Source organism: Corvus hawaiiensis, chromosome 17 (assembly GCF_020740725.1).
Source record: "Corvus hawaiiensis isolate bCorHaw1 chromosome 17, bCorHaw1.pri.cur, whole genome shotgun sequence".
Classification (NCBI taxonomy): Eukaryota; Metazoa; Chordata; class Aves; order Passeriformes; family Corvidae; genus Corvus; species Corvus hawaiiensis.
The window spans coordinates 9,996,284-10,067,064 of record NC_063229.1 but is presented as its reverse complement, the minus strand read 5'-3'; the positions used below and the strand labels follow the sequence as shown (position 1 = coordinate 10,067,064).

General features: G+C 48.1%; 2 protein-coding genes and 2 long non-coding RNA genes across 5 annotated transcripts; 2 read left to right on the top strand and 2 right to left on the bottom strand.

Annotated features, from left to right (window-relative positions):
- The first annotated feature begins 13,331 nt into the window (after positions 1 to 13,331).
- NPBWR2 (neuropeptides B and W receptor 2) lies at positions 13,332 to 16,879 on the top strand. Its single transcript, XM_048322300.1, has 3 exons — positions 13,332 to 13,445; positions 13,585 to 13,887; positions 14,395 to 16,879. The coding sequence occupies exon 3, from the start codon at positions 15,035 to 15,037 to the stop codon at positions 16,031 to 16,033; it is 999 nt and encodes a 332-aa protein (XP_048178257.1). The 5' UTR covers positions 13,332 to 13,445; positions 13,585 to 13,887; positions 14,395 to 15,034; the 3' UTR covers positions 16,034 to 16,879.
- Positions 16,880 to 25,612: 8,733 nt separating this feature from the next.
- On the bottom strand, positions 25,613 to 39,692 carry OPRL1 (opioid related nociceptin receptor 1). Its single transcript, XM_048322044.1, has 5 exons — positions 39,538 to 39,692; positions 39,018 to 39,300; positions 38,290 to 38,543; positions 29,095 to 29,450; positions 25,613 to 28,690 (listed from the first exon to the last, which is right to left on the bottom strand). Exons 3-5 carry the CDS (start codon positions 38,514 to 38,516, stop codon positions 28,167 to 28,169), a joined length of 1,107 nt encoding a protein of 368 aa, XP_048178001.1. The 5' UTR covers positions 38,517 to 38,543; positions 39,018 to 39,300; positions 39,538 to 39,692; the 3' UTR covers positions 25,613 to 28,166.
- On the top strand, positions 38,599 to 52,494 carry LOC125334842. 2 transcript variants are annotated; one of them, XR_007207254.1, is made up of 2 exons: positions 38,599 to 38,859; positions 49,567 to 52,494. It is a non-coding gene; the product is annotated as an uncharacterized LOC125334842 (long non-coding RNA). The 2 variants fall into 2 exon arrangements; XR_007207255.1 differs by lacking the exon at positions 49,567 to 52,494 and adding an exon at positions 45,562 to 47,321.
- LOC125334841 lies at positions 49,652 to 51,623 on the bottom strand. The gene is made up of 2 exons (XR_007207253.1): positions 51,554 to 51,623; positions 49,652 to 49,958 (listed from the first exon to the last, which is right to left on the bottom strand). It is a non-coding gene; the product is annotated as an uncharacterized LOC125334841 (long non-coding RNA).
- Positions 52,495 to 70,781: the final 18,287 nt, after the last annotated feature.

Sequence of the window (70,781 nt, the reverse complement as noted above, 5' to 3'; positions counted from 1 at the left end):
GTGGCTTTTTATGGTGATCCTGTGGGAAGCAGCCATTCGCCTGCTGTGATATCCTCACAACTAATATGAACTCCTCATTCCTTTTGGTTTTATTTGGGGTTTTTTATCTGTTTGTTTGATTGGTTTGTGTGGGTTTGTTTGTTTGGGTTTTTGTCTTTTTTGGTTTGAGTTTTTTGTTTGCTTTTTTATAAATGACTGGTGAAGCTGGCACAGCCAAACTCAAGAAAATGTAAACCAGGTTCGACTTTCCAGAAATTACTTTGGACTGGGTTTAGCTGCATCCCCCAGGCTCAGGATTATCAATATATTTGCAGGTTTTGCTCTGCACCATCAGCCTGCTCAGATTCTGCTCGGTGTTTCACAAATGGAGAAGACAATGGATGCTGTGCCAAGCTTCGTTTCAAACAGCAAAACCTGGGTCAGCATGAGAGAAAAGAAGAAGAAAAAAAGAAAATATTCATCAGTTAGAACAGAGCCAGTGTCCCACCATCTGCCCCTCCACTCCTACTAATTTTGTATATTTAGAGACAAGCCTGGGTCTAAAGCTCCTGTCTCTCAGTTCCTGGTGCTATTTGCTACCTTGCAGCTTTGATTTCTGCTGATCTAAGTCACTGCTGTCCATGTGGGGTTGAGAATGTTCAGCCTGGAGAACAGAAGGCCCTGGAGAGGCTTTGCTGTGGCCATGCAGGACTTGAAGGGTGCCATAGGAAAGATGGGGACAGTGTTCAATAGGGCCAGTGGCAAGAGGAGAAGCAGGGATGGCTTTTAACTGCAGGAGGTTGATTTAGGTTGGATCTAAGGAAGCTCCTTTTTCACACTGAGAGTGCTGAGGCACTGGCCCAGGCTGTGCACAGAGGATGTGGATGCCCCATCCCTGTGAACATCCAAGGCCAGGTGGGAACAGGACTCTGAGCAACGTGCTCTGGTAGAAGATTGCTCAAGTTGGAACAAGATGATCTTTAGCGTCCCTTCCAAGCCAGACCACTCAGGGATTGCAACATTCTATGATCCCCGTTGTCCACTCCACGGTGACCCTGGACTCCTGTGAATTGTGATGTCACGGTCTGCATTCACACCGGAGCTCCCAGCATCCAGCAAAGAGGACAACACAACCATTCGCCCTTGTGCCTACACACCCGTCACCCTGCTTGGCCCCTGCTCCGCTACTCCCAAGAGTTCGGAAAGGTCTCTTGTGCCTGGATTTTGCCATTCATCCCTGCAAGATGCTCACATTCGTCCTGAGGAAGGTAAGGTACCATTCCATGGAAATGGACACCACCTCTGTGGGGATGCTGTGGGACAGGGATCCCACTCAGAGGTTTTGCTACGTATGCAGGTTTCCAGAGATGAAGAGAAAGAGATGGAGGTGGATATAAAGACTGATACAGAGGAGGACATGGAAGTGGAGGGAGGAGAGAGTGGAGAGGAAGAGATGGAGGTGGATGTGAAGGAAGAGATGGAGGAAGAGATGGAGGTGGATGTGAAGGAGGAGATGGAGGAAGAGATGGAGGTGGAAATAGAAGAGTACATTGAGGCCATGGATGTTGATGGAAAAGACGAGGAGGAGGACATGGTCCTGGGATGAAGAGGGACTCCAGCAGTAGGACAGGGATGTGCTCCCCACAGGCAGAGTGGGTGCCCTGCTGCCAGGCTGGGGCTGGGCTGGGTGCCCCGCTGAGGGACACGGTGCCCCGTGGGCTGGATTCTGGCAGCACAAGCACCATCCCCAGCCTGTCCTGCACTTGCTTTGGGTCACACAAGCCCCATGCCAGTGCCTGGGGCCTGACCCCCAGCCCCAGCCAGGCTCAGCGCTGGCAGCAGAGTCCCGCTCTGCCAGTGTGGCCCAGCCTGGGGGCACATGCAACAGCCCTCTGTGCCTGACTGCAATGACTGTGTCACTTGCTTTTCTTCCAGGACTGATGGAGATCCAGGACACAGATGGCACCCTTCTGTATATACGTTTTAGGGATTCTTTTTGTCTTCTGTAAATACGTTTAACATATTTTTGATAGATACGTTCTTGTAAATACGTTCTACAGATCGTTGTTGTTACAAAGGTTCTTACAATGTAAATATGTTCTGTAGTTCATTTTTGTTGCTGCTCTTATGCAAATAAAGGATCTTTGTTTTTCATACCTCAGTTCTCTTTGCATTTTCTTTGGGCACAGGCCTCCATGGACCAAGACTTCCTTTGGAAACCCCCTCTGTCACCAGACTCTGGTACAAGCATAACACAAATTGATCCTCGTAGTTAAAGGCGTGACATGAATTGGCACAAATTTGTCCCTTGGACTTTCTAGCACAGTAAATGTCAGTGCTCATAATCCCCAGTTCATAATGAAAGCTTTCAGTCTCCTCACCTGCCACAGACATGTATTGCCGAGATTTGCTTCTGGGTTATGACTGATTTTTATTAATGGTTTCAGGACTCTGATGTTGTTCCTGGCTAAGGTGCAGAGATGAAATTTCAGAGCCAAATGAGCTCAGCACAGCTCATGCAATACACAGAATTTCCAGACCCAGACATTCAGGCCATGCAAACTGATACTTTTTCATCCCTGTGCAAAGACCATTATTAGGACGTCACTGATGTACCACGCACATCTCAGAGCTGTGCCTTCTGTCCAGCCCTCCCAAGTCACTTCACAGACTTCACTCCAAGCAGTTTCTGATAGAGTTCAGAAGCACATGGGATTTAATCCTGGATTTCTCCATCTTCTCCTGAGCTGTCTCCAGACACAGTGTGTGGGCACTGTCTGACAGCAGCAGCATTAACATGTCACCTCCCTGACACTGAGGTTCATGTCACAACTTTTCATCAAAAGCAGCAAACAAATGATTCCCACTGGGTCCCACACAGCTCCATGGGGACTTTTTGTGTGGCTGCAGCTCCAGCACCAGCCCTGGTGCTCAAGAATTTCTGGAGGAGATGCACAGAGGGAACCAGCCTTTCACAGAGAAAAACATCAGTTTGCGTGGCCCAAATCCCCACAACCCTGGAGACTGTGGTAACCTGGACTCTGCATTTACACTTTGGCCTCTGTGCCTTATTTTCCCCCTCACAAAAGTCCCCCCAGCTCCCCTCATGCTCAGATTCCCAATAGAATTAAAAGCAGCATTAGGAGCAGGGATAGATGTTGGGAACTGTCCCAAGGCGCAACAAAATTTCTCTTCTCAGGCCTTACAATTCCAGCTGAGGAGGGAGGAAAAGCCTGCATGAGAGAGGTGTGAAATCAAAGCTGTAATCAAGCTTAGGTATAATGAGAGAAGCTGAAGAGATTTTCAATGTTCAGAACACAAGATTAGCAGCTCCAGGCACAGGAGGAGCACGATATTTTCCCCCTGTAACAACTCTGCGATGCAAATTGCATCTCCAATCCTTCTCCCCAGCTCCGGGACCTGTTCAGCTGCTGATGTGGTGCTGAATTTTTAAAGCAAAGTGGAAGCTGGGCAGAGAGGTGGTTTTTTATTTACAGCTTGGAAGCACCAGTCAGAGCAAAGAGAGGCAGAGCCTGGCCCGGGGGTGCAGCACAGCCGCACGACACATGCCTGAAACGCCAAGAAATTAAAGAATTTGCCACTTGTTTTTCTCCCACAGGAGATACAGAAGGTGTTTTATGGAATCCCTGCCTCGTTCAGGCTGCGTGAGCATGCAGGAGAGCACAAGGATGAAGGTTCCACCACCTTCTGCTGCTGCTTCTAGCTCTTGACTCAAATCTCTCCAAAATCTGTCACTACTGGGCCTTCCCAAAGCCTCAGATTTACTCAGTCCTTGCTGTGCTGAGGAGCATGAAGGGAGATAAAGGCATTTGCAGAGATCAGAGATGCAATTGCTGCCTCAGGTGTGTTTCACTGCCCAGGTTAGTGCCCCTAAAACCATCAAAATCTGCCCCTTTGACAGCACCAAACCAACATCAGAACATCAGGGCCTGCAAATGGTTGGAAATGCCATTTTTTAATATTTCTCTCCCGGTCTCCCATTTCATGGTGCCATTGCAGGAGTTTATCTCATCACTCAGCAGCTCCAGCAAATCTTGGCAGTCAGCTTCAGATGGATTTTTAGTGCTGAGCAAATAAAAGGCAATTTTACTTTGTCTCCAATGACTGAAATTTCACCTAAATCAGATGAACTCTGTGTTCTGCGGCTGGCCAAGCACTAACCACTGCCAGGTCACCAAGACTGGATGTCAGACTGCCCTAATATTAGAAAGTTAAATTTATTTGGGTTTATGTACAAAATTATTCTATCTCAAAAGAATTTGGATCCATATAACTGCATTTCCAAACACTAAACTCAGACCAGCCACAAAGACCACAAGAGACAGGAAAAGAAATAAAAATAAAGATTTCTAAGGAGATGGAAATTGAATGCTGAGTTTTTCCCATTACAGAAAGTTTCATAAATTATCACCTGCCAGCTCCTTTCCTTCACTTGTATGGCCACAACTGAATACACTCACAGATAAGAAAATGTTTGTCCTGCGGAAAACTGGGGCTAGAAGTAGAAAAAGGCTCAGATATCTGAGTTAAAAGACAACATAATGAAAAGAGCTGCCTCATAATAGCAAGATATGATGGACAGCAGGAATGGCTGAAGCCAGCAGAGGTAAGTCCATGAGCTATTCATGCTACAAAGCTTTCTGACAAAACCTCCAATGACCCAAAAGGAACATTTTGTCTGGCAGAGCTGATAGGAGCCCTGCGCATTTAATTCTGTCATTGACAGCAAATGGAGATTGGATTGGAGCTCCTTTGGTCCACTACTACTTCTTTTTTTGCACCCAGAAAATATAATTATATCTACTCTTTGGGAAGAAATTACTGCTTTGAGTGGCTCAAGGCAAAGAGTTTCTTCCCCTACCCACTCATAATCAGTCACCAAGGGAAATATTTTCTCAAAAGATCTCTTCAAAATTCTGGAGTTACTTTTAACATAAATAACTTGGTTGTTTTGCTCAAAATGAGAAGGGAATTGAATCTGGCTCCCTCAGTTTTAACATAAGTGTTTCTTCCCAGTTCTTCACAAAGAGGAACAAAACACTTTGTTGCAGCAAACTGAAGGGAGGGAGAAGTTTCTTTCCCTCTGAGCTGCACAATAGAGGAAAATTTTGTTGCCAAGAGGCAACAAAACCCAACCAATTTCCAGTTCTTTTAGTTCAAGGGAAAAGCTCTGAGGATCATATCTGTGGGAGACACAGAGTGGGAGGAGCAGGGGATCTGCTGGGGGTTTTTGGGGTGGGGGACAGATTAAAGAAACGTTCAAGTAAAACCCAAGAGAGCCCAAGACTCCATCCCTCAGAGGAGAAACTTGATTTGACTCAAATGTCATTCAAATCCAAAAATGGTTGAGGCATTTCCCCAAGATCTGCTGAGCCACCAGGTACAACCCAAATCACTTTGTGGGACCAGGGCAGCAGGTCCCTGGCATGGGGCAGGGATGCCCCCTTGGGAAGCTGCCTGCATCGCCCATGGGACTGGCAAGATCTACTTCCAATGCCCCCAACATCCAAAAAGCTCCACATTAAAAGCCTCTAAATTGGGATTTCACTTCTCCTTCTGTCTGTTGTCACTAGGCAGCTGCTCCACTTCAACACCCTTCTGATGGGTACCAATTTTCTCCTAATTTCCAGCCTAAACAGGGAGTTATTTCCATTCATTCTTCTGCAAGTACTGGGAGTTGGTACCTGATTTGCTCTTCCTATCTGGGTGTGTGTTTGTGCACACAAAAGGCCAAAGCCAAGAGCATTTCCTTGTTTAAATTATGTAATTTCTCCTTGTTATTTCCTTCCCATATAGCTGCATGGATTTGGTGCTGACTCAACACTCAGAATCCGGACAGCCCAAAGTCCGGTTTTCACACAGGCTTCTCCAAGCTTTGGACCAAGCCTGCAAAGAAGGAAATACAGCAAAGAAATTCCAAACACAGGCCCTGATAAAAGTAATAAAATGCCACATGCCTGTGTTTGCTGCAGGGAAGAATCAGCTTCCCTGTTTAGTGTTGCTTATTAAATCATTACAAACAATTAAAGCAGCAGAGGGGAGGAAGACAGCGCTATCGTTTCCAGCTCCCCAGTCTTCCTCTGCCCCCAGCATGATTTTCATAAAGCACAAATCTCCCAGCAGAAATCCCTCAGCAATTGATTTTCTACTCGTGAAATACAGCAGGCAGACACCCTGGCTTTCCTGGCCAGAAAAGGAGAATTTGCCTCGATGTTCTTCCCAGGCATCCAGCTGTGATGACAAATCCCCTTCGCTGGCCTGCCAGGAGATTCCTGAAGGGATATGTTCCTGTGGGGAGACAACCCTCTGGAGATGCACAGAGAGCTTTGTGTCAGTGTAAGGGACAAGAGCAGATCCCTACTTCAGGCTCCATATTTGCTCACAAGCAGTTTCTAGCAGAAAATTCGCAATGATTGCATTTCTGCACAACGGGTAATTTCAAGCGCATTTTCTCTTGAGCTCTTCCGCCTTCCACAAAAGCAGCATTCCTGGGATGGCTTTGGAGACAAGCAAATAGCTCCATCACAAACAGGAGCACCAGGAAACATAGCAACACCTAATAGCCAACACCATCCAAATCCACTTATCAGCCCATCCCCACATCTCCTGGACTCGCTTGAATGCTCAGGAGAGCCGGCAAAAACCAACTGTTTTCTAAGAAACAGTTGTGCAATCAAAAGGGAAATGACAGGGGGAAGCAGCCCCTGGCAGGGGAAGGAGCAGGAGAGATCCAGCCCTTACTGACCGTGTGCAGCTCAAGTGATGCTCGCTCACTGTTTGGGTTGCTTTTGTTTCTTTTATGTTAACAACCCACCAAACACACCACAATTGCTTTCCCTCCCTGCAGCCACATGAAAAAATTCTCACCTCTTTCTCCCTGAAATAATTTTTCCCTTATACAACCGTCAAAACAGGGTTTGTTCTCATGCTGGAAATAAGTCCACAAACTCTTCCACCAGTTTCAATATGGACAACAACACTACAAACACCCAGGTGCCCCAGGGCAGCAAGGAAGGGAAAAACTGAAAACAGAGGTGGGAACACCAACCATGGGTAACAGCATCATATTCTGCCTCTCTTATGGATGCTTTTCTTCCCAGTCCAGAAAATTCCCTGTGCTTTGTAGGGATGTAGAAGGCTGCTGTCTGCCCCACACAATGAGGAGCAAACCAAGCAGGAGTGCTGCAGAACACCTCTGTTCCTATGATATTATTCTGCTGAACCCATAAAAGAATGGACAAAAGAATGGACACTGCCAACTCCTGACTGCAGAGGAAGGAGTTTGTCACATCCTCCCTGTAAATTAGGGTTTATCAGAGATGGAGAATTGATTGCCAAGTAACCTGCAGAGACACATAACTACTCTGCAGTTTTCTAGGACTCGCTGAGCGGCACAAAAAGGTTATTGATGGAGTTGGAGAGTGTTTCTACACAGGATATGCTCCTGCACTTCCTGACATCCCAGGCGGGGAAAAAATTGACTTAACATTTGGAAGAAGAAAGCAAACCTTATTATTAAAAAAAAAAAAAAAATAGAAAATCAACTTCATGGCAAGGAGCCTCAGTAAGAGTTTGCAGAATTTGGTGAAAACAGGTCATTTACAAGGAAATAATCTTCCTCTGCCTTCAAGTGGAGTTGTGAAGCAGGTGGAGATGGAGATGTCTCAGAGCCTGAGTGTGCTCCTTATCGATAAAATGACACTGATATTACCAAGTATTAGAAGTGAAAAACTTCAGTGATAACTCAGGCCTCAAACATAAACATCTTCTCCCACTCAGTCAGCATTTGTCTGAAATCACTTCCTTTGGCAAGAGGCCCTGCATGGCCTGGCGAGTTCTGCACCTCAGAAATTATTCCATGTGGAAAACACAGAAGTATAATTTTATTTCTCTACTTTTTCTGCTTCTTCTCCACAAGCATCCAGAACTTCTTTATGGTGTGGTTATCTATAATTACATCTGCACCAATAGAATGTCTGATGGGGACCTTTTTACCCAGCATGCTGTGAAAGCCCCAGTCAAAGACCTGACAGCTTCAATCCCCAGGGAATTAAATTTGGGGCCTTTGTTTTGGGGCTCAAATTAGATTTTAAAGAGAGAAGAGCCAGGTGCTCCTGACTGTTGCTGCTCTTTTGGCTGTTTCTGGGGCTCACACTGAATCCAATTCCTCCCTCACTTTCTCAGACATCCCCACTATGGCCATGACCCTGGGGTGTGGATGAGCAGAGAGCACCAGCCATAAACCCCAACTTGCAGTAATCCCTTCCCTTTTATCTTTTGCTTTTAAAATTATTTTTATGAGTTTTATAGCACACCATTCCCTACCGAATTCACCTTGATTATCCAACCTACATTTTTCACCATCACACTGACATAACCAACAAGGCTCATGCTCTTAGAACTGAATTTTCACAAGCACATACATGGCCACAAGAATTACAAGGGCCTATTTAAGTAGGTACTAATTGCAAAACAGAGCTGTAATAAATTATTACAGTCCAAAGCCAGAATCAAGTTTCACTAAGCTCAAACCAGGCCTTCTGCTTTTCCCTTTTTTCCTTTCCTTACAATAATTGATGGTATCACAAACCTTGTACTCCACAATGTTTGCTGGCCTAAGGAGCGTGGAGAAAGATGCTGCCTCTGTAGAATTACACTGGAAAATGTTGTGCCAGAAGACAGATTTAATCTGTTTTGTTGGTTTGGGGTTTTTTTTTACAATGAACATTGTACAAAATATTAGACCATTTCTCTAAAACATGATATTAAGGTGAAGATGAGTCATTTCACTGTCATAACACAAGAGGGAGGGGAAACCAGAGTGAATAAAGCAGCAAATTCATTCAGCAGCAAATTGCACTCCATAGCCCTCTGCTGATGAGGCTTTTAGGCCAGAGGAGCTCTGCTACTTAAGCAGACAAGGCAACACATTAAGCTGTTGCTTAAAGATATTGGAATACATTGCACAGGGCGTGCTCCCTGGCGAGCACCCCCAAGGGCTCCGGGCTGTTTTTCCAAGAATGCATTATAGCCCTCTTGCAGTGCTATTGTTTGTAAAGGCCCAAAGCTTTTCCAAGCAGGTCAAGCAATGACAGAAAGGGTGACCTTTCAGAAGTGACAGTTCAGATGGCATTAAAAAAGTCAAAGTGACAACTCGTCTCACTTGGATGTGGCAGATACCAAGGGCTCTTAGCAGCTGTGTTACAACCAGCTTAATAGCAACTAAATACTGTACATTCCTGCTAGGAATGCCAATGGATCACAGCACTGCAGGGCACCCTCGTCTGCCAGCAGCACAGGAAGGACAGGGATCCAGGGAAGAGCTGATTCCTACCTGCTGACTCACACCCACTTTGGGCAAAAAACATCCTTCTATTTTGGTTTTGCTCCCATCCTTTCAAACTAGGATTCCTCCTTATGTCTTAATCTTCAGCTGTGCTTGCACACACTCCGTGCACATCTGACAAAGGCAACCATCAGGAAACAGAACCCATGGTCAAGAGAACTCCAAAAGGAAGCAATTAGCTGTACCCCAGAGTACTGCAGCTCCAGGTCCCATCACATCCAGTGCTTTTTCCTCACAGGCACAGGTCCCACAGGCAGGTAACACAAAAGCTGTCACTCACATGGGCTGATGGAAGAAGTCTGAGATAGGGAAGCACAAAAGTTCCAAGTCCAGGAGACTGATCCATAGATTGATACAGCTTCTCCTGCTTCCAGAGGGTTAAGGAGGGTGAGGCAGCAGCCTCTCTGGCACAGTCAGAGCTGTGGGACAGTTTTTGTCTGCTCCTCATGGCAACACTGACACAAGGGAAGCCCCAGGCCACTGCCCTGAGCCCCACACAGAGGCAATAAACAGCATGGAAAAAGGGCAGAGTCCACTTCCAGAAACCTCCCTCTTCCAAAGGGCTCTGCTTTGAACAGACTGAGCTGGCTCAGTGCAACAAACCAACCAAAGTACCACTCACTTCCAGCCCTGGAAAAAAGCAGGAAAAAATGCTGGAGAATAAAAGCATCCTGGAATGGAAGGAGATTTTAATTTGTCTCTGGAACAAAGCTGCTTAAAGCCAGACCGGAGCGGGGTGGGAGAGGAAATGAGGGTGTTTAAAGCAGCGTTCTGTCTGCACTCTAAATTCTCACAGATATCTATTAATTGCAGCAAGACTGGCACCATGTCCTTGCTCCCACTGCCACGAGTACTCTACCAGAGCTCTCTTAATTAACACATCTGACAGACAGCTCCTGCTGGCAGCCAGGCAGCTTCTTGCAATGCCACTCGCCCTCCCTGGCTGGGTGCCACCTCTGGGTGGCCCTAGCCAGTGCCATGGGGCTGGGGGAGGTGTGGTAGAAGAGCCAGGGTCTCCAAGAGGTGCTGGGAATGAGGACTGACCCATTGCAGGAGCCTCCCAACCTCTTTCCCGGCTTGCAGGGAGCAAACAGCGTCAGCCAGCCACCAACTCCCAGTGCTAGAGCTTTTATTCCCCATCACAGCTGCTCTGAGGAAATTGCTAACACGGCGTTTGTGTCAGCTGCTCCCCTGCAGAGACAGACGGGGCAGTTATCAATATGCACTTTCCCTGACAAAAACAGGCCGTTTATAGACTCATTACTCCGATTTTCCTTAAATCACTTCCCGTACCCCTTTGCCTTCACTGCGGTTTTCAGGAGGGCAGGATGTGTCACCAGCTCCGGGATCCATAACAATTATCACCATTCAAAGGCACTTTCTTCGCCCACAATTCACCAGTTTACTGATGGAGACATTTGCCCTACACTCACCCCTCAGAAAAAATCATCACCCGCAGCCTTTGCCTGGTTCCCTGGGGTGTCCCACAAGGTGAGCACCATCACCTGTCTAAGCCAGCCTGGCTCAGTATGGCTGGGAAGGTTTTGGGGGGAAGCAGGAGGACGTGTCCCAGCTTGTGAGTGAATGTTACCTTACAAGGAGCCAGGCACACTTGCCTTGCCAGAAGCAATTACAGTCCATTTGACATAATCGGTTCTGGATATTTTAGCAGGTCCCGTTGTGATAGGACAAGGGGGAATGGCTTTAAACAAAAGAAGGACAGATTTAAATTCGATATAAGGAAGAGGGTTTTTTACAATGAGAATGGTGAGGCACTGCCACAGGTTGCCCAGAGAGGTGGTAGATGTCCCATCCCTGGGAACATTCAAGGTCAGGTTGGATGGTTCCGTTCTGAGCAATCTGATCTAGTTGACGATGTCCCTGCTCATTGCAGGGGGGTTGGATTAGATGACCTTTAAAGGTCCCTTCCAACCCAAACTACTCCTTGATTGTATTATTAACCTGCAATGCTTTTGAAAAGCCTGAACGCTTTATACAGATAAATCACCTTAATAACCAGCAACTGCAAGACAGCCAGCCAAGAACATTTTGTTTTGGTAAACAGAGTATTGATTGTATATCTGTGTCCTTGAGATGAACTTGACTCCTTGACAGCAGCAGGAGCCCAACAAAATATTTTGTCCATAACTCCAAAATGGTGGATGGCCTTTGTCTGGAGGCAGCAGCACATCAGCTTTGTGAAGGCAATAAAGCACCACTGATTTAGCATTGCCAGGAATTTCCCCCTCCCTAAAACGCTGCCTTTTCTTTGTTTGCACAGTTGACCCAAGCTGCACAGTGTGAATGTGAGCTTCAAGAGGCAAAGTCCATCTCCATGGTGTGGATTTGCCAGGAATAAAACTTTTGTCCCTGTTGCACTGTGCTGGTGATGGAGCTGTTGGCACAAGAGTAGGTCCAAGCAGCTCCAAGGGAAGACACATCTCGTGTGCTTTATAGCAGCATCTTCAAACCAGTGCTTGATTTCCAGGGCTTTGTGCCACTGTAACATTTATAATCAAGGGGTGCCCAGCCAGAGAAGACAAGATGAATAAAACATTCTCTCAGCCTTCCCTCCAAGCACTCCCCATCACACCAATATCCATGGATCTGTTTCCTCTGTGCACAGCCTCTGGCCCTGATTGGACCCAGAGACTCACAGAGGAAATATTTTCTCTGTCAGTAGAATGGTTCCTGCTACAAAGCAATTTCCTACATGAATTTAGATCTGTTGGCAATTGCTCTCCCCAAAGCAAACAAGTTTTATTGGAGAACCAGGCAAGGAGCTCAGAAAGCAGGTGCCAGTAATTTGTTTGGGGCATATAAGAAGCAAAAGCCCCTCTACCCACACCAGGCAATGAGATTTAATTAATCTCCATCTCATCTCTGACAGGTTATTTTAATCAAGCACATCCTAACCAAGGCACGGAGAGCATGTTCACTATGGATAATGAGGAGTAAGGCACAAGGCAGAGGGCAAAGCACAAGGGAACATCATCAGCACTGCAGCCCCCCTCAGCTGCCAGCCCTTCACCACAGTCCCTAAAACACACACACACCTGAGCACATGACCCCTGGCCACAGCAGCATGATGCCAATTCCAAGAAAATATAGTTTGGGAAGAGAAAGGATAGATTTCAAGCTGTCCCAGAGACCAGAGATATACTTTATGCTGAAAAACAGAAAGCCTCAAAGGATTGTGGATGAAAATTACTTTCAAATCCATTTGTCCCAGGGAACAGTGACAGACCAGCAGATGTAACATCACGTTCTCCTAAATTTCTCTGCCTCCCTGCATGTTCTTTGAAAAAGACAACAGCAATTCCTGGAAACTGCCTCCCCTCTGCAGATCTATCAATACCTTGCTTCGTTTACAACTCCTTGTAAACCGCACCAGCTTTCCCAAAACAGGCAAGAGGAAAGCTCCAGGGGTGTTTCATCTGAAGAAGCGTCATCCATATCATTCCTATGCAATATAACTGGACAATACCACTCCTGTTTAATTTTCCTTAAGCCCAATGTCTGGTTAGATTTTGGCCAATATACAGAAAATATCTGGAAGAGTTGTACATTGGGCATAAAAAAATCCCGTCTGCTGAAAAGTCAGTTATAGCCATGGCCTTAAAAAGTGCAGGGAAATGTTTTACTCCCACCCAGCTACTGGTGCACAATGATCTTGCCAGAAGGATATAAAAAGGAGCAAAGTTAAACAGAGTTCTTGGCTACATGGCTCAGATCTACAAGCTGGCCCTCCTGGTTAAATGCACACAGCCAGGCAAGGCACTCGTGGATGCCTGTGTTCTCCCTTGCCTTGTCTTGAAACAAAGGTCAGGCAACATTTAAAACACTAGAGGAGAGTCAAAAGATTCTTGACTTCCTTTTTCTTCTTTTTCCAGGGACATGCTGGTAAAGTGATCCTACATTCTTGCTGGGTTTGCTCTATAACCTGGGGTGCATTTCCGACAAGTTTCACGGGACTCCTGCACCTCCTGATGCACATCTGAAGGATTTCATTGAATTTCCAAAGCTGGATCAGAGACCCAGCTGGAGAAACCCGGCCAAACTGCCCCAGAGCAGCCAAAAACAGCGCAGATCTGGCAAGGTACGTCTGTTTATTTGTTTATTTTGCGCGCTGTAATGTTGCTCACCCTCCTCCCACTCCCTTTGTTAAAGCCAGCCCTATTCCCTATTGAAGCAATTTAATCCCCCGCTTCCCACCGTTTCATGCATCCCTCATTCAGCCAGTCCTGGGTGCTGCCTGTGTCCCTCGACATCTCCCTCATTCCTGAAGAGAACATCCACCTTATTTACTATTTCAGTAACCCTGCAGAGAGAAAAACCTTTGTTTCCCCCCCTTCCCTGGTCTGAGCAAGTGCTAATTGCTCAGACATGCAACGCGCACACACACAGAAGCATCATGTTGATCTGATTGCAAATCCCGGTACGTCAGCAACCCAGAGACCCTCCTCCAACTCGGATTAGAGGGAAGAGGCTCACCAGTGCAAGCAGCAGGTGCTGGAGGAGGCAGCGGAGCCGCTTCCCAGGTAAGGGACACTTCAGCCCTCCATCCCCAACGCCAGCAGTCCCACTCACTTTATTGCAACAAAATGCAAGAGAAGAGAGGTGCTTCTCTTTGCAGACCCTGGGGACCAGTTGCCAAACCTTTGATCTTCACAGTGGGGGTAGGGGTCGGTTGTTTGTTCATTCCCTGTGGAGGAATTCTTGGAAGTATGGGAAAGGCAATAGTGATGGATGTGGCAAATGCTACAGATGGGATGATTCTTGCTGTGCTCTAAAGTGGATTTGCTTTCAGGGTACTTTTTTCCCTCTTCCCTGATTAATCCTGAACTTCTGAGATTTACAGGTTTGTCTGTCCATCTCTGCCTGGTTTGGGGTGCTGCCAGTTGTTTGTACTGGGGATAGTCTTCACAGTGAATAAGTTCAGAGCCCACCCTTGCTTAAAAGTCTACTTTGATTGCGAAATAAATCCCTTTAACCCTTTGTTTCAGAAATACTCCCTGAACTATCTTTCCCCCTCCTTCTTTTGCTAGGGGACCCTGGGAGTGGGGAGTAGCAGTGTCACAAACTTCTTCATTGTTTGTGAAATCCCAGTCCATGAAGAGCCTGAACTCCGACACAAAGGCAGGCACTAATTAACCACTGGAACACTTCTGCTCCGGCACAGAAAGCAAGCACTGTGACAGTGAAACAGCAGCCATCCCTCAGGTCCTCCAAGGCTGTGAACAGCCAGCCAGGCACGAAACTCCCCCTTCTGCCTCCTTGTTCCTGCTAGCCCCAGGAGACCTCTCACTGCAGACAGCTGAACCGGAGCCACTCAACTCACCCAGCAAAGAAAAGCCAAAGCTCACCGGAATGCTCTCGGAAAGAAGAGCTCCTTGACTTATTTAGAGAGTCACAATTCTCGTTTCCATGGTTCATGGAGCCTTATGTCTTCCAAACATATTTTTCCCGCCTCATCACTCCAAAATCTAACTTCTCCAACAGGGCGGAGAGGTAAGTTAGGTGGTCTATGCAGCCTCACAAGTCACCTTTGAAAATAAGCTGCATCTAAATGAGGTAACAGCTGCTTCTCACAGGAGGGGAAAAAACACCCAGCCAAACAGAAAAGCTCTCACTTCTGGGCTAGCAAGGCTTTCAGTGGCATCTGAGGGTGGTCTGTGATCAACAGGCATGGGAAACAGCTCCTTTTGGGATGATCTGAACAGCTCCTGCAGCAATGCAGGCAACAGCTGCTACCTGGAAAACAGCATGAGGTTCAACTTCACCCTCCAAGAGCAGGCAGCTGATTTCTACATTGTCCTGCCCGTGATCTACTCTGTGATCTGTGCTGTGGGGCTCACAGGCAACACTGCTGTCATCTATGTGGTCCTCAAGGCCCCCAAGATGAAGACTGTGACCAACATGTTCATCCTGAACCTCGCTATAGCCGATGACTTGTTCACCCTTGTCTTGCCCATGAATATTGCCGAGCACCTCCTCCGCTACTGGCCCTTTGGGGAAATCCTCTGCAAGGTCATCTTGTCCATAGACCACTACAACATCTTCTCCAGCATTTATTTCCTGACAGTGATGAGCATAGACAGGTACCTGGTGGTACTGGCTACAGTCAGGTCCAAGAGGATGCCCCATCGCACGTACCGAGCAGCCAGGATTGTCAGCCTGTGCATCTGGATGCTGGTCACCATCATAGTCCTCCCTTTCATCATCTTTGCCAATGTCTATACCGACGACCTGGAGATCAAGAGTTGTGGTCTCAATTTCCCCAAGCCTGAGAGGTTTTGGTTCAAAGCCAGCAGGATCTACACCCTCATCCTTGGCTTTGCCATTCCGGTATCCACCATCTGCATCCTCTACACCATGATGCTCTACAAGCTGAGGAACATGCACTTGAACTCCAATGCCAGAGCCCTGGACAAAGCCAAGAAGAAAGTCACCATTATGGTCTTCATAGTCCTGGCCGTGTTCCTCTTCTGTTGGACTCCCTTCCACTTGGCCACCATCGTGGCTTTGACCACTGACCTACCCCAGACCTCCATGGTCATTGGAATATCCTACTTCATCACCAGCCTAAGCTATGCCAATTCATGCTTGAATCCTTTCTTGTACGCTTTCCTGGATGACAGTTTTCGGAAAAGTTTCCGGAAGTTGCTGGAATGCAGAACTTCTTGAACAGGGGGTTGGGGATGGCAGGTCCCTGCCCTCCCAGGGCTTTTCAGGGGCAACTTTGCAGACTGGAGGGGCAGCCAATGAATGTACAATGTCCTTTCTTTGGTTTACATGTAACGTGTGGCCTGTTTATAATCTTCATCAGCCACAGGGTTTGTCCTGCCCACTTGCAACTCTTGTATTTCCCCTCTTTGCTCCTACCAGCTTCTCAGAGCTGCGTTTCCATACCCTCATTGTTAATTGCACACTCTGAATTATTAAGGACAGAACATTTCCTTTGCAGGGGTGTACTTCTGCCGCAGAGTGGTCCTTTGTTGCCATCTGCTGTACAGCACAGGCAGCCTGGAGACCAATTTCCAGATGAGTGCAAAGCTCAGTTCTTCATCACTGTGTTAATAGGGAGGATCGTTTAATGGAGCAGAGCTAATGAGCATTTTCAATGAAATATCAATAAAACAGACAGAAGATGAGTATTTGGGAGAGAAACTATTTTCATGTCCATGTATGTTCCTGTGTGTTTTGCATTCTTTTGATTTTGAAGGATGTCCATCTTCCACCCCACCACAAATTTCCTCTTTTCTTACTTGTTAAATTTAGACCAAAAGGAAGATTTGAGCCTCAAAAATAGAGTTAACAACACACCATACAAATACTATGACAACTATGGGAATTTGTGTTAGAAATTATTTTGAACTAATTGTTCCTGTTAAGTGTCAAATACATATTTATTTAAGAGTGAGTAATGAAATAAACCTCCTGGGGGAAAAAAGAGACTGGTCCTTCTTTCACAAGAGAAAATTTATGCTACTTGTGCCATTTCTTTGCTATATATGTTGCATTTTGCCTATTATAAAATAAATCACAGTAGGTTTGTAACAAAATTGAGGTGTTTGGTAAGCCACAAGAAAAACTCCAGTGAGCACTGCAGATAAAATTTCCTTCTTTCACAGATAAATAGTCGAAATACTTGGATATAACCAGGACTTGAATGGAGAGTCTCGAGATCAGAAACTCCATATCGAAAGCTTGGAAACCTCATTCTCACACCCTTTAGCCTTGCAATGTTTATGTGTTACTGGTTTTGGGAAGGCTGTCTGAGCTAAAATATTTCTCTCGAGCTTTTCCCCAGTCCCCAGGTACCAAGCTCGGCTCTTACCTGTCGAAATTCCCCCAGCAAAGTGCAGAACAGGTAAAACTAAAGAAGAGGAGGCTGCAGTTCTCAGCTTAAATGGGCTCTCAGAGGGTGGCAATGCGAGTGGAGACTCCAGGTTGCAGTTTTCAGTTTAAATGGGCTCTTAGAGGGTGACAGTGTGGGTGGAGACCCCAGGTGAGACTGCTTGGGGCAATTCAGTGCCCTCAGCACCCCAATGCCAAAACTGAAAACCCTCAATACCTCATGGTGGCAATTTAATTTTTAGAAAACTAAAAACGGATGTGCGGGTGCAAGATCACTGTGCTGCCTTCTCCATATTAAAGGTGCTAACTTTGGGAGACCAATGAAGGAGAACACATTCTTCCAGGTGAAACTTCGCCAGGAATTTGGCTTTAGCATGGTTGCCACCTGCTGGCAGTGGGCTTTCCAGGTGGAAAAACCTTTCTGCATGAGAAATCTGACCCAGATTATGTCACCTCTCACAGAAGCTGCCTAATTAGCTGCAACATCGCAGTTCATTGGCATTGGGGCCCTAGGAAAGGCAATGGATTTTATTAGGTGGTTAAACTACTGCATTACATTAGATGGAAAGGATCTTTTCAGTGTGAGTCACCCCCTTTCAGAGCTGACAGTGACATTGTTGGAGCTTTTTCTGTAAATCACAAGTCACAACAGTCACAGAATCACAGCATGGCTCAAGCAGGGTCATCCAGGGCAAATTTCCCAGCACCGTGTCCAGTTGGGTTTGAATGTCTCCAAGGACGGAAATGCCACAGCTACTGGGGACAACCTGTTCCTGTATTTCACCACTCTGAGTTTCTTTCCTATGCTTGAATGGAATTTTCCACATCTCGGTTTGTGCCTCCTGTCCTATCACTGGACATCACTGAGGAGAGTCTGGTTCCCTCCTCTCTGAACCCTCCACAGACACTTACAGAAATTGTTTATATCCCCTGGGCCTTCCCTTTCTGAGCACGAGCAGCCCCATCTCAGCATCATCCTGCTGCACGCATGATTCTCTCCATGTAAAACACGGAACGCATGAGTGCTGGCTCCTCTTGTGGGGTACCAGGCTCCAAGGGGAGACGGATTTGCATAGGCCGAGGTCTCCTCCCGTGCTCAGGAGGGGCTCCAGCTCCCGCGGAGCCCCGAGGAGGCCGGTGCGAGTCCGGCGGGGCGGTGCAGTTCAGCCCGGCGGGGCGGTGCGGTTCAGCCCGGCGGGGAGGTGCGGGGCGGTTCAGCCCGGCGGTGCGGGGCGGTGCGGTTCAGGCCGGCGGTGCGGGGCGGTTCAGCCCGGCGGTGCGGGGCGGTTCAGCCCGGCGGGACGGGGCGGTTCAGCCCGGCGGTGCCGTGCGGTTCAGTCCGGCGGGGAGGTGCGGTGCGGTTCAGCCCGGCGGGGAGGTGCGGTTCAGCCCGGCGGGACGGGGCGGTTCAGCCCGGCGGGGAGGTGCGGTTCAGCCCGGCGGGGAGGTGCGGTTCAGCCCGGCGGCGCTGAGCGGCACTGTCTGCTTTCGGCTCAGCATCGCTGCATCTCCCGCAGCCGGCTCAGCCTGGCACCCTGCTCCTGCGGGGAGCCGGCAAACGCGGGGTGCCCGTGCCCGGGCGGACCCTCGGAGCACAGCATCCGAGGCCAGGCTGCTTCGGCTCCATCCGGGAGAGCAGAAAACACCTCCAAGGAGATGCTTGCCCACTCCCAGCGCAAGATTCCCCCAGGGAAACCCCGCACGCCAGCTCATTCCTTTGAATTTCCTCCCACTGCTGGGGTTGGCTTGTCACACCAGCCCACATCAGCTGCAGCTTAAAGACTGTAAGCGGGGAAATAAACCCCATTAACGATTCACTGAATAAATCCCCTCCTAAAGCAAACATCCCGTCTGGGGTCTGCAGGGTCGCAGGACGCTGAATTAGGGACCCACAGGGCTCTCTCCTGTCCTAACCCCTTCCCAGCCAGCCATGCTCTGAGCAGGGGAGTCAGCTCAGCCTAAAAGCCGGGGAAATTTCCTTCTGGGACAGTCCGGGATGTGGTAATGAGTGCAGAGGTGCGGTGCAGCCACGCAGCTCCCAGGACACAGCAGGAGTTCCTGCCCACTGCAGCAGCAGCAGCAGGTTCCTGCTCCGGGAAGGAATCGCCTTCCTCGTTCTGTCACACCCACGAGGACACGGCCGCGGAGGACTCTGCTCCATCATCCCTGGGAGTCATTTCCCGTCCCAGAACCGGAATTAGGTTCATACAGGGCTCGTATTCCCACTGCAGGCTTTCAACGCAGGCATCTGAGCTGAGGCGGGGGATCGGAAGCAGTTGTTGCTTTTTAAGTCTTCGTGCCGCAGCAATATTGGCTGTTTGGATCAATTGTCCTCATCCGAGCTGTGCTGCGGCTTGTTCTCCCGGGGAGCGCTAATCCCCTGGGTTTTAGGCAGTCTCACACTGCCTCCCTTAAGGCTGATCACGATTTTTGGGTGAGAAATAATACCCCACTGAGAGTTAATGGCCCGCCTCTCAGAAGCATCTTTACGTGAGAAAAAGACAAAAATAAAACATGGTTTAGCGGTTAATGTGGTGGTGTGGCTGAGTTGATACTTGGACTGGTTGAGCTTCTCTAAACGTAATGATTCTATGGTTCTATGATATCAGGCACTCTCAAAAAAAAATCTTTCTAAAGAATCCCCTGTTGAAAGCCCACACGCCACATTGCCACATTTCCCTCCCTCCTCCTTCTTTTGACTGCAAGCAAGGAAGAGGAGTTAATTTAAAGGCAAAGGCCAAGAGTAGTGTCAGTAAATATTGCCATGAGTCCTTGTTGGCATTTGTGTTTGGTAAGTGAAGATGCAGAGGGAAGGATCAAAGCTGCCTGAATGGCTTTTAATCACAAGCCTCGATTGTTCTCTCAGAAAAATATTGCAGTTATCTAACAAAGCTCTTCGAGTGGAATTAGACACTAGTCCCAAGCTTCAAGAGCTGTTCAGTGGCTATTTTCTCCCTTAAAAAAAGTAGATTTGATGTGTAGATAAAAACCAGGCACTCTCTTCAGTGCCTACAGCCAAGTCTGGTGCTTCCTGGATAAACAGAGGATGGGAAGCTTTCCCCATGAGGAAGTGAACAGCCTGGGGTGCACCAAAGGCTGATGGTCACTCTGCTAAAGCCTCCCACCACAGTGTTCCCTGGCTGGGTGGGGTGGGGACTCCAGGTGCTGCCACCAATGTGGGAAGGGGGAGTTCCCTTTGGGGGGTCAAATAAACTATAGTTTGAGAGCAAGACCTTTGACAGCAGGCAACCGTCCCCATTTTCAGTTTTCCTGAGATGTGTTTTCTTTCCCTGTCTTTCACCAGGATTTCTGCACATCTCCACCACCTCCCTGTGCCTCGATGCTTCTGCACAGCTCGTGCCACAAGTGTAGGACACCTTGGGAGTTTCTAAGGTCCAAACCATCCCCTGTACAAGACGCGATAAACCAGCTGAATAAGGAAATCAGGGAAATAAGGATTCAGTTTCATAAACTTAACCCTCAAATGAGATCAGAGACTGGTAATTAATAAAGTCAGATTTCAATGCAATGAAAAATCTCCCCTGAGACCCAGCCTGCTGCTGCTCAGCATTGATGGAAGTCTTACGGATGTAATTAAATTTCCCTTATCCATGTGATGGATTCAGTGGGGTCCTTCCTGCCATGGTCACACCCAGCTGAGCTCCTTCATCCATGCTGACCAGGAGCTGGGATGTGAAGCTGATGGCCACCATTTCACGATGCATGGGGCAGGTCAGAGCCAACAGCTCACAGAATCACAGAATCATGGAATCACTGAATGGTTGGGGTTGGAAAGGACCTTAAAGATCATCCAGTTTCAACGCCCTGCCATGGGCAGAGACACCTTCCACTAACCAGAGTACTCAGAGCCCCATCCAGCCTGGGCTTGAGCTCATCCTACACCTTGTGGATAGCCCCAGGCAGAAGGGCTTGGTGGAATCACTGACACTCACCAGAAGATGAAGCAGCTTTCCAGCGAAGCACAAGCGAATTAAACCCCAGTGCAGATGCCAAAGCAAACCACAGGGAGAGCCCTGGTTGGCTTTCCATTGCCACCTCCCCATCACCTCCGAAATGCGGGGAGAAGGGTAAAACACTGCCACCAGGGGCTGGGTTAGTTCTCTGCCCCTTTACGCTGGGTGCCTGGAGGCAGGTGATTATCTCTGGAAATTTTAATGGCATGAAGGTCAGATAGATGACCTTTAAGGTCCCTTCCAGCCCAACCCACTCTGTGATTCTACGATCTCCTCTGTGGTTAAGCAAAGCAAGAGCAGCGCAAGGCTGAGATGAGGGAAACTCCAAAATATGTGAGCAAGTGACCTGTGCATGTGGAGAAGTTGTTATTAACACCTAACACTGAGCAAACATTAAATAGCCAAATCACAATACGGGGGTTTGTTTCACACAGAGGAAATCAAGCTGAAAAGCCATTAATCTTTATTTCATGTTGACTGCAGAGCTTCTGTTTTTATTCCCTATCACTGAATGAAATCAGCATGGCATGAGCTTTTCTCGGAGTATTCACTGCACATGCCAGGCTGGAAACACACAGAGAAGCTGATGTTTATTGAAGGGACAGAGCCAGCTCCGGCTCTGCGTGGGCTCCTCTTTATGGCCAGGAAAACGGTGATCTAATGCAGCCAAAACCAGTCCATGGGAAGATGCTGATTCTTTCAATGGTTTCCTTGGAAAAAATCAAGTTTCATGCTTGGTTTCTTGAAGAATCATTCTTCATTTCACTACACTGAAAATGTTTGGCAGTGCTGGTGCTGCTGCTGCTGCAGGCTCCAGCCCTTCCTGCCTGGCTTTAGGCCCTGAGGGGAGGGATGCTGCCCCTGACTACTGCTGGCAGCAGGAGACTCCATCAGCACTGGAGCTGCATCCTCTCTCAGAAATAACACAGGCTGGAGGAAAAACCCCTTTTGCTGCAAGAGTGGACTGGTTGAACAGGATATGATCTCCTCCCAGAGACCTTTCCAGCAGTTCAGCCACAGGAAGACCAAATTCCCAAGGATCCTCCTCATGGCAAGGGTTTGGATCTTTGAGGTCCCCTCCAACCTGAACCATTCTAGGACTGTGAGATTCTGTGAATCCGAACATGGGAGATGTTGTCCTGGGGGGTGAAGGTGATCCCAGCTGGGGTAGGATATTGAGCACTTTCTAACCCAGGGACTACTTAGGGGGTTTATGGGTTGCTGAAGCAGAAACCTTGGGATGGGGGAAGGGGCTGTCTGTGTCCCCCAGCACTGTGGAGAGCCGGCATCACTCCTTCCCTGCAGCCAGAAGGGATCTGTGCCCTGAGGGAGAGAGAGCAAAGTCAGTTTACATGGTTCAGCAGCATCATTGTTGCCAAGATACGAAACCATCCTGCTCTATTTATTGATTATTTTGTTCTATCATGCAATCTATCCAGGCTTCAGAGTGCTGAAAGCAGGAACAAAGGGAGTTTGTGAGCTGTGGGACTCTGATTTAACAGCACCCACTTCAATAGCAATCCCTTGGCTTGGAAAAGTCCTAAAACTCCCTCTTTCAAAAGGAGCTTTGGCCTTGGTACTTCTGCTACCATATTTTGAGCAAAGGTGTCATGAATCCCCAGTTTAAATGGGCAAGAGCACAGGTGCTGCAGCCACTGCGGGCCACTCAAAATAGACATGACAATGAGGGGCCCAAAAAACCGTGTGCCAAACACCCATCAGCATCCCACAGCACAAGCACTACTTTCTTACAGTCCATCTCCGTTCCTTAAGCAGCACCAGGACTTTTGGGTTATGGGCTACCCTTCCCACTTTCCGTTTCATAGAACCACAGAATCATAGATTGGTTTGGGTGGGAAGGAATTTTAAAGGATGTTTCATTCCAACCCCCTGCCATGGGCAGGGACACCTTCCACTGGACCAGGTTTTTTCAACCTGGCCTTGGACACTTCCAGGGATGGGGCAGCCACAGCTTCTCTGAGTAACCTGTGCCAAGGCCTCACCACCCTCACAGGGAAGGATTTCTTCCCACTATCTAATCTAACCTGACCTCTGGCAGTGGGAAGCCATTCCCCCTTATCCTGTCACTCCAGACGCTTGTCCAAAGCCCCTCTCCAGATCTTTTGGAGCCCCTTTAGGCACTGGAAGGGGCTTTAAGGTCTCCCCAGAGCCTTCTCTGGGCTGAACACCCCTAGCTCTCTCAGCCTGTCTCTGTAGCTGAGATGCTCCAGCGCTTGGAGAATGTTTGTGGCCTCCTCTGGACTCACTCCAACAGGTCTCCTTTTCCCCTTTCTATCCCTTCTTCAGCCTCCCCACCTCACAAGCAATCCTCACCATGGAGATGGGACAGCTTTCCCTCCCACAGCTGTTGCTGCTGGATTCTACCCTCCATCCCTCCCATCTCAGCTCCGTGGTTCTCCTCAGCAAAGGAGAAGGCCAGGGAGTAGGAGCTGGTCCTTCAGACAGCCCTGGGCAGGGCTTGGGAGGTGAAGATCAGGGGTGTGAATTACCGGCTGCTTCTGCAAAGTCACGGCGATGCAGCTCTGCTGCCACAGAGATTCGCATGGCAAACGCAGCGTGAGGCCATGAAGGCACAGCCAGGGCTGCGGCCTGGGATGTGTCCGAAGCAGATGCTCCTGCTGAAGGAAGGAGAAATTTGCTTCTGCATAAATACCCACAAAAATAGCTGAGGGGGAGCACAGCAAAACGAGTGGGAAAGCAGGCTGGAGTTTTTCTGTCAGAGCCTGCTTTGCTGCCAGTCTGAGTCTCTCTGCTGAACAGATATCAAAGGCTGCACCCACACCAGCTGCTGCTGGAGATCCTTTTCATTTAAAAAAAGAGGCTCTAACTATGGAATAGCCACCTTCCCTATAAAGCATTGCAGGGTGAGAGGCATCCTTCTCTGGACACGCATTGTCCTACCCAGCCATGATATCCCAAAGTACCCAGAGAGAGACTGGAGCCCAGTGACAGCTCTTTAAAGAGTTAACAAGCCTTCTTGTGGGAAAAAAAGAGAAAGGAAATATAATTTTTTTAAAAAGACATATTTACAGTCTAGCTCCTCATGAAAACACCTTGGAAAAAGAGACATGGCAATTGCTCACCATCAGGCAGTGTCTTCATCAGGGCAAGTCTCGAGCTTTGGAGCAGGGGGCACCACAAGGGCTCAACACATCTTTGGTCTTTCTGCAGTCAGGTTTTCTCCCACCTGCTGAAGTTGTTTCCAGCCCTGGGGACCAGGCTTTGTGGGGGACAGAGGCATTCAGAGCAAGGAAGAGGCTTTGTGCCTCCTGTGGGAAGTGGGCTTGGGGAGAGGGATTTCAACTGAATGCTCACCCAAAACAAGTAACCCCCATCTGATCTGCAGCTCGGTAAAGGAAAACCCAGCACCTCCCCAGCTCAGGTCTTCCCATGGCATAAAGCCACAGACCACAGAATATCCAGAGCTGGAAGAGACCCACAAGGATCAGAGACCAACTCCTGGCCTTGCAGAGAGCAACACCAAGAACTGCACAATGTGCCTGAGGGTGTTGCCCATCCAAACCTCAGTGAAGGTGTAAATTCTGCTCCTTATTTCTGCTGTTAGAAGTTGTGATTCATGGAGGGGGGAATGTTGTGGGCTACGGAAGAGGAGGGGAGATGTGGTTCTTGCAAAACCAGAGACCTGGCCAGGCTTACTAAGAGCCAGGGAGCTGCTTGGGGGAGAGCTCAGTCCCCAGCTCATCCATTCCTCAGCCTCTTACAGCACTTGATTTCAGCCAACAGCAGCAGAGAGAAGACTTAGCACATTAATAAATCCCATAATACTGAATAAAGCACTTTGGTTTATGGTTTTGCTGTAAGAACCCACCCCTGGATACTTATAATTAATTGAACTAGAAGAAAAATAAAGATCTCCATTTTTTTTCTCACCAATTTACTTTTTCTTTTTTAAGAAGAAAATCACCACTGCTAATAAAAATCCCTCTCCTGATATTTACCTGCTTGGGTAGGAATATTGATCTCTGTGCAGAAATCAATATTCCTTATCAATATTCCTTATTGCACATCTCACTGGCTGATCTATCTTTCCTACAGAATGTGGCCTTGGTTTTATTTTCAGAGCAGTTCTGCAATTTATTGTTGTCCTAGGTCATGCTTAACCCCATAACTCCAGGGAACTGTGGGGAGAGGATGTGGGAAGAGCTTGTTTTCATCCTTCAGCAGACTTCACCTCTAACAGCAGCAGCTGCCTGCACTGCTGCCCTGGCTACACATCACAGCTGCCCTTTGCAAGACCCAGGGACCCAATTTCCAGCATTTTCACATCTTCTGTTCCTATGTTAACTACAGACAAAGTTTCCTGTGTAACAAAAGTTCCCACTGGTCTCCCCTAAAAGGGATGGGCTGAGACATTCCCAATCCACCCAGTTAACTCTTCCAGATTATCATCCAAGGCACAGGAGTTTTTATTGTCCTTTATTAAAGCACACAAGTAGCCACCTAATTGTCATTTACACTGCGGCAGTTGTAAAAATCACACCAACACAACCACTTCCAAAGGGAATTACAGAGCCAGCACTAAAGCCATCCAGCTGACCATGAGCCTGTAACTCCAGAGGCACAGTACAATAAAGTTTTGCTTTCAGGTGTTTGCTGCTCTTCTTACAACAAACTCCACTGAGCATTGAACAGAATGCCTAAACACATTCACTGCAAGGGCCATGGAAATACCCAAAACACACATTTATTGAGTACTTGAATATATAAGATCGTTGCAGCATAGTCATTATAACAAAATCCATATGTAAAAAATGCCAAACACGGGTATATTTTCTTCAGAGGACATCAATCTATTTAAAAACCCAGCCAAGAACAACAAAGGGAGGGTGGCTGTTCCTCAGCCAGCCACCAATGAATGTTCTCCTGCTCCCGAAGGGTAAGAACAGCCCGGCAGTCAGTTCCCAGCTTCAGCCCCAACCATTCCCAGACCCCATCAGACCATCCCACAGCAGAGGGGCTGAGAGGACCCAAGATCACTCACTGCCCAATGCTGTTACTGCACCCACAAATAACATCCCACCTAAAATCCAGTTTTTCCAAAGGCATGGATGAAGCTTGCCAGCAATGCAGTTCTCAAGGAGCTGTTCTTCACATGCCTGGGGTTTATATGGGATTTTCTGGTGAGGGCTCAGGGATTAACATCCACTACAAAGTGCTTAAAGTGCCCAGATTTCCTCCTCCCTCCAGATTGGTCAGGGGAAGTGCTAATTGCAAAGTTAGCAAACATCCAGATTCCCAATCAAATGCTAATCAGCATCAAAATCCTCCCAGCTTGAGCAGTTTACAAGGGATCTGGGTCCTACACGTGGAACACTGGAATTGCATCTATATTTTAAGCCCAACCATGAGGGAAACACTACATAGAAATATAACATTTGATTCCTTTGTACAGCATATATAAAGAACAAGACAGCATTAAAATATTGGCAAATCAATGCATTAAAACTACAGAATCTCATAGACCAGAGCACAAGAAATATATTCACATTGGAATCTGTACAGTCTGGACAACGCTGCTGGTTCTCAAGTTGAGAGACCTCCCCTCTCCAGGTGGAGGTTGGTGATTTGCTCCTCCGTCAGCACCACTGGCCACCACTGCCCGGATTTCCCTGGGCTGTTGTGCTACAGGGAGAATCCCAGCCTGCTGCCCTCCCCAGCACAGAGGGCATTCGGTGGTGAAACTCTTTGGGGAAGCTTTTGTTATCGAGTGAAATGACAGGACATTTCATTTTGCACAAAGCTCTGGCCTACTCTGGGAGAGGAAAATCAATCCATGGTTGGCAGGAGGGCTGGTACCTGGGCAGCATTTCCCACGTGCTCTCAGCATCGTGGATCTCATTTCAGTTAAAAACATAAAACAAACCACAGAACCCCACGTTTTGTATGGTTTGTGCCCGCTTATCCCATGTGGAGCAGGTGGCACTGGTTTAGGCTGCCTCCTCCCACCAGGAATGTCCATGTCTTCTGGAAGAGCTGCCATTCTCCCAAACGGCTTTCCCCAAGACATAAATACATGTGTCTATAGGCCACTTCATTCCTTCCTCCTCTCACCGAGGAAGATGCCCAAGGCATGCTTGGTAAGGAGAAATCCTACATGTATCTGCACCTATTCCACTACAGACATGTATATACAGACACATTCTGTCCATTATTACACTGGAAATACAGAGTTTAAAAAAAAAGTTGTAGCAGCATGTAAATGAGGAATTGTGTTCATTTCCTCGGTCTTTTTTCTTCCTCCTCTTTGGAGCTACGTCATCAGTTCTGACAGTCCCTTCTCTCCCTCTGCTCCCCTCTGAGAGGGGGTTTCACTGCTGATCCCATCTGCAGGAGCTGGCATTTGAAGGCAGTTTGAATTTCTCTTCCCGTCAGCTCCCTCCTCTCCCTCCCTGCATCCTTCCCTGCACGATGACTCATCCTGGAGATGATCTTGGGTTTTGTCTGATGGCTCCTGCCCACTTTGGCTGCAGCAAAGTCTGATTTCAGAGCGATGGCACAGGAGGAAAACCCGCACAGGAGCGCCTGGTGAGCCACGCGAAACGTTAACATCTCCGCTCAGGGAGGACAAAAGCAATGCAAGAGTTCACATTTTGTCTGTCTCCCAGCAGCAGAAGCATAAGCCCCAGGAGCAATGCCTATTTTAAACCCTTGATTCCCAAACTCTCAATAATGTTGCAAACCCCAGGGTTTTGCAGGAATCAAAGGGCTGATTTCAAATATGTTCCATAGTGCAGGATGCACTGGAATTAAAAATGCATCAAATGGGCTCACTTTCTCTGCATGCTCTCGCAGTATCCGGTTTTCCCAACCCCCAAAATTGTTTCCTTGGTTTCTCACCTCTCAGTTTTGAGGTCCTGCTAAAGGGCCGTTATCTGAGTTAGTTCTGACGTGGGGGTGGTCGGACTCTGCTGGGCGACAGCCACCATGGGGATTTCCATGCCTAGTCAGGCCGGATTGTTAGTCCCCTCTGAGTTCTTGCAGGCATAGGCAACATCCTTGGCAATGCTGCACATCCTGTTGGACATCTGGAGCTCGGTCCTGAAGGTGGTGGGGAAGCAGAACTTCTTGAAGCACGCCTTGAAGTTCTCATCCAAGAAGGCGTAGAGCACGGGGTTCAGGCTGCTGTTGGCGTATCCCAGCGCGGTGCAGAAGCAGGAGATGGCTAGCTCCAGCTCGCTTTCTGCCTTGGCACCCAAGCACTGCACCAGCACAAAAATCTGGATGGGAGTCCAGCAGACGATGAAGACTGCCACCACCACGAGGACCATGCGGGTGATGCGTCTCAGGTTCCGGTCCTTCTCCTTGGAGCCCGAGAGGACACGGACGTTCTTGAGCCGCCTGATCATAAGGCTGTAGCAAATGGTGATGATCAACACGGGGATCATAAAGGAGAAGAGAAAGACACAGATGCCAAACACTGGATCCCAGTAGTCCACGGGAGAAGGGAGCTTAATTAGACAATCAATTTCTGCAAGAGTAAAAAAATAAAATGGAAAGGAAGATCAGCAAACACAGATCAAGCAGAAAAGCATCTGCACATGCAGATTAGTTTAGGTTAGTTAGGTTAATGGTTGGACTTGATGATCTTAGAGATCTTTCCCAACCTAACATAACAATTCTGTTTAATACTAGAAAATACTAATTCTGCATTTAATACTGGAAATTCCAATGTTACGTTTAATACTGGAAAATCCAATTCTATGTTTAATACTAGAAAAGCAGTAGCAGTGATACAGAGAGGCAGGGGCAGAAAGGGAAGAGTTAAGATGATTTTACAGCAGAGACCTCACCCCACTGATGAAACTGGCACCCCTCTCCCTGGCCCCTCCTGTCCACCAGCACCTCCCTCCCTCGGGATGCAGTTGTACTGACCATTGTTCTCATTCTCTGCAGATCCCATCACCATGGCCGGGATGCCAAAGACAGAAGCCAATGCCCAGATGCAAACATTGACCACCTTGGCCTTGTGGGGCGTGCGGATGTCCAGGGCTTTGATGGGGTGGCAGATGGCGATGTAGCGGTCCACACTCATCATCGTCAGCGTGAAGGTGCTGGTGAACATATTGTAGTAGTCGATGGAGATGGCGATCTTGCACAGGACATTGCCAAAGGGCCAGAAGCCCAGGAATGTGTCTGTTCCCTGAAAGGGCAAGGTCATCAGGCACAGGGTGTCAGCCAGAGCAAGGTTGAAGATGTAAATGTTGGTGGCTGTCTTCATCTTGGTGAATCTGAAACGCAGGAATGAGCAATGATTAGAGCTCCACCTGGCCCTGATGGGTCAGACACTGAACTTTACTGAAGCAGATTCTGCTCCTTTAGGAAGGAGGTGCTGTATTTTCTTACGTAGTGAGATTGGCCACACTCACCTTTCAACCTCCCACACAGATCAGCCCATCTCCTACAACACCAAAAATGATCCCTCCACAGTCAGTTCCATGGGCAGGAGAATCATTCCCTCAGACTGCCAGTGAGCACCATGAAAGCCTGAGGCTCAGATGGTGTTTCTCAAAAAATTACTTCAATAGGGCCAAGTTAGGATTTCACTACCTATGGCTTCATTATTGTAAGTATTGGTGAGAGCTTTAGCCAGTACGCTGGTTTGAAAGGTGCAGGGGTAAGCTGATCAGCCATTTGGTGTGGACTCATGGCCAGAGAGCATGGCTAATGTGAGCTGTCAAATCAGAACGGGCAACATGGCCAGCCCTGGTCAGCCAAAAACTGTTGAGGAGCTAGGTTTGAATCAGAAACCAGAACATCACAATGGTTCTTCCTAAAGAAAGGAATAAAGTCACGAGTCAAACTCTACTTCAAAGACTTTTTGTCATTTCAGTATTACTTTTACCACATGAACCGACTGCCCCAAAGAAAGTCACCTTGCTCTAATGGCAATCATCTCCTTTTCACACTTGGGAAATGATGCAGAGCCAGCTGTGACCACCTATCCAGGGGGATGTGCAGCATCTGCAGAAATGGAAGCTCAACAGTGACTCTGTGGCTGAATCTAACATTTCAGCTCCAGGATATTCCTCTCATGGGCAGAATAAGAGCTCAAACAGGTATAATTTTAAAACTACAGCTCATCCATCATTTACTCTACTAATGGCCTTAGCAGAAACGTCGCCAAAAATGGCAGACAATGATGTTATTAACAGAGTGCAAGTTCATTTGAGGGTAACGCTTCTACCGTAAACTGCTGCACTATTTTCAGCCTGATATGTGTTAGAATATTAAGGGGTCTGATTTGACCTAAAAAGCTCTTTTTGCCAATTTGATTCAGAAAAGCAAACCCACAACTGCCCTTCTCAGTGCTGTGCCCTCCCCTGAGGGTCTGAGCTTCTTCAGCTCTTGATAAATGATTTGAATCCTTGGCAGAACATTATCACTGGCACATTCTGAACCCTGCTGGGACACATGGTGACGTGGCCAGGTTTGCAAGAGAAGCAGAAAGGGGAGCCACAATCCAGACTATAAAGTCTTTTTTTACATGCCTTGGAGCTCTAAGCTGGGCTCCTATCAGAGGTCTGAAAGCAGCTTCAGAAAGCAAGACCAAATGATCCTACGTTTGACCCTGAAAGCCAAGGGAAGATTTTGGAGGTGATCACTGATAGAAACATTGTTGGAAATACTTTGAGATCCCCGCACAAGCCTGAGTGAGGCTTTGCCTGGCCCAGAAATCAATCACAGGTTCTTAGAAAGCCAGCCCAGATAAACTTACATAACCAAAGGCAGTAGAAGGAAAATGCCAGTGCCTTTCCTTTTGTGATGGAATGAATGAGCAAAAGCACTTTGCAAATCCAACACAACCAGGCAGTTGCCAGGGCTTTAAGCTTTGGGATTTACTAAGGAGAATTACAGCAAGCTGCAGTGCCCTGAACTCCAGAGAAGCATCTCAGGGTGGGCAAGTTTTCCATTCTTGTTTGAATTCTTGCAGTTGACATAAACGTGGCAAAGCACAGGGGGAGGAGGTGGGTGTGTGGGTGGATTCACTTTCCTCTCCAGGTCAGCAGAGGGGGATTAAAATGAAATCACTGTTTTATCAGCTCTCACAAAAAAAAAGCATTGTCAGCTCAGGCTTTAGGAAGTTATTCAGTCACCTAAGACTGTGGTAAGGTAAAGGCAAAGGTCTCCTGGGAGCTGCAGTTTCCCCTGAACACCACAAACCTGGCTGGGCTGGCTCAAGCTTCCCGAAGGTCAAGTTTGTTGCAGTCCATCCTGCCAGGAGGGCTGGAGCCAGAGGCAATTCATCAACATGCCTCTAACCCTGACTGCTTTCACTGATGTTATAACTCAAGGGAATAGCAAATTTGAGCAATGGTGAGCAACTTCACTGCAAAACAGAAAAACTTAAAGGTTGTTTGGGTTTGATTTTTTGTCATTGACCAGTGGGAGAAACAAGCAGCAATTCACCCACCTCCAACCTCCATCCAGCATCCATGGGGGTCAAAGCTGCCTCCCTGCACATTCCTGTGTGCCCAGGACTGAGAAGTCTGGGGCATCTCAGCCAGCCCTGAACTCAGGGTGTGCAGATCAAACCTTCAGCTCCCTCCCACATCCCTCCAGCCCCACTCCTCCCAGACACTTGTCAGCATGAATTCAGGTGCAATTGCTCTGTCTGGCCCTGCAAAAGCCCTCAATGCACAGATCCCTCTCCTCTGCCTCCTTCCTCACCACCTCCTCGAGGTTACAGCAGAGCCACCTTCCCTCTCTCCCACACGGGACACACTGAGGTGGCTGTCCCACCACTTCCTTCAACACATCTTCCAGTGGAATTTAAAGCTATTTTGCACTTTTGAAAGGGGGGGGGGAATTAATTTACACCTAATTAATTACTTCTACACCACTTTCTCTACATGCTGAGAGCCAACAGTCATTGTCCCAACCAACCAATGTTCCCAAACAATTCCAGAATGTTCAGTACACGCAGAAATCAATCAATCATTTCTCTGTGGATTAATGTCTATTTCTTTTCCTCCAGAACTGAGAGTGTTCTGTCTCTTAATCTGCACAAAAAAAAAAGACAAATTAAACTCTGAGGCTTTAGGAGGCACATCAGTTTCTTCCTCCATGACACAGCTCTGCTGCAGATAAGCCTGTGGATTCCATGGAGGACATTAACTCCCTGCTGGGCCACTTTCTTGCACTCTGCCACAGAGGTAATTTCCTAATGGAGCATCTCCCACAGGGTGGTTCTCAGCTCTCCATCCAGCTCCCCCTTTATCACAACAGTAATTGCTTTACTCTGCTCTCCTGTTCTCTCGGATGCTGAAGCCTGAGAGGAAAAACACCTGGATATCAGCTCAGAACTCATCTTCCCCCTCCTTTTTGTTAAGTGGACCCTCTGGTTAGGGGAGCACACAATCTGGGAGAGGAGATTAAGGGCAGGTCATTAAGGGTAGGTAGGTAGACAAACCCTCTGGGCTTTAAGGACCTGTTCCTCACAAGAATGGATTCTGCCCCTGGCTGAGCCTCAGGGTGAGCTGCAGACCTCCTGTTTTAGCATCTTTCCCTCTTTGCCACCCAGCCACAGCAAGGCTGCAGGGCTGGGGCTAAGGACCAGCTGGCTGCAGCAAACCCACAGCCCAAAACAGAGCTGCAGACACCAGGGGCAGAGGGACCAAAGCAAAGCCTGCAGCCCTGCAGAACCCTGAGCTTTATTTCCAGGAGCTCTCTGCCTCTTGGAGCCTCTTGATTTTAGTATGTGTAGCTTCAGCTAATTAGGATGCAGACAGTGTTGTTCACCTTGAGCAGCTCCCTCCATCCCCACCTCACACCCCGGCAGCAGGGACAGCCTTTGCCCCCATCTCTGGACATGCAAAAAAGAGCAGAAAAGGCCCAAGGAGGATTTTTACTGAGCTGCTCCCACCCTGTGATGGTGGAAATCAGCCCCACTTCTCTCCCATCTCTGCTCCCAGCCTGCTCCCAGCCCTCAGGTCCTGTGAAGCTGATATTTGATCTGGCACGTTCTGTCATGATTTGTGTCTCCTCAGCCGTCCGCCCACACTGTGCTCTCTGCATCCCTGCTGCTCTGATCACCATCCCAGAGCCCCCTCAGCTTAAAACTTCTGGCCAGCTTAAGATGATTTATTCTTAATGGTTCAACAGGCCCTGAGCAAACACACAGAATTTGAGAAGGACAAATTTAAATCAGTCTGCACTCTGAGGCCAGACACTACAGCAAAAGCAACCACCAACAAGGCACCCAAAAGCCTATAAATTACCCAGCAAGACAGGGACTGACTAGGAGGTGAAAGTTAGGGAATCTGCAGCCAGCCAGGATGAGAACACACGTTGGTGTTTTCTTGTCCCTGAGTCTCACTGCTCTGTCTGAGGGACAGCTATGAAAAACCAGCCCCACCCTGCGCTCCAGGTGTTCTCTGGGGACCAGTGTGGATGGTGCTGCCATGCCAAGGGAGGAGGCTCTGTAGCTGCTGTTGCAAAGGCTTCAGCAGCTCACCCAGGGGCTCCCAGGGATGCTCCCACATCCCTGAGCAGGTGCTTGGACACCAGGAATGGTGCTCTGGTCTAAGAAGGGCACTCATCAGCATCCACCCTGCAGCAGGATGCTCTTATCCCTGCTCGTGGGTCAGATCTGCCTCTGCTGAATTGCTCATGTCCAAAATGCACCTGGGAATTGTCCAGTCTCTGAAAAACACTGGGAACCAAGTCCCGTGTTGAACATCACAGAGTTACTACTGCACATGGGCAACTCCCTTTCACCCACCTCACCACAGCCAGGTGGAACAAAGAGCCCTCCAACACACCCTGAAGCTACAGGACCTGTGCTAGCAGGGGCCAGATGTGGTTACCGTGGGTCATGTGGCTGAGCCCAGCTCACCTGGACTCATGCAGACCCAGAAATCAGGGAACTGCAGACCTGTCCTCTGTAGCCATTATCCCAGCAGGATCCCCTCCTGCTCACCTGACCATCCTCCCCTGGCTCCACTCACTTTCCAGGGCAAAGAGACCTTGGGGTGGGTTTCATTCCTCTATAAGCTGCAGTAATTTATGTCTGTTTATTTTATGTTTCAAGGAAAAATTAAGAGGCAGACCTGGAGACAACAAAGGTCTCAGATGGCCCCACTCGTGTCCACTGGGTCCCCACTGTGTGAAGCACTCACTGCATTTCAGCTCTGAGACACACATCTGGTCCAGGCTTTTCCCTTAGAGAGATTTCTATTAAGGAATCAGGATCTCTGAAATGTCATAATTAACTTCATTTCCCCTGTCTCATCACAGCCAGCTGCCCTCACCCCTATTCTCGGGGACTGAGGCAGTTTTCAAGCAGAACGACAGCTGGCACAGCATCCCCTGGCAGGCTCATGATGCAGCACCTTCCCATCACATCCTTCCTCCTAAAGCTTCACCTGGAGGCAGCAGATGAAAAGGGCCTAGACAGCACTAAACTGCCTAAAACATTGCTCAAAATGCTCTGAAATGTGTTCTGCCACAGAGAGAGCTGAGCATCGCCAGGATTTTGCCAGGCTCCCGACAGAGAGCTGCCATAGCAATTTCTTGCTGCCCAAGAAATGAGGCAGCATTCCCATGGGGGTTTGAACAGGAGGAAGGGAGTCCTCCAGATCCCCACTGCTCAGCATCACAGCAGCTGGAGACAACAGAGACTCCCTGGACTAGAAGCTGCACCTTGTCCCTCCCATGGCACACCAGTGGCTGGCAGGGATTTGGGGCCTCTGTCACCCCCCTGTAACAACACCTGGGTCAGCACCATCTCCAGCCCCATGAGCCAGCCCCACCCCCGGGGCCAACAATTCATCCGCCTTCCCCTTTGCTTTCCTTCCTAAAAACAAAGATCTTGGGCAAGCAGCCTTGTAGACTTCAGTTAATAGCTAGGAGGGATTTCAGCAGCCTGGTTTCCCCCACTCTCCCCCAAACCCTCTGTTCAGCTCCTTGTTTCACATTCATTAAGAAGCAGAACAGGAAATATATGCAGAAGAGAGCAAACAGCAGAAGGAGGAGGGAGGGGAGGCATCGTCTCTGCTGGCAAGGAGCTCCAGGATGAGCCAGCAGAACAAAGCCACAGACGAGGCAGGTTCCCACAATAGGCCTTTTACTGTCCAGGAAATCGTGTTCCTCACAAGAGCCCTTCTCCATTTTACTCAATTAGTGCTGCTCAGCACTGGAAGGGATCGACAGTCACATGATGACTGTCTCTATAAATTAATCATTCCAAATGTTAAATCACTCCAAATATAATAGAGATGTAGGCTGGGTTCTACAACACAGAGGAAAACCTAGAGGAGGATTTGAAGCTGCACTTTTGTGTGAAATACCAGATTTAAAAACTTTTCCCTTGGTGCTGCAAAAAACTCATTCAGGAGAAACAAAAAAATGAGCTATCCTGAGGCCTCCAACTTCCTCGAATGCTGGTATTAGAGCCTATTTATTTCCCAACTCCCTCAAAACTGGGAAACTGTTATTGTCTGTAACACCACCAGTCTTCTTCTGGAAGAAAATTTTCCTATGGGCTGTGTAATGTGTTGAAGCCTGATTATCCTTGCTGAAGCATGGAAAGAAAAAAGCTTGTGTGCGGTGCTCATTACCTACAGCGATAGGGGTGCATCACAGAGGGTTTGTCGATCATTTTTCCATTAATGGAAGAGATTTATCATTAAGAGCCCCAAAACCCTGTGTGGACTTGCCAGCAACCAACTTCCAACCTACTGAAAACCAGGTGCTATTCAAGGTGTGAAGCATCAAAGCTCGAATCTGAGGAGAAAAACCTGTGTTTGAGAAGTTCATCAGCATCCTCCTTGTAGGGCCACCACTTGGCAGCTCTGCATCAATCTGTGTACGTGGCCAGGGTCAAAAGTTTGATATTGAGCCCAATTCATCCTCACACCTGCTCCTGACTTCAACAGACAGGGCAAGGAGAGAAGAATCCTGGACAGAGATAACCAGAAGTTGTTACTCATCGACTCAAGGGTCATTGCCTTGGCTATAACTCAGTGTTGGTCTCAGCTCAGTACTGAGCTCCCAGGGGACACGGATGGGGAACAGCAGCTCCTACTTGTGCTCTAGCTCAGTTATAACCTCCCCAGCACACACTTTACAAGGGGGCTCTCCAGGCTCACCGAGTTTTTTGGAAAAAACAGAGGTGAATCGCAAAAAAGGACTCCCCAGATAATAAAAACTTATGTTGGCTTTTATGTATATATATGGGGTTTCTGAATAAAGGGAAATAGAGAAATGGAAAAGCCTGAGGGCAACTGGAGGCAGACCCTGTCTTCAGTTTTCAATTGCTTAAAAACTGTGAAACTAGAGGACACACACAAAATGAGGTAAATTCCAGGGGGGATTCCAGTGCTAAATCCCACTTTCTTTTCCTGAGTTGCCTTTATCCAACTGGAAAGTATCGAAGTCAAAAAAGGTGTGGAGCAGAAGCCAGTATTTTTCCTGCATAGCCATGGCACAGGTCCACCCTGCCCAGGACACCAGTTTGGGACAGTTGGGTTACTGGTGATCCTCCAGTCCCAGCCCTGGGATCAGCAGGGCCAGCAGGATCCTGCCGTGCACATCCCACCAGACCTCTGCAAACAGGGAAAAGATTTCTGCCCAGACTTCTCCCTGCACACATTAAGGTTCATGCACGGGGTAAGGACTCCCTTCCTCTGCTGCACACGGGCTGGCATTCCCATGCAGCTACATCATGATCACCATCATCAGACAAGGGCTTCCAGCTTCCAGAGCCTCACTACTCACACAGTTACACACACCCACAAACTGCTCCAGTGATTGCTACTACACTGGGAAGGAACACGAGGTCTTCAGATATGGCACCAGTGTGCTGCAAACCTCCTCTCTGCATCTGCAGACTCCCCAGGGCTAAGGGGATCCCTTCTCCCTGCCATAAACTCCTCAGTTAACAGAGCACAGACAGGCAGCCTGATGAACAGTCATGTCACTTTGTCCTTGGAGCAGAGATTTAACCACCCTTCACCAACCTCCGATACCAAAGACCTAATTTTGCAGCATCTCCCCCAGCCAAGTTGTAGTTATTCAGGAGAAAGGTGCTTTGGAAGCAGTTGGGCTCCTGGCAGGAACAAGACAACCTCACCAGTGCCTGAATACCTGCTAAACAATGTCATCTTCTGTTGGAGGATTCAGCCTGTCTTTTCTTGTGCTGGCAGCATCCACCTGCACCAGGAATCTGCTCCAAGATGTGGATAAAATGGAAGCTCCCTCCTTAACACGCAGGGTGCAGGGATCAGAAGGGGGATGCTGGGGTTGAACATAATTACAGCCCTAAGAGCTGCACAAACTTACTCTGTACTTAGAGGGCAAACAAGGTTTCTGATTCCCAGAAACAGAAGAGTTTGAACCACAGCAAAAGCAGACAGGGACTCTCAAAATGCCAACAATTGGCAGGGAGGATGGAGTGGTGCATGCTCTGTGCTGTCCCTCTGCAAAAGTCTCCCCCATTCTCCTGACTTCAGCACAAGGAGCCAGAGAAGTTGCCCTTAACTCTGCAGCATCCTCTCACGTCTTATTTAAGTCTGCAGGCTCCACAGAGGTGGAAGATTTACATTTGTGATTTTTCCCCTGTAAAAGTAAAAGGAAGCTTCCCAGCAGGCTCTTTCCTTTGCAACAAGGTTCAGCTTTGGAAAGAGCCAGCTCCCAGATGGAGCAGCACCTGCAAACACAGCTGGGGTGCCGGACACAGCACAGGAAGGAGAGGTCCCATTAAGGAGCCAGCACACCCTGGCAGTGGAATGCTCCCAGCACGTCACCCTCCCCAGGGACATCCAGCTCCCTAAAAAAATTTTAAAAGCCCCATTTTTTTTGAGCAGATCTGCTCACTCTGTTCCATTCTCTGGGTTAAACTTTAGGAGGCACCAGAGGGCAGCTGAAAACTGGCAGAAACCTTCATCACAGCCTAGGAAGGGAAAAAAACAGATAAAACCAAAACAATAAAGCAAATGCCACATCGTTACCTCTAAAGCACATCTCAAGCCCCAGGGAAGCGCCTGCCTGCTTTACCCGCAGCAGGGATTGAGGGAGGGAAGGTCTGCCCCGCTCCCAGCTTTCCCTGGAGCCTCCCTGGTGTCCTACCTGACGATCACATACATGACGGAGCAGTTGCCCACCAGCCCCACAATGCACACGATGGAGTAGACGACCACGATGGTGATCTTGATGCTGAGCGGAAGGAAACCGTCCCCTGTGCTGTTGTTGAACCAGTTGCTGGGCAGAAAGCTCAGGTTGAGCATGGAGGAGTCATTCAGCAGCTTCCTCAGGTCAGGGTCTTCAAAAATGTGGGCAGGGAAGAGCGGGTCCATCCCGAAGCAGCAGCCTGCGCCAAGGACCTGGGGCAGCAAGAGACAGCTTTAAAATCTGCTGATCAAACGGGTGGCGCGGGACTGTAGCGAGGCGAATGCATGAGAAACGCCGGGGAAGGGTGATTTATTACCAGGGAGAAGGATGATTTACTGCCGAGGAGCACAGCCCCCCTCTCCAGGAGCATTTTAATGGGCTGCAACCCTGAGAGCCTGGCGCATCCCGAGCACACAGGGATCACGCACATCTCCACACCGCCGGCGCAGGGGACGTGCCGGCTGCACACATCGTCCCTTCTCCGAGGGGCTGGATGTTCCCACCTGCCTCTCCCATCCCTGCGGGTCGGTGAGTCCCCCACATGCGGTTTTGTGCCCCCAGACCTTCCCCTGACGCCCGTGTACCCCGAGAGCCACCGCGGCTCCGGCACGACCCCACCGGTCCGTATCACGACAAAACAGCAGGAAAAGCCCGAAGTTGGCAATAAACCCCAGCCGGCTCCGTACCTGCGGCAGGTCCCCTCTAGCGCAGCTCCGGACCAGACTCCACTCGCCGGGGCCACATCCAGCACCCCCGAGCCGGGGGATGGGGGGGACACGGGACAAAGCCGGGGGCTCCGCAGGTGGAGGAGGGGAAAGGGCTGCTCTCACAGGAAGGGATGCTGCCAGCACAGGGGGCTGCACCCCGGAGCCCACGTTTTTAAGGAAAAGGGAGGGATGAGGGAGAGGGAGAGGGAGGGAGGGAGGACGGAGGGCGGCTGGGCAGAGCCAGGCTGCCGGGCTGCTCCTACTGCGTAAGAGAAAAGCGGGAGGGGGAAGGAGGAAAAGGGGGGGGGGAATGATAAATAACCAAACGCAGCGAAGGGAAGGCGAGCCCACACCTGCGAGACACGGGCAGCGTCCTCCCCCCGCCCCGGGGGAGCTGCGGTGGCCTCCTCGTCCCACCCTCGGCGCGGCGAGGGGGGACCAGCACCCCCCCCCAACCTCCCCAAACCCACCCTGCCGCAGCCCCCGACCCGCAGCCTACCTGGGGTGGGCCCCCAGCAGGAGACGCTGGGAGGAAGGGAAGAATCGGGAAAGGCTACTGGGAAGATCGGGATTCGGGAAGCAGATTCCTCCCTCCTCTGCAATTGTGCAACCTGAGCGCTGTTCTAGCGCAGGAGCAGCGGAATGGGGAATCTGACCTAGAAACTGGCAAAAAAAATACGAGGAGGAATGAGAACTACGGGCAGAAAATTGTTATTATTTAACATTCTTCTGGCAGCGCTAGCTAAAGGTCATTTTGGTAACCCAAAACATCCTGCACTTTGCATCTGAGTTAGATATTTCAGAAGCTGCAGTGCTAAATTCCTTACCTCAAGGTGGGGTGATCTACACAGACCCCTCAGGTACCTGCACTTCCCAGTCTGACTGGGGGACGTTGACCCTTGATAAAATCGGGGCCCAGGAGCTGCAGAGCCCCCCAGGTAGGCCAGCCCCCAAACAGGGTGCACAGTTTGATCCCAGATCAGAGGTGGATTGACAGCTGAGAACCAGAGCCCCCTGCTCTGGTGCCTCTGGCCATCTGCAGTGTTTCCCCAAAGAAGCCATTTCCCAGCAGTTTGGGGAAATTTCTCAGTGTTGGGGACACAAGCAGAGACACGCAGGTCAGAGCAAATTCAGGGCACACTTGCCCAGGAGGTGGAGAAAAAGAACATGTGCTCTTGGGCAGCAAAGCTTTCTTGTCTTCCCAGCCCACAGCCAGCCCAACACAGAGCTCCTGGGGCCCAGCAGGCAGCCAGGGCTACCCCTTTGTGCTCCAGCTCTCTTTTAATGGATGTCTGGGGATATGTAGCACAAAAGCTACACCTTCTTCACCAGGAACACAATGCTAAGGTATGGTGCTGCATGGCAATTTTCTTGAAAGCTCCAACAAGAGATTTCAGCTTTAACAGGGACAAGGGGAAAAAGCATGACCCAGAGCTCCAGCCCTCCTGTGGAACAGAACAGTCTCACTGCTTCGAAAAGTGGGGGTTTGACAGTCCATTAAGGGGAGTGTGAAATAAATATTAGACCAGACATTACCTTAATTGTCAGTGGATTGATTTCCAAAGGCTGAAGGAAGGACAGCAGTAAATCAGTGCAAGAGCTCCCAGCTGGACAGCCCAGGAGCTGATGGGAAGAATATTTGCAAATTCAGCTCTGCTCCTCTCTGCTGGCTCTCACCCCAACAAATGCTCTCAGCCCTTCCCACACTCCCTTCATGTTAATGCAGTGCAGCAAATACAGCAGGTTCACCTATTTCTTTATCTTGTTGTAGCTTTCTTTTTCGCCTGAGATGTTTCAGAAAGGCTGCTGGAAAAGGGATCAGGATTGCACTTTGAACTACTGACAGCCAAGATATGTGTCTGGGAAAAACATTCTTCCAAAAATTCCCCTCATCCATCCCTCTAGTTTCTCCTCAGTGTTCATCCCTGCCCTCCTTGCATGGGGAAAAGAAGCCCAGGAGGTTCATGCTGCACCTTCAGTCCCAATCCTACTGCTTCACATGATTTCACCACAATTATAATTCAATAATGGTGAGATTTGTCCTTCCAAAATATCTCATGGTATCTTAACACATACTCCTCTCAGGATCCCTGGGATGAGAGGAGGACAATCATCTCAAGAGCAGGATTGCCAGATTTTCTCCTCATCAGAAGTCCCCTGTCCACTGGGGTCTCTGCACGAAGGCCAGGAAGAAATGCCACCTAAATTTTATCTACATTACCCAAACAGGACTTCTCCCAGCCTATTTCTTTAAAAAGCAGATCAACTCTTAAGCTTGAAGGTTTCTTAGCAGACAGCAAGGAAACAAAAGCTAAGAAAAGAACAAGACAAAAAAAGCCACCCTTCTTCCAGGTGATGCCCAGAGAGCCTTGGTGGAGGCAGAAGATCTCACACATCATTAGGAGATGCTGAATTTATAAGAGAGAGTCCAGAGCATCAACATGAAGTGAAAACACTTTCCACTAGAGCAGATTTCTCCAAGCTCCATCCAACCTGGCCTTGAACACTTCTAGAGATGGGGCAACCACACATATCTTTCCCATTTCTACCTCCAAACTCCTGGAGCATCAGCACAGTCTACATCAGCTGTGGATGAAAAATCCTTAACTATTTCAAGATAATCCAGTTCAAGTGCCAATAATTGCATCTTCTGCTGTTTCAACCAGTTTAACTTTACAGACATTGTTCCTAAACGTGGAGAACTTTTGCTGATTCTGCAGAAAACAGCCCTCAGCCACCTGCATCTCATAACAGCAACAGCCAACAGGGATTTTTTTTCTGCCTTTCCTTTCAGGAGGTGAAGACGTCTGCATGTCAGAGCTGTTTTGCCACCTTTAGCACGGTTTGTCAATCTGTTTAATCAAGGCCATCATAAGCAGAGAATTAATTTTGCAAGATGTGAAATCATTTTTTCATGCAGGGAATGAGCACCTGGGCTGGAGAGGAGCAGGAGAAAGTCTGGGGGGATGTGGAGTGTGCTGGAAAGCAAAGGTTCAAAAATGCAGCTGTCACTGCTGGGATGATGGGCACCTGATTAATGGCTTGCCAAAGGCTAATTAGCTAAATTTGTACCACAACCACCGGTAATGGGTGATATTTGTTCTTAGGACATTAATGATGACAAAGATTTAGCAATGAAGTATCCTTTCCTAAGGCAGGGGAGTTAGAACAAGATGATCTTTACAGATCTATGGTCAACTGTTAGAGCATCAGGGAAACAAGAAAAAAAATAAACAAAAAGACAAAAATATGAAAACATTTTTCTTGAACCCTAAAACCCACTTTTCCAGAGCAGCCTCTACAAGGAGACTCAATGACACTTCACCGAGACCGTGGTGACAAATTCTCTTCCTTGCATGGTGCTATAAATCATGTAACAACACAAGACAAGAGAGATTCCACAACTGGATTATCTGCCCTCCATGGCCAGCAGACTCATTCAAAGAATGAGAAATAACATCTATTAAGAAGGGGACATTGGCTTCTTCAATATTTCCAGTAATACATATTCATTGTAGCTTTTGTACTTCCTCAGTCAGACTCATTTTAGAGATGGCAGAAGCCTCTGCAGAACCTTTTCTGCACTGCCAAGCATCAGAACAAAAAGAAAACCAGAAAAAGTGTTCCCAAGGAGCAAAGTGGGGCCTGGGGACAAACACACTGTGGGAAAAGGCATCCTGCTGACTGCAGCTTGCATTGGGATGTTCCCTAAATCCCAGACCCAGCAAGGGGAATGGGGTCAGTGGGATGTCACAGGCCATGTCCTACCTTGTTCAAAGTCCCAATCTCCCTTCCACGATCACTGAACTTCCCGGGAAGAGCAGATCTGGGACAAGATCTCAAGATGCAAATGGCAGGGTGATGGTCCAGCCCATATCAGAGGTGACTGATCCTGGTACACCCCATACACTCTCAGACCTAGTCACAAATACAAGCTCAGACATTCATACAGATCTCATACAGATTTTAGCTCAGCCCAGCAGAGGAGGGCAGCTGAGCTCATACATCCCCACATCCCTGAAGGGCAGCTTCACCTGCCCAGTCTTGACACTTCTGTACCCTGACAAGGTACTTCTGTACCTTGATGCTGGCTGGGGACCTCCCTGCCAGTTCCTGAGGCTGCAAGGAACTGGTTCATAGGAACCGGCATATTATGCAATAAACCAATTTCCTGAAGAACCAGCTGGCTCCCAGGGCCACCAGGTTAACAAAGCTGGAGTCAATGGATTCCTCTTTCTAAAACAGCAGGACAGCAGAACAAGTGTAATTCATGTCCATTTCATGCAAAAATACAGATGAAATTTCTCCATTTCGCTTCTACCCATCTACAAGGTCCATGGTAAGGAGAATAACCAGGACTAGTGCCAGCAGCCACCTGCATTTTAAGAACACTGTGTGTGCTGCTAGGCCTGATCCTCATTACTTACACATAATTAGAGCAGATCTTGCTTTCACCAAAAATTCATTTAGAGCAAAATCCCCCAACCTCCAGCAGGAGAAAGAGCATACAATGCTACCCACTTCACTGATATTTTATTGTCTGCCATTACTATTTGCAATTTTCAAGGGACTGATCATTTCAGGTGCCTACAGATGAGGCCATTAATCTTCACTGCAACATTAAATTGTGTTTTACTGTCTTCCTCTTTTTTGCATCTCAAACTTGTGAACCTTAAAGCAAGCAAGTCCCTCTACTCTTACAAGACAGAAACCCCTCCTCCCCCCATTATCCCATGCCCAGGACACCGATTTTTTCACCATTCTGGGAATGGGCATCCATTGTCCAAGGCTCACTGTTTGGGTGTCCCAGATGCTGAGAGAGTAAGGGTCTCTGATTTCAAGAAAGGCAGTGATGGTTGCAGGACTGACACAGGTACTCAGTAAGGAACAGCAACAGATGATGAATTTAGATCCTCTGAACATCATTCCAGCATTTTAACCTCTTATCCCTTAGGGAGGAAAACATCTCTGTGCTCAGATGGTGAATTTCACAGGAGCCTTTCAAAGTAAAAATCTGCTTATCACCTTTGTGCTGCAGCCCTTTTACATAGCCAACAGCTTGGAGAGCAACAAAATCACTGCAAAAAAAGCCACGAAGAAACCCAGAAACCATTTGCAGTTTGCTTCCCCCTGAAGAGATGTCACTCAAGTTCTCACTGTTGTGTGGATCAATAGCAGCTGATGCCTGATAAACCACCCCAAAGCAGGATGTTTTCACAGCTTTAACCCACTTGAACTCAGCCTCAGAAGCCTTCCCTCATTCCATTTTCCAGCAAGAGGAAACAATAGACGTTTACTGAAAATTTCAAGCAACAATAGAGGGAAATGCATTCCCATCAGTTTCTCAAAGGCTTGAATATCTGCCTTGAAAAGGCTCCAGCCTTTAACAGATCCATGACTGGGGAGAGCCACCAGTTAGGTGGAGGAGATGTATGTAAATAATATGCACCAAGCAGCAGATACGTGCTGTCTCCTCACATATGCTATTTATGTGGCTGTCATGCTCTGGAGATGTCACATGAAGAGCCGTGGCTGCAGCGCTGTACACACACTCCAGCTCCCCATAATTTAACATGGGACTGAGAGTCAACAGCCTTACTGGGATAAGCTGGTTCCAGCAAAGCTGTGCTGAGTCACAGAAGCCAAAAAACTGGGCCTGAATGTTTGGCAGGATAAAAAAACACTTCTAAATGTATGTCACAGATGTCAGTGGCTGCAGCCAGCCATGCCTGCCCACAGGCACTGGTGGCCATGGGAGGGGCTATCCGGCACCCTGGGCTGCTCAGAGCTCACTCCCAGCTGAGGAAATGGTACCATTCCCCTGCAAAAGTAGCATTTACCCTCCATCAGAAGCCTCTCCATTCTTGCCTAAGAAGCTGCTCCATCCCACAAGCTGATCCATTTCCACATATTCCTCACCCTCCGCACAGCCAAACCCCCTTCCCCAACCCCACACAGCTCTTTTATCCCTCACCCACCCAACCTACATCACCTGCACTCATCATGGAATGAAATTGTGCACCTGAGGCTCCTCCTCTCCTTGGAGTTTTCCAGCCTCAGCAAAGTTTGTGGTACAAATGCTGCAGTGACAGCTCTGGAACTGGTGGAGCTTTTCAGGCCCAGTTCAGGAAAGCCACTGATGCTGATACTGAGTGTTTGTGATTGAGCCAGGCTTTTGAATGTGAAAAACTGTGTGAAAAGACCCTGAGCAACACATATCCTATTACTGTTTTTCTCATCTGGTTGTGAAAAGTTGTGTGAGAGGTCTTTAAGAAATAGCTACCCTACCACAACTTTCTCAGGAACACAGAAGGAACACATTTGGGGCTGTTATTTAAGTGTTTTCCAAGCAGGAGGCACAAAGCAGGGAACAGCTGCACTTTGGCACCTCATCCTCTCCTTCAGACACAGGGAGATGCTCCTCCAGACCTGACCCCAGCTCTGTCCCAGTTTCTGAACCTCTCATTACTTCCCTCAAATTGCCCTCAAGACCATTTTGCTTCATGTCTTCTGCTTCTTCCAGGCTCACCCTCCCTCACCTTCACTGAGGCCGTGTCCGTCTCCGGAGCAGCGTGAGCTCGGTGCCGGAGGCAGGATCTGCCAGCTGCACTCATCACAGAAACAAGGATTGACTTTTTACACCGTGTCTCTCCTGCAGGCACCCAGAGAGTGCTGCAAACTCTGCAAACTCTTTTGCGAGATGGATGGAGGGGGAGAGACGCCAGGAGCCTGGGGGTGGAAAAGGGGCATCCCGGGGAGGTGGAAATGCCTCGGCCTTGCAGAGTCCTGCTCCGTGCCAGAGGAGCTGCAGCTGTGAGGGAGGTCCAGACTGAGGGCACCATCATCTGAAAAGAACATCCCACCACGGAGCTGGGCCCCCACAGGGAGCAGGGTCACCCACCCCTGATGGCTTTCCCACCCATCCCCACCAGCACAGCCACGCGGACCCCCAGCCCCCATCCCACTGATCCCATCCCAGCTCAGTTCGCATCACAACCTCTCACAGGACTTTTATTTGCTCTGCTCCAAACAGTCCATCTCCAATAAAAACCAGAGTGGATTTCCCCTGGAAAGCATCCCAGATTGCTGAGGAATTCTGATGGCATCCACCAAGGGCTGCAGCTTCCTGAGCCCATGGACATGCCCGGGGATCACAGTGCTCAGATCTCAGCAGCATCAAACGGAGGAACAGCTGTGACAGATGAAGCTGGGAACTTACATTTACTTTTGTGAAATATTACTGTTAATTTCGGTTGGGTTTGGTTTTTTGATTTTTTTTTCACTTGAAGTGTCTCAGATTCAATCCAGTAATTAAGGAATGCTTTATTACACACACTGTGTAGGACAGGAAACCTATTCCTTCCCCAGGCCTCATTTTGGCATCTGAGCACCAAACCTCCATATTTTGGAGTGCAATAGTGACAGAGCTGCCTTGGAGAATGCAGAAACACTCTTAGACATCTAATTCCTTTAAGATTTCACTGAATTAATTTCTGAGGAAACTTTGGGAGACCATTGCCACGTGTCTCTACTTTTTATTGCTACTATATATGCTGAAGGCTTCCCAATACCATCCTGATGTGTGATTGAGGCTTTCTAGTTCTAACATAATAAAAATCTGCAGAGATCAGGGAAAATCCTGGGAACAATTTTTCCTCCCTGTCCTGATGCCCTCTGTCTCGTGACCTCTGGATCTGGTGACATGTGCTGTTCCAGAAAGATGTTTCTACAAGTTCCTCCCAAGGTTTCCCTATGGCTGAGGTTTGGTGCAGATGGATTAGGTCCCCATTCCACACTGAGGGTCAGTCCAGGTGAGAAAACAGACTGAAGAACAGAACAGAAAGCTCTCCTGGAGTTTTCAAACACTTTGTTCTTGAAATAAGAATTTTAAAAGCCCAAAAATTATAAACCTCACTTGAGATCTTATCTGTATGAGGTCACCCTACAAGCTGAGACATCATCTCATGCTATCCATTGGTCTCAAGAAGATCTGGATGAGGGCTGAGGAAAAGGAAGAAGGGAAAGGGCATTTTTAATAATGCTGAGGGACAATTATACTTTTGGAGGTTTAGATTTGTGCTTTCCTACAGGCTTTGATCTTTCAGACAAGGTGAGTTAGATTTTGCAATATGTTTGGAGTTGCTTCTACTAACTTTGAAGTAGATATTAAAGCAGTTCAGGGCCACAGTCACCAAGGGTGGTTGGTAAATTTTGCCCAAGGATGCCTTTTATTGTCTCCTCATTGTGAACCTCGGAATATGACAGTAAAATTTAATGATTTAACAAGCTGCCTTATTACTGCCCTCTCTGCCCTTGCTTTCTTCACTGAAGCTTTCTGGATGTGAACCGTTCCAGAGAAGCACACATGCATCCCACTGCAAATCCCAAAGCCTGTGAAATGGGCTGGTTGACACCTCCTGCCCAACACCTCCCCAGCTCTTCCACGAGTTTGCAAATTCCCATTGGAACCAGCAGGTGATGCTGAAGCAGAAAACATGGAGTTCATTCTGCCTTCTATTAGGCTTTTATTCTCCTCCCATAAAATTCACAAGTGAGAAAAATCCTGCGATCCTGGTGGGGTATTTCGAAACACGAGATGGAAATGCTGACATGAAGCAGACGGCTTTGTTCTCACTGTCTGCTCAGCTCCTCCATCCCAGGGAATACACACTGGGCTTTTTCACACCAGGACGGAGCGAGGACACCTGAACTCATAGAAGTTCTCTCTAGTGGAAGGTTAGTGGGGTCTGAGCTCTCCTTGAGTGGATCATCCCACAGCACTTGCAAAGCCCCAAAGCTGCTCTCCACTGACCTCGCTGTGGCATTCCCAGTGTGTGACAGACACCACGTGTTCCCTTGCAAGTCTGCAGGTGTTGGAGTGAACCTTGTGGGAAGCAGCTGTGTTGGGAGAGGAGACTCGTGCTCAGCATCCTGCTAACTCTGGGTGTGCTCCTCTGCACACATGGTCAGTGACCCTGTCCAGAGCAAGGAGATGGCTTTGCCTTTTCCAAGGACTCCCCCTCATCAGCAGCAGGTTATGGGAGTCACACTGAGCTGCAAGTCTCCCTGGTAAATCATCCTGATTGTCTTCCCTTGAAGCTGGGACATTGCAAGGGTTAGCAGAGCCATAGATGTGTCCCTCTATGAGCTGGTTTTTGCTCTTAGTCCTTGACTTAATTCTGCATCTTAATGTTTTGGCTGAGACATCTGCCTGTGGGAGAGCTGGCATTTATTAGATAAAAAGGAGGAGAAATGGTGATGTCATCAATAAATACCAGCAGAATAGAATCCCTTTGTGGTGCCAGTGCTCCCTGAGAGATATAAACTCCCCACCAGCCTTCTCCAGCAGGAGGGCACCGGGTGCCTGCATGAGCCCCTGCTCACCTCCTCTCTCACCCAGCCATGGCACCCAGAGGGTCAGTCCCAGCCCCACCCAGATGTGCAACCACCACCTCATCTGCTCAATTTCCAAACAGATGATGCTCTCCACCAAGGGCAGGGGCAGCCCAGCCCATGCAGTGGCACCCTCACCCTGCAAACATTCACTCCTAATTGGGGCAGAACCCGTCCCAATGCCCTGCTCATCATCACCTTCTGTCACTGTCATCTCTGTGATGTGCAAAGACTGATCACAGGGACTTTTACCATCTGGGCTTTGTCTGCTGATGTAGCCCCAGGAGGGATAACTTTTTTCATTCCCCTGACCATTCCTTGGCTTTTCCCTTGACTGGCAGCTCCAATGTGTGATATGTGCTAATTCTGTTCAGACAAAATCTAAAAATCAAATTAGCAGCTTTACCAGAAACATTAAACTGTGGAGAAGAGACGCTTGATAGGCAGACTCCACTCCAGGGGATGGGAAATGCAAAAGACCTTCCTGACAGGCACTGACAAGTGCAAGTGCTGCCAAATTTTCAGGGGAAAACAATAATCTTCAATATGTCAAAGGAAGAGTTCGATACCTTCAGTCCTTCCCCACTCACCATATAGACCAGGAACCAAGCATCCTGTTTGGATGATTGGACCTGCGGAAAGGAGTCCGGAGGAAGCCACAAAGATGCTCAGAGTGCTGGAGCCCCTCTGCTCTGGAGACAGGCTGAGAGCTGGGGCTGTTCAGCTTGGAGGAGAGAAGGCTCTGGGAAGACCTCAGAGCCCCTTCCAGTGCCTAAAGAGGTTCCAAGAGAGCTGGAGAGGGACTTGGGACAAGGGCATGGAGTGACAGGACAAGGGGGAATGGCTTTCCAGTGCTGGGGGAAGGGTTAGATCGGATATTGGCAAGAAATTCTTCCCTGTGTGAGGGTGGGGAGGCCCTGGCACAGGTTCTGCCGGCACAAATCCTTTACATCTTTTCTAAGGAACTTCACCACTGTACCCAGGTGCCTTCCACATAAAGCTGCAGTAAAACTTGGTGGTTTGGGGGTCTGTAGGAGGCATTTATTTCCAGGATGGAAATGTACTAGGTTTAAAAGCTTTGCTGGATGAATATTTTTGCAAAAAGCTTTTTGTTTCTTCTCTTTTCCTTCCCCAGAGGATTTGGTTCAGTTGATGTACACTGATTTCCCTGAAGGTACGCACAGCACAAGGATCCAAACAGAACAAGCAAAGATCACAAGTTCAGAGCAAACTTTCATATCCCTTTTTAATTCCTAGCTCAATCCTAGATGAATTTCAGGCAGTTTCAGTTGACTTTGTACAGCAATTTTCCCAGAAAGGAAAGATGCAACTAACATTTTCTTGAAAGCTCCAGCTAAAGTAAGAGCCAAACCCTGGGTAAGAGACATGGTGACCTTGATGGCAAATAAACAGAAGAAACGTGAATCAGAAACACTCGGAGTACTCCACAGCCACCTCCCATGACATCAGGCACCTCAGCTGCAGAAAATGTCACCTCTGGCAACCAGATGATATGGATGAAAATTTCTAGGAAAAGGGAAGAAAGAAAGAAAAAGGATTTACTTTTATTCTAAGAAACATCAGGTGCCGCTGCCCTCCTCAAGGAGAAGATTGAAAAATCATTTCCTGGTTAGCCAGGGGCTGTTGGGGTTTTTGTTCCTTAACAAGGAGACATGGCAAAACCTAATGAAGGAGGAGGATGAAGCACGTGCAGCCCCCTGAAGCTGATAGGAAAGTGCTGCTCCTTCAACCCCTGGGACATGGGGCTGGCAGCTGCCTGCACTTGGAGCACATCTCTGCCCATGCCATGGAACAGGGCTCTGAAGAGCCAGCCCAAATTTGGGGGAGCTGAAAATGTTTATGGCAGCCTCAGAATCCAGCAGCAAATTCGTGCTGCCATAAGTGTGAGCCCTGCTGGCACTGCCACAAACATCCACAGCAGTGAATTCCAGCTTCTTACCCTTGCCAGACTATTCACCTTCTCCAAACCTGTTTGCAGTTCATTGTTTGCTTTGAGCAGGGACGTTCCCCCACCCGCTCTGGGCAGGTCTGCCAGCACCATCCTCTTCCTCCCATCCCAGGAATGACACAGGGACCTTTTCCATCCCCAGAAATCCCTTTGCCACTGCTGAGCCTACACAGTGGGTGCATTAAAGCACCAGCCAGATCTCTGCTTCATCACAGCCTCAGATGATGGGGTGTGTTTTAAAAGCATGGGAAAGCCTTTAAGAAGTCATTTAGGAAATTCTTTTTGTCAGTTCCCAGGTCATCCCTCAAGCTGTGGCTCAGTGCCAGGAGCAGGGGCTGTGTCCTCCCCAGCTCTGAGCAGAATCTTCAGAAGGTGTAGCTCTCTGCAGATGCCAAAGCAAGCCTGTTCCCTGCTGTGGCACTTCCTGTTGGGATGAGACCTGTTGTACAAACCTGCAGGAACAGGAGAAGCCTCAGGAGCATCAGGATCCAGATAAGGTGTGTCCCTTCCAACCCAAACCATTCTGGGATTGTCCCAGATGCAGTTTGGGACCCTGGGATGAACCCACTGGTGGCTCTGGCCCCATCCCTGAGCTCTGACTCGCTGTCCTGGGAGCCCACTGGTACTTGGAATAAGAGCAGAGCTGCTGCACTGATTCACCTGGGACTCCACCAAGGGATTCAGACAGGGATGAAGGTTTCCAAGATCATTTCTCCTGGGATGCCATGTTACACTGGGCCCTGCTGAGGGACATGTCTGAGCTTTTCCCAACCCAGCTGAGCAGCGGCTGCTCCTGCTCCTTTTGCCATCCATCCCCTCAAAGGCACTGGAAATTTGCTCCATGGCTTTTTTCCTGCCTAACTCCTGGTTTTGTCCTTTATGTGTAAAGCGAAACTCACCCATATCTGGATCACAGACACACGCTCCCCTTCCCAAATCCCTGTCTCCCAGCAAGGCCAGTGCAAGTGTCTCAAGGTTGCTCTTCAGATCATGAATTTATGTGGCTTTGGGCTGAATACTTGAAAGAGTTGTTTGGTGATTACATCCTTGGATGTTGAGATGCAGTTGCTTAAATACAGCCCCTACATTTTCTTTTTTTTTTTTTAATGTGAAAACATTTATGTCTGAAGATAGCTGCTGTCCAGAGACTGACCTCTTTTAAGAGTACAGCTGTATTTTTCTGGCCCATCTTCTTTTTGCCTCCTCATGCAGTATTTGTTTCCTGAAAGAAAACAACAGATCAATTTTGCTTCATTATGTTCACTTCACATTTTTAGAGATTCCTTATAAAATTTGCTGTACTGTTCCACCCTGTTTGTCTGAAAGGTTGTGGGAACTTGAAGCATCGTTAGACCCTTGACAGGAATTATTTCTGCCTACAATTTACCATCTCTGCTTGGAGAAAAGCCTCAAATCAAAGGCAGGAGAGCTGCCCTGGAGCTTGTTAGCTGTGTGAGGCTGTGCTCTCTGTGCAGATCACATCAACAGCTCACCCAGGGCTTCCAAAACCTCCTGATGTTTTGTGGAAGAAACCCCAAGCCCCAAACAGGACTTTGCTCCCCATATCATGCTCCCAGATTACAATGCCCAGCTCATCTGCAGCAACTTTTTTCAACACCAAAACCCTAGTGGTAAAAAATCCCTCAGCTCCTAATCTGTGTTTACTCCACGTTCTACATAAAAGATTCCCAAACCCAATTTGATAAGAGCATATTCAATAGTACTGATGAAAATAATGGCTCTGATTTGGCCCCTGGTTCCTCATACTCTCCCACTCCTCTACCTTTAGTCTCAAGCTTTGAGGCGCATCCTGATGTTCAGTTTGTGCCTGTGGAGCTTCTGCCATGGCCTGGGAGTGGGTTTCTGGATGCTGCTGCTGTACAAGTGCTGGGAGCTGTGCCCTCACACTTTGGTTGCAACCACTGCTTCACTCCTCCAATGCCAAAAATGAGGGGGAACATTCTGAAAACACAACAATTTGTAATTTTTTCCACTTGGCCAGAGAAATTCACTAAACCAAGTTTCCTTCTACTTTGCAATATGTTCTTGAGAGAGCACTCAGGCAATAAAAACACTGCCTTCTGTGGACTAAAATATCTCTTGTTTGTCCTCCTGGAAGAGGTGGCCTTAAAACACCTGTGCATCAATTCACTCCTAATGTCACCAGGCAAAACAGCTGCAAAAACAGCTTTTAACCTGAAATCACATCTCACATGTGAAACCAGGGGGAAGATAAGCCAAACAACAACTTTGTGCTAGCCTAGAACTGTCTTTAACTTGAGAAATTAAACAAAAACCTTGAAAGTTCACAGAAATGTCACAAGCCTTAGTTTGCACACCCAGAGGGGATCAAAGCCTGCATCCCAGTCCTGGTGGCACCTCATGTCACCTTCATCACTATATCTTGCTCTCCTCATCTCTACACTTGGGACAGTCAAAAAACATCCAGTCTTTGATTGTCACCAAAGCACGTTGGCCAGCAGGCACACCTTTACTGCCTGTGTGCCGTGGGATGTGGGAGTGCTGGGGGACTGGGATGCTCCCTGTGGACAGCCACAGCCCAGCGGGAGAGTTTGTCTCAGGGGGCTGAGCACCTGCAGTGTGGCAGAAGCCACCCATGCAGCCCATTGCTCCCAGAGGGAATGACTCAACCTGGGAAACCCAAATGACAGCACTGGATGCAAGTGGAGACGCATTCCTCATCCCGGGAGGGGTGGTGTGGGGAGGTTGTGCCCTGAGGGCAGCAGTCACTTAAGAGCTCCAGGCTGATTCTCACAGTGGCTGGGTCTTTTCCAGTCGATGTTAGAAACCCGAAGCACGAGAAGAATGGACAGCCTGCGTCCTGTTTTGAGGTGAATTTGTGTTTCTCCCAGAGTTTCATGGCTTGCTTGGGGATCATTGCTAACAGGGTGGTGTTGGGAGGAAGAGCCAGGTTTGGGCAGCATCGCTCGCTGCTTCCAGTCACCCACGGCTGGGAGCAGTCCCTGAGGAGGCAGAATGGCATAGGGAGGCACAGCTCTAAACAGGGATCCTCTTGTTCATGTGGAGCCCTCAGCATCCTTGGGAAGACACAAAGATCCCGTGTCTTGGCTTTGGAAGACACTGTTGCTGTAAGCACTGTAAAGAAGGCACCTCTGGACACAGACCCTGTGACACCTGGGTGTTCGTAGCAGGGCTAAGTCAACTGCTGAGAATTTATCCAAGTGCCTTCTTGGATGGAGTACAGCTACTTGGGTAGATTCTATCACTATTTTTAAATGATCCTTTTTTCATTTAAAAAATGTTCTTTTCTATTGGATTGCACCCTCACCCACAATTATTACATTGCAATGAAAAAAAAAAAAAGCTTAGTTGTCTAACAAATAGCACGGCAAGAGGTTTTCTGTCCTGAAAAGGCCAGTGCTGGAGCTGACGGAGGCAGAGCCCTCATCAGTGCCAGTGCCCCAGCAAAGCCCCCACCATGGGGGATCCCCCATCCCTGCAGCTCCCTGCTCCCACCAGTGTTTTTCTGTGTTCTCTCAGGTGGCTCAATCCAAATTCCATGTGAAACTATGTCAAACACTTTGCAAAACCGTGGGAATATTAGAGCTACCTAATAACCATGACTAAGCTAATGATTTCAGACATCTAAGAATCTATGTTTCATAAATCCATTAGTTTTATCCCCAGCCTTTCATTCTTCCTCATTTGAATTCCCTTTCACCTATACCATTATTTTGTCCAAGATTACTGGCTTGTAGCTATCTGGGACTTAATGACAGCCTTTTGGAAATATAAACCAGCTCTTTCCCAACTTTTCTGGTGTTGATTAAAAAAGAACATCTGCAGACCTCAATCTTCTGAGACACTCAGACACGAGTTACATGGACACTGATTTCTAAGTGTACCCCCTGACAACGCAGACATAATTTACTGCGCTGTTGATTAGAGATGGAGCAGGAACGGTTTGATCTCCCATTAGGGAGATAAAGCACATCGTTCTGTCTTTCTAAATGCCACAAAGAAATAGTGACCAGATCTTACTGTGCTGATTGAACTGTGTCACCCAGTGATGAACACACCAGCTGGCACTATTTTTTTTTCTGATCAATGATAGTTTAAATTTTTGTGCTTACTCTCGACAGCCACGGATTTCAAGCTCTTGTCCCTCATCAGCAGGCTGAGCTTTATAATTGCTGATACACATCATTTGCTATTAAACTTCTTTTACAAACTTTTTGGGGGTTTTTTTGGAATATCTTCTCTGACCTGGCTCCCAAATCTGAAAGTCCCTCAAAGCAAAGCGAACATCTCTTTATAACGAATTCCAGGGGCTTGTGCAGACGACAATCTCTATCTAAAAATTTCCAGTATTTGTTCACCCTTTTCTGTTCATATTTTAGCTTTCAGACAATTCCAAGCTGGAGAGGCAGCCCTTTGGAAGCTGCTGTAGGACCGTATGGTGGTAAAAAACAATGATATTGATGAAAATGCCCTTTGTCAGCCCATATTGGATGTAATCAGGCACTGATCACCAGTTCCTAAGCAACCACAAAATTCCTGTCCAGCAACCAAGTCCAGAACAGACTCCAGGTTTGTTTTGGTCAAAATATCTGCTGTGTTAGAAAATTATTAGCTCATTATGACAAAGCCTTGAGGTGTTTTAATTACTGGCTGCACGGGACTTCCAGCAAAAGTCACCCTCAGGAATGACATTGGTTTTCTTCCTGCAGGTTGTCAGCAGGAGCAGCAGAGCCCACCCTGCTCCGAGATGCAGCATCTCTTTGGGAAAAGGATCCCTCTCCCCCATCCCCAGGGTTCATTAGGAAACACATCCACACACATTCTTCACTCCTCCAGCATGAAGCAAGCTTCACAGAGCTACAGATAAAACAGATACAGAGCTCCTGAAGATGGAAATCTCCCTTCCCAGACAGGTGATTCCCAAATTTTCAGCTTCCCAGCATTTCTGATCACATTTCTGAGTAAGGAGTTATTTGCCAGAGCTGAATCTCTCCAGATTTCTGCTCCTATCTACTTGTATTAAGCCAATTCAAATTTTCCTCTGGGCAGAAATTAAATCTGAATCAGGGAATTCTTGATGGAAAATAACATTCTCTCTCCAAAGGATATATTATTTTTTCTTCAGTTAATTAAAAAGTGAATTAGACTCATCCTTTTCCAAACTTTCTTGACTGTCTGGAGGTCGTGGGCAACTGAGAAGCAGCAAAGAAAACTCAAAAGAGAATAAAACAGCCCTTTGCAGCAAGAGATGAAAGAGTCAACACAAGAAAAACCCAACCTCTTGGCACCCTTCAAAGGACCTGAGTGTCAGCAGCCAAGCAGCAGGAGGGCAGGGTTGAAAGAGAGATCACAGGGAGAGTTGGTCACCTGGACCTGCTCTCACATCTTAGCAGGGCCCCAGGGGAATGGTGTCCCGAAATGTCCAAAGATAGAAATGCTACAGACACTGGGCAAAGGAAAAAGTGCTGAGAGGCACTGTGCCAAGTGTCCTCCATGCCCTCTCCAGAGGGCACGTGGCCACTGCAGGGCAGGTCACCAGCAGGCAGGGTCCACGGCCATCAAACCAAACCAAACCAAACCAAGCCAAACCAAACCAAGCCAAACCACACCATCCGCCCTCTCCCTCCATCCTCAAGTTTTCCCAGGCTCAGCTGTAGAGTAACCATCCCCTCTGCAGTCTGAGCTCCCTCCTGACCTTAAGTTCCTCTAAGACTCTCCCCAAAACTCCCTGCCCTTCCTGCCATCCATCCTCTCGGGTATCAGAGATCTCCCAGAATTGCTGGACTACAAGCATCATTCCCAGTGAGCTCAGCTCACGTTTGCCTCTCTGTTGTCTTCATTTTGGGGACAAGGAAAACTGTCCTACAAGAACCTTTCATACCACAGTGATACCTCTGCTTTCAGAGAAGCTGAGCTGTGCTTTGAGCTGTGTGAAACCCAAAGACTCTCTAGGTCCAGTGATTCAGAGATTGAACATACATTTCCTCCAGAAAAGGGGGTTTTTTTCCCTTTTTTCCCTTTTTGCCCAGCAGGCAAAAAACAAGACAAAGCATCTCTGTTAAAATGGAATCAAAACTCAGCTTTTGCTGTTGTATTCCAGGTAAGCAACAATTCCTGGAGTCACTCTCATCCAAAACACCCAGTAGCTTTGCTTAGATATTAGAGGATCCAGCTTCAAAAGTGTGGATTTAAAGATTTCTTTGCAACACTTCTGAGCTCTTCCCACCTGTTAGAGCCATGCTTCCACAGAGTGGTGCCTCTAGAAGGCAAAAGCCAGGATGCAATTCCCTGAATTCAGCACAGTGTTATTTATCTGAGCAGGGAGCAACAATAGCACAGCAGAGATTTCATTTCCTTTCAGCGCATAAGAAATCCAGCGAGTGAAGGTGAGATTCAATAATGCAGCAGACAGAAACAGAGCAAGGCAAGGGAAGGTTTTCAAGTCCTTTTCTTCTGCAAGGAGGTACGAAAACCTTACAGGAGCCTTCACATCTGCATCTCCCTGGTTATCCTCAGCCTCTTAACAAAGGGGCCTCAAATACTCCCCAGACAGACTCACCACCAGCTTTCCTGGGTGGCTGCAGAAGGATCCAACTTCCCAGGAGCAGAGTTTTGTATGGACTAGCTCGGGGTTTGTCACTCAAACCATTGACTCAGCTCCTTCATTTTATCACAGGTTTGGGGTTTTTTCTTTCATAGAGCAGGGAAAAGGTGCTGCTTGATTCTGGAGGACAATGAGCAGTACAAAGGAATCTAAATTCCTGATACTTTTGCTCCCAACAAAACATGTCGGGTGTGCTGGCAGGGGCTTTGCAGACACAGCACTGGGCCCTGGGCCCTCAGTTCAATGAAACACTTGGATAGGTGTTGAAGTACATCCTCACCCAGAAAAAAAAAAATTAGAAATTATATGTATATTGGAGATTTAAACATGTGCTTAAGCATGTACAGGCAAACTCTGACAGGAAGGGTGAGCAGCTGGGCCCACCCAGAGCTGACAAACTGTGAAGCAACTGATGCTCACACGAGTGGAAGGAATACACAAGCAAATTGCACAGAAGGAGGAGTGACATCTTGGCACTTCATTGTAATCAGAAACCCGGGTTTTGGCAGTGCCTCACGGCTTTACTTTCAGCCAATACAACAGAAAATGTTGTGCCTCCTGTGCAAGTGATTTTAAGAATTCATCAGTCTCATTTGAAGCTAGAATACTCCTTTATCACCAAAGACTTCTCCAGATCTGACTGTGAGCCAAAGACTGCAATGAAACGTAGGACTTAATTATGTTTGACAAAAGCAAGTCAATTAAAGGCTGTTTCACATCTGTGCCATTTGACTGGGGCTTCTGCTTTATCATCTCTTCTCTGGTCCCTTGCAGAAATTTAATATTTATGCCAGGAATTAGGTCAAAGCCCGGGAATGAATAAATGTTTGCAGCTCGTTGCAAGAGAGAGAGAACACTTCAGATTGTTACACATGAAGCAAACCCCACTTTAACAACCCAAATAGTGAGGCAAAGCCCCATCAGTAAAGAAGGAGCTTCACCTGAGGTGAGCCATACCTGGGCAAATTGAGTTGCAGTGGTGGTGGGGCTGCACAGGAGAAGCTCAGGGTAAAGCTGTTTGATCCACAGAGCCATTGCCCATCTCTGGCTGTTTTATTTCTCTGACATCCCTTAGATTTGCTTTTAAAATTGATGGTAGAAATAACCCTTGTAGGAGAGCTCAGGAACTGTGCAGTTCACTGGTTTTTAAGGGCCTGGCTTCAGACTTCAGGGATCTGAGTCTCAAGTGCTTCTTTGGGAAGTGATGTTCCTACAGTGAAGCTCTTCCCAAATGCAGGGCTTGCGTGCAACAAACTCCCCTGATTCCCACTCCCCTCCTGAGACCCTCTTCTTCCGCTTCAAGATCCTTGACCCCCATCAGCTGCTCAAAGGAACAGGACACTGCACAATTTAACCTTTTACTAGGCAGAGCTACGTGCTCCAAAGCAGCCAGACCGAGTTTGAACGTACAGGGAGGGTAAAATTCACGTGCTTGGTGTGGCAGCACAGCCCCAACAACGTCACCACACCCTCAAACCCACCTGCCTCTCTTGTGTTCAGCATCCAGCAAAGCAAACTGGATAAAAGCAACTCCCAAGTTACTTCTGAAAACTCAGAAGCAAAAAGTGGAAAAACAACAGTTTTCTTTATGATGACTGGTAGCAATTATTTCCCCATATACCTAAATGTAGGGCCTGAATTAAATTGGGCAGAATCCTTTTAAGTGAATTTATTGAAAGGTGATGTTTACCTATTCCTCCCTATACCATTCAGGGATTGTTTTTCTCATATACTTGCCCCTGACAGTTTAATATTTATACCTGTATTAAACTACTCGCACTGCTTTCAACACGTAGTCTGACATCATTCAATCTTCAATAACTTGCCTGCAACAAAATTGTTTCCAATATACTTTTAAATCCTGCAGCAAGACTTTTGGTGCCAGGTACTAAAAGCTGACACTAATCGCTGAAGGTTTGGACCCAGAAATCCAGCAGAAAGGTTTATCACACTCCAGAGGAACTTGAAGACACAACATAAATATGGAGCAAAAATCCCAAAACACATTCTGTCTTCTGCCTTTTACCTTCTGTGAGGAGATGACGACACAAAACTTGTAGGTTGTGTTGCTGCCAAAGGAGTCTGTGAGTGCAGGACTTGGCTTCCCAGCATTTTGGAGGAGAAGGTGTTGAGCCAGCTCAGGGATGCTGGTGGTTACCCCAAAGGGGAGGAGAGCAGAGTCTTGCAAAGCCCTACCCCTTGCAGGAATTGAAACTGATCTAGGTTTAGATTGGATATTAGGGAGAAATCCTTCCCTGTGAGGGTGGTGAGGCCCTGGCACAGGTTGCCCTGAGAAGCTGTGGCTGCTCCATCCCTGGAAGTGTTCAGGGTCACCTTGAACGGGGTTTGGAGCAACCTGGTCCAGTGGAAGTTGTCCCGGCCCATGGCAGGGGGTGGAATGAGATGAGCTTTCCTTTCCAACCCAAACCATTCCAAGATTCTATGACCTGTCCATTAAACTCCCCTTCAAGAAAATTAATATTACAATAAAACAACATATTCCTAGGAAGTGTCCCAAACACCTTGCCAAAATCAGATGTGCATTTCTGCATCCACAGGGTTTATAATGGACATAAGGTTGTGGATTTTTGAAGCCATCACCTTGCTGACGTTACTCTTTCATATTATAGCAGGAAAAGTGACCTAAACTTAAAAAAAAATCTTTCTAAATTAAGCCCAAATTAAATTAGTACTTGATTCTTCTGGAGCCACCCACAAAGGCAAAAAAACAATCCATTATTCACCCAGCTTTACTTCCAATTTCTCTGGAGCTGAGGTCACCCCCTATTAATCACGAGGGGTCTCTGCATTACACAGTGGGCAAAGACGTAAAAGCTTTGTTGTCTGGTATTTATTCTGGCTTCCTTTTGAAATAACAAGCCCAAGATAAACAGAAACCTTTTACCCTGCTCCAGCACTAACCACAGCCTGTGCTGAGGAGCTGGCAGCCAGCAGCAAGCAGGCACAGCACCAGAGGAAAATGTGCTGCAGGCACTCAGGGACAGGCACTTCAGAGCTGCCACTCACATTTCCCCCCACCTGCTTTAAAGCACATCCATCCTGCTGTATTTTTAAACATTACATTTATTTTCTTAGTAAACAGCTCATCTCACTGAGGAAGGCAAAAGCACAGCATTGGGGACTTAAATAGAAATGCCCTCAGTGCTGGAGGCTCTGGGGTGAAGCAGAGCATCTTCCTGAGCTGGTGGATGGTGACTGATGGCCTGACTGCTGGGGTTAGCTTATATTTTTTTATTGTTTTAATAACTTTCCTTTCCCACCTAACTCTTAATTCCTGATGCCTCTGGAGGAAAGGGTCCCTATGGGACAGATCATCCCTGCCTTCCCCAACTGCACAGAGGTTTTGCTGCCCCAAGGGGGAATCTCCAGCCCCCAGGGACATCTTCTGATTGAGAGGCTGGAAATGGCAAGGCATGAGCCACAACTGTGCAATTCCTGCAGGAAAGAACAGTAGGGACCCTTTTTGCAATGCTTTTTCTTTCAATGCAAGGAAAAGACCAGCGAAGCCTTTTCAGACCTGCAATGTGAACACTGGCACAGTCAGACTGGACATGGCCCAAGGTTTAACTCACATTCCAGGTAATTGAACAGCAAAACTGGGCTGAGAGAGATGGCACACTCGTGAATATGTGATGTTTCTAAGACTGGATTAGGTGAGTTACAAAACAAATACTCTGAGTCTACTAAAGCGAGGGAACTTTTCTGTTAGTGATGTCCAAGCTGCATCCACTCCCTTTCAGCACTTTTTTCCCACCCAAGCCATAACTCAGGGTTGTCACAAGCCTGGGAATAATCTTACCTGGAATTGGGGCAGGAAAGGCTTCAGAGGACCAAATGCTGCCCCTACCCCCACAGCATCCCAAGCCTGGGGTATTATTTCTGATGCAGAAAGTCCTCAGGTATCCATCTTTCCAGCTGGGCTTCCATAAGAGGCTGTTCATGGGCCAAAAGCCACTGGAATAGCTCAGACCCCACTTCACCAGCCCACCTGGAAAGCTCATTCTTTCAGTGTTTTGAGGCTCATTCAATACAATGAACTGTTCCTCACCTTCACACTCCTTCCCTTTCCCTGCTCCCCACAGTCTTTGCATCAGGGCAATTTCAGCCTTGCAGAAGCAATCATCCTGCTGGAACAATTACATCTGTGCTGAGCTAATTCCTTTCCTAAAGAGCCTGGCAAACATTAAGCAAAGGCAACCCAGCTCTGTCCCCTCAGTGCTTTGAGAGGGCTCACACTAACACAAACCAGTGCTGACAGCCTCACTCTCTGCTTCGCAGGTATTTCTCCTTCCTTTCTGTTTCAAAGTGCCAAACGGAGCGGGATTTTATTTGCAGGCAGGAGTGTTTCTGACTCCCTGCCAGCCAGAGTGAGCCAGGCTGAGCTGGGCAGGCACAGAGACACAAGTGAGCAGTGGCTGATTGCCAAGCCACCAGCCCCAGGTACAAAGGCACTTCCCTGATCCAGCCATGGGGGCAGAGGCATCTCCCCAGTCTGGTCCCAAGAACCAGAGCACCTCCCAAATAGAGCCCCTGCTAAAATCCACCTCCAAATGGAAACTCTACCCTATATCAGACAAGGGAAATGCAGCAAACACCCCAGACATGGCAGGAAAAGCTGGGACTCCCTGGCAGGCCCCAGCTCCACAGCAGACAACGTCCCCTCTGCTCTGCTGCTTCCTGACAGCCCTGTTTTATATCCACCTTGGTCCTCCTTGAGGCTTCCTGCGAGTAACCTACAGGAAGGGCAGCAGTGGCTGATTAATGAGCTGATCCCACGGAGTCAGGAAAAACACCTACACCAGGAAGGAACTGGAAGCAGGAAAATAAAGGCAGAGGGTTTTTCCTCCTTTCTCATGTGTATATAAATGATAAGTGATGCCTACATCCTGTCAGCAGTAAGAGAACCCTCACGAAATACATGCTTGGTCCTCTTCTAGCTCAGAACTAGGTCTCTCTCATATCAATAAACATTTCAAGGGAAGAAAACAATTTTTTCCCTCTATTCATCTCTTTATTGCGGCATTTTGCACCCTCTGTAATTCACAGTTCTCTCCATCCCAGCAGGGCTGAAAATTAGCTCCGCCACCTTGGCCATCCAAAAGCACTGTACAGCTGGCAGCACCACCAATTGCCCAATTTTCTTCAACAGTTAACTGCTCTGCCAAGAGGAACAGAATTATTTGCAGCCACGCTGCCCATGTATTTCCTTGCTTCATGTGGTTTTCTGTCCTTGTCTTACACTGTCCCAAACAAATAAGAGCTGTTCCTAACCAGTGGTGCTGTCTCCTGCAAGAAGTGCTCCACAGCCCTGCAGTGGCACTGGGGAAAAATGTGGGAAGAAAACATCCCCTCTGGGGAGAGAAACATGGTAATGTTAAGATCGAAGAAGCCCTCTAAGATCAAGAGGATCCACTCCTCAAGGGCTGTCCGAGAGACCCCAGGATGAGCTGGGACTGTTCACCCCACAGTAAGACATCCAGGGAGAAAAAATTGCCCAGGTGGACTCAGACAACCACTGGTGCCAGATTGCTTCTATTTGGGGCTCCTCCTGCTCCCACAGGTGTCAGAGTCCCCCCTGGAGCCAGAGGCACTGCGCCCAGAGGGCTGTCATCAACTCGCACACAGCAAAGCCGTTTCAGCTAATGAATCCCCTCTAGAATCTGAATTAGCAATCTCTCGGTACTAGCAAATCACTCCTGATTTCTGATTGATTATAAATAACCTACCAGTGACCTCAGGAGCTTTCAGACAAGGCTCAGGAGTGATACAGCCCCAACAAGCTGCCGAATACCCCTTCACCCCATGGGACTTGCTGGTCCCTGGACACAACCCAGTCAGGCTGGATTCTCAGCCAGCAACAACTCCCTCGTTGCTGGCAAGAGGGAAAACAAGACCTTTTAAATCCCCAGGAGGCTGGCGGGAATATTTATGGCACTACCTAATAATTAAACTATTTATGATTTATCCCAGCTTCCTCTTCCATACAGTTGACAGTTCTTTATAGGCTGACAAGTTAAATGGATGTAACAGATCCAGTGCTCTGCTATATTTACATCGTGGCTCCTCCTGGGTGGGCAGCAAAGGGCAACCAGCATCATCCAGGACTGACCTCCCACACCACTTCCTCCCTCTTCGCAGATAATCAGGCTTGTTGTCCAAACCTTTAAATTTCTCTGTCCTGCTCCCCTGATTTAATTCCCTCATTTAATTCTAAAAACTGCTTTTGGAAGTTTTTCTATGTAAAAAGTGAAGTTAAATTCGCTTCTGTTCAGTGAGATGTTTCCCCATGCAATAATAATTCATCCTTTTACATGTAAAGGGACTGAGGAGCACTGCCTCAAGAAAGGCTGGGAGATGAGAAGAGTGCCAAAGAAGTCATCTTTTAATGCTTGTATTTAGTAGTCCCTGGCACTATAAAACAGTCGCCTAAAGGTACAGAACTGTTCCATCAATGTGCATTAATGAGGCTCCACATCCCGCTGGGACCCCAGTTTCTACATCGTAACACAGGGCTGGGCTTCACATGGGTCTTCTCTGCTTACCCAACACCACCAGTGGGTTTTTTAAGTAAGCCAGTCTTTGCAACTGGATTCCTTTTGTTTTATAAAAGGCAGTAAGCAGTATGATGAAGCCTCTCTCTGCAATTACGGAAACACTCAACTGTTAATCACGGCCTAATTGTTTTGTACCTTTTGTCAAGTCCTGAACTACTCAGACTGTGATAATTCTTGTCATTAGTGTCTGAACCTTGGGGCAATCTTACTCTGACATCTAAACATTTGCACTCTCTCGCTAGAGAACGGCATCAAATATGCAGAACAGGAGCCAGGGTGGAAATGAAAGGCCTTGTTGGAATCGCAAGTGTTCTAATCAGAGTTAACGACCTCCCTCCCACCGCAGTGGAGGACTCCAGAGCTGGGATTGGCATCGCTGTTCACAGGGGTGCTTATCAGAGTAGCATCTGGGCTTCTTCTCCCCCAAAATATTGTATTCTCCATCCTCCAGCACCAGCCCACGCACTGGGGGGCGAAAAAGGGTACCCCACACCCAGCCGTAGTATTGAGGGAGAAGCAGCACCCCAAAATAACAGCATTTCAATTGTGCTGGCCCGGGGTGCATCCAGACCGGGGCACAGCACTAGATTAGCACTGAGGCAGAGCAGGTGAGCTGGTACCCAGGGCACACAGATGTCTCATGGTGGCTCATTTCAAGAGCCACAGAGTCAAATGCCAAGTAATTCCAGCTCCCTAGGAAGGCCTGTTATCTGTCTGATTCCATTTCTTTTGATGTAGTGTCTTTCATACATTGTTGATCAGAACAATTTACAGCCAGAGAGGAAAATAACAACTTCAGGCTTTGGTGAATTGCATCCAGCAACCCTCTGGAAGGGCAGCAGAGCTTTTCATCCAGCCCTTGTTACATATTTGCAATGGCTGGGTAATGCATCTGAGCCGTGTGGCTGCACAGATCACTCCATCCACAAAAACTCAGCTCCCAGATGAGGCAGGATTTCTCCCTGTTAAAATGTGCAGATGGTAATACCCTGGAACTAAAGCTGGCAGCAGCTTGTTTCAAATGCACGGGCTAAACACCCAGCTCGGGGCTGACAAGGGCTCTGCATCTGATTAGAAAATTGCTGTCGGTGCTCACAGTGTGCTATGGGCTCCACCACAGAGCTCAGAGACACAGAGAGGGCATCTGTGCACAGATACTCAGCAGGTCCACATCACAGAGGATGGGAGGTGTGGTCCGAGCGTGTCTTGGGCTCATCAGTGGTCCAGCACCTCCTTCCAGGGCAGGACAGCATCCAGTAGTTACTTATTCAACTGCCCATAAGCATCACAAACCTTGGGCTGGGCATGTTCAAGGAGGAAAGAGAAGCTACCCAAGAGCCAGCAAAGAGGTGGGAAGGGGACAGCCCTACAGATTCCTCCTTCCCAGGCCACAACATCACACTGTCTCCCCTCTTAAGATGACAAAAAGATATATTCAGGTGACAGTTAGGCACTCTTTCACCCCTAATCCAGCCACAGCCACTTTCATCAGCCTGCTGACCTCTGCCTCAACCCCCTCCTCCAGAGCAGCTCTCCCACTTATCACCCTTTTCCCAGCTCAAACCCAACACGACCCCTCCTCACTCCATCTCCCAGCTCAGCGCATGCGTTGAGTTATTCAGGAAGCTTTAAGGTCACAATGTTCTCATCCAATTCCACTTTCTGTAGACAAGAGCCATCTATAAATCCACAGCTCTCCACAGGAGCCCGGTGTCCTCGCAGACCCCGAGCCATCGTGTCAGCAACAAAGGATGTCACTGACGTCTGAAGGTCTTTGCTTTTGCAACTTCACCCACTCTTCCCAGGAACACATTTGCAGTTGCCCTGTATTTAATCTTCCTTTCTCTAAAGCCATAGGCAGTGGTTTTTATCAGAGAAATCTGCGGGGCATGTATGGTCAATGGCTTCTTAATAACATTTTTAGCATTATGTTCCCAAAGGCTCATGTAACAGAAAAAAATTAAACAAAATAAAAAGAGTGGAAAAAACAGAGCAAAACAAACTGCTTGTGCGTGGTTCTCCTGGAATTGTTTAATAACCCACTGAGCGAAAAGCACCGCAGGGGAGAGGCAGGAGCTGCACTCCCAATTACACCTTCACTAGCCTAATAAACCAGAAAAATGTGGTGATTGCTGGTAGGTGTCAAACCCTAATGCTTCTTAACTACCTGTATTTACCGTGTTTGGTTATTGTTACAGTTTTACTGAAGCCCCTGCCTCGCAAAATTCAAGTGAAAGCACCTGGCAAAGTTAATCCCTCCCATCCCACAGCTGCCATTTGGCCTTTCTGTTCCTGACAGGAGCGTTAACAGAAATAGAAGGCTGAGCTCAAGCTCCTGAGATTTTGCCAAAGGAAAATCCAAACCTTTCCCATGTTGGTGAAATTTGGAACTTGCCCCGTGCTGACTCAGCTCACAAACACACCAAGCAAGGACAGAGCTACGGTAGGCTGACACGTTTCCAGCAAACCCCAAAAAAATTAAATTGCTCCAAACTGGAAGAGGACCCCTGGGATAGGTGCAATTCCCACCACAGGGGCTCCAACCAACTCTGAAACGACCCAAACTTTGTGGCAGGAGCACTGCTACAGCCACAGTCACCCAGCAAGAGCAAAGCACTTTGCAGCCTGGGACAGCGAGACCCAAAAATTTTGCTGTCATTTTATGGGGACTGGAGAGAACATCGAAATTTTCATTGCTCTTTTGATTCATAGCACAGCTTCCATGGGAAGGCCATGCAGCAATGCACCAATAAAGTTTATTTCAGCTGATTTCTCCCCTGATTACCATAAAGCTCCTGCAGACACTCACAACTGTCCAGACCCCATGTCCTGGGACCACTTCTGCCTGTGTCTTGCAATTTTTAATGTTTCAAATATTTCAAGTTTAGCATCCCTTAGCCTGGAATCAGAGATAAGAGTCTAAGGAATAATGAAGAAAAAAGTCAATTTGTTGGAGGACAGCTTTAAGCTTTCCTTGGCAAGGAGTTATCTGTGGTTCTTACTGAGAGAATCAGGGACAGTGTTACATGGACCTTTTAGGAAAATTAAAATGCTATTGCTACTCCAACTCCACTGAAAGCCAACACCATTATTCACTAATAAGCTTAAGGGATTTCACCGTTTCGTTGCAATTCCCTCAGTATCTGGACATTACCCCAGTCTCAGTCACAGGTACATGCCAGAGTCCCTTCACGCAACTGAGAACAGTAAAATTAATTTGCAAATTGAATGAAAGCCCAGAAACATGTCAGGAATATCTCCCCCAGGCCAGGCTGCTGGAGATGCTCAGCAGAGGAGGTTCCTCTATCCCTGTTTCCCACTCTGCCCACTTTGTCAGCTCTTCACCACTGTGTTTGGACGGGGACATCTCATGAAAATTGGTACCTTTTTGTTTCAGTCTGCTCTGGCTTTGCACCTCTCCCCACATGAGACCGTCAGGATGATGTCTTGCTTTCCTCCCCAGAGCCACTGCAGATGGGAAAAGGACACAGGAAAACTCATTTTCCACAGAGCAAAACTTATTTTTATGGTGTATGTTATAGTCACCCCGGAGAGGGAAGAAACCACTTTCTTCAGTGAAAAGGAATTGGAAAAAAAGCATCAGTATTACAACCAGAAAGTTTTGTTCTATACAGCCAGCAACAGCAGAAATTCCCCATCTCCAGCTGGATTTAGGAAAGAAGACAGCAAGGAAGAGCACAGACCCATTTTTACCAGCAACCACCCAACTCCCAGGGCTGCCCCGTGGTCCAGCACCACACCAAGGGATGCAGCCCTGCTCAGGCAGGATCCACCCCACACATGCTTCTGAACTAGGAGTAAATCCGGAGGGTCCAGACCAAGGCTTCATTTCTCCGTGGGAAATTTTTCCAGCTTTCTCCACAGAACCACCCACACAGCACGACAGTGCTCCCAACACTGTCTCCTTCACAGAGGAGAGCAGAACAAACAGATGAGGGTAATCCCTTCCCTGCCTGTTGCTGAGGAAGCAAATCTCCTTTCTGGGGAGTTTTACCAGTTTGTTTTCCAGTTGTTATAAAAATGATAATGATGATAAATTGCCTGGGCTTGGAGAGGTTTGCAGGGAGTTCCACAAGCTCCATCCAGGCTGCAGGACAGCCTTGCTCATCTGGGGACAAAGGAGGTTTCACCTCCTGTTCGTGGATAAGCAGGAAACAGGAGGAGTTGCTCTGTAAATCTGTGAGATTTGAGGGCTTTCTTGTCCTTGCAGAAAGTCACCTCAGGGAGACTTTCCTTCCTCCCTTGATGGTCTCATGGAGAAACTGCCTCCATGAAAGATAAGAACCACAGTGAGTCCCACATTTTTGTGCTCCTCTCGAGCTTTGTTTCCACCCTCCTCAGAAACACCAGCCTGCCTCAACTCCCCACAGATCTGAGCAGGGGAATGTTTTACAAACAGACCCTAACTGGAACCTCTGCAGCCTGGGGCTCTCATTAGAGGCCAGGAGCTGCCAGCACAGAGCCAAACCAGGACGAGTTACATTCCAGAGCCAGTGGAAGGTGCAGAGGAAGCCCCTGCAGGGGAGGTGAGACACTGGGTTACCTGCACAGCCTCCTCCCTCTGCAGTGCTGGGGAGCCCAGCAGCATGGGCATCCTGCTGTGGACCACCCTCCTTCTCCTCTTTTTCCACCCTCCTCCTTCTCCTCAGCCCTGTCCCCAGACTCAGACAAGGCTCAGGGCTCCCCTTGGGGCAGACACAGCCATCCAAGGAAGCAATTTCACTTTTGGCTGTGAGGGGAGATGCCCTCTGGATTGAAGCGCTGTATCTCAGATGTGGCTCCTACAGACACACAACTAAGGCCTTCTGTTTGTTCCTGCCATGCACTAAACTTCCCAAAACACTTCTCAGTCATCAATTCACCCTGAGGTCCAGACTGACCTAAGTCAGTGACACACAGGGAGATGGAGCAGGCCCCAGAGGCTCCTCCACACTCATCCCTCTGTGCTGTGTCCATGCTGGACAGCTCTGCCTGTCTCCACACAGCAACCACGGGCTTTCACCGGGATTCACTCCACCCAGAGGCATCCCCAGGCAAAGCCCCAGCCCCAGCATGAGCACAGCAGGGCTCGAGTCTGTCTGGAGCTCACAGCCAGGAACCCAGCACGTTGGCTTTTACAATTTCCCAGCTCATGGCAATTTGCCTGCGAGGTGCAGGACGAGTTATCAGCACTCACAGATAACCAGGCAGTTTCCTTTTGCCACAGTAATTGCACAGAGGGATCAGAACCTTAATTGAATATCTGCTCTTCTCCATGCAGGTGTAAACCAGGGGGGGTTGGGGTTGTTTTGCCTTTTTTAAAAAAAGACTCCTCACGAGCTGACAGACATTAAGGTCTGCTGAGCATGTCTCATCACTTCCAAGACGCCTCTGGACACAGAGCAGGACAGATCCTGCAGGATGCTCCCACCCACCAGTGCCTGGGGCTGCAAATAGCAGGACAGAGCACAGAGCTTGCCTAATTAGCTAATTCTGCTAATTTAAAACATCTCAGCAATGCATACAATAACATGCAATTTGACCTGCCCTCACTTCAGTGCGTCATTTTGTGGATTCATTGATTGTTTTTTTGGGATGATATTGAATAAGAATGATTGAAGACAACCAGGAGGCTCATTCCCTTTGGAGAGGGGATTCCCCAATAGGGCAGTACCTCCAGCTCAAGGTGTGGGGCACTCCAGGACCCTGTCAGGGACTCCCAGGGTCCTGCTGGTTTCAGCAAAATACACTTGGCTGCTGCCTTAAACACTAATGAGATTTGAAACTTTAGAGAAACAAGCGAGAATTGAGAAGAATCTCTTTTTTGATGTCTCTCTGCTGACTTGTGACACCCTTATTTCCATCTCAGACACACATTCTGGCACTGCTTTAAATGGCAGTTGTTTCACATTGTCCCTGCAGCATGCAGGTACCTCAGCAGGAAGGATCCCACAGGAACATCAAGCACTAATGGGAGATATGGTTAATGCTGGTCAGACTGCTGGACTTTGGACAGAGCTGCTACAAACCAGCCACAAGAGGCTTTCCTATTGTTATCTATCTCTTCTATCTCCAGTTTCCTCAAGAACCACGTGGATAAGCTCTGGCTATTTATTTAGTGAAAGCAGCAATAAATAAATATATTCATGCAGCAGCTGAGATGATGAAGCACATCTGCTCATGCTGAAGCTCCTGCCAGGAGCTGAGTCCCTCTTGCAGCAGCTGGAGGAGGAAAAGAGAGGTTGGGGAGCAAACACAGAGCTGGTGTGCACAGCTCGAGCATGGGCAAATCACCCAAATCACCAACTGGCCTTTTGAAGACATAAAGGATGAAATAAGCGGGAAAAGCCAAACAGAAGGTGACAATCAGTTTATCACTAATTTATCTACGCATCTTGCTTCAGCTCTAAGTTATTTCTTCCAGGATGAGCACTGGACATAGGGGTAATTGTTCTCCAAACATCCTCTGATGAGGATTTTCCTTTCAGCTTCAGAGCAGAACTAACCAACCTCATATCCCATACATTTTTCTGGCTCTCTCCTGCCATAAGGTACCTGAGGAACTGACCTCCATGTAGCTTTGTTGGCTGTCACAATGAACACCTGCCCAAGAGCAAAAGAACACGCATTTCATCAAGCAGGCTTTCCCTCACTCGGACGCAGCACTTGATACTTTTTAACTACAGGTAAGTAGCAGAAAGACTGAAAAAAACCCCACTAAAAACCCCACGAGGCAGCCTCGAGCTGGGATCATGGTGATATCATCCAGCCAAGGAGCAAATCCAAGATCCTGCACTGATAGCAGAGGCAAAACTCAGGAGCCGGCAGCTATCCAAGTGACTGCTTTCATCTGTCTCACAGTAGGCTTGGAATTTAAATCAGGTGTTCCAGCCCGCTCCAGCTCTGGAGCTGTAATTGCATCAAAGAGCATCTCACGCCTGCTGCATCAAACACCAGGCATGAAGAACTGCCAAAGGAAAATTAAGGTGGAATTAGAGTCATAAACCAACGCACATAAAAATAGCTGAGGCAAGGGCAGCTTTTCCACACTCACACCTCTCACACATCGTACCTGCGTGGTGAGCAGTGCCCCCAGGGATGGAGCACTCCCTCAGGCCACCCAGCCCATCTCCTTCCCAGCACCAGCTTTTCACATTTATTATAATTATTTCCAGCTTCACCAGCTCAGAAGAGCAACA

What these genes read in the sequence shown, in the direction of transcription:
- OPRL1 (XM_048322044.1), bottom strand. Translation starts at nt 38,516, where the DNA reads ATGGACCCGCTCTTCCCTGCCCACATTTTTGAAGACCCTGACCTGAGG. An exon ending in GTCATGTATGTGATCGTCAG is followed by an intron (nt 29,451 to 38,289) that starts GTAGGACACCAG and finishes CCTGCGTTTCAG; the next exon opens with ATTCACCAAGATGAAGACAG. An exon ending in TGCAGAGAATGAGAACAATG is followed by an intron (nt 28,691 to 29,094) that starts GTCAGTACAACT and finishes TTACTCTTGCAG; the next exon opens with AAATTGATTGTCTAATTAAG.
- NPBWR2 (XM_048322300.1), top strand. Translation starts at nt 15,035, where the DNA reads ATGGGAAACAGCTCCTTTTGGGATGATCTGAACAGCTCCTGCAGCAAT.